Raw genomic sequence first — 71,733 nt, forward strand, 5'->3', positions numbered from 1 at the left:
TGTGCCTCAGTGAGATACAATCTTAAAATTAGGTTAACAGAGTTTCTAAAGTCGGTTATGGTCATGAAACCTCATTTTAAATCCATCTTCTCTGTTTGGACATGTTGTGTTACCTCATATCTTGCAGCCACATGCTATTTAAATTTGAATTATACTCATATATATACCTTAACAGCCGTATATCATAAATTTCCATGTCTCTTTTACTACCTTAGTCTAAGAAACTTTATAATGTCTATTTGGCAGATGATATCAGCTTTAACATTGATAACTCACATGCTGCAACTGCACAAGCTACTGCTCATCTCAGAAAATCTTCTAAAACTCAAAGCAAATTCATCCTTGGTACTAGAAGAGACTCTCTTCTCAATTTTTTTTTTAATTCTCTGATCCCATTTTTTAGCAGTTAAAGCTAAGTTTCATATATATGTTTTACTTTTGTTGCAGACATGCCTTCCTATTCACATATTTGGGACTGTCATCATCTTTATCCTAGTCTGAGCAGCATCAACCGAAGTAGAGTCGAGGAAACTATACAAGTTACCACATTAAAGATATATATATATATATATATATATATATAAAATCATTGTACATATTCTTTGTACTGTATCTTCCTTCATCCCTTGCAATCCAATTGAATCTTAGCATTTATGTATTAGACCATGTTAATGAATATTTATAGCAAAAGGTACGAACATGTTATGGTTAATGTCATATTAGTTCTTTTGCTCGAGACGGTCAAGAACCAAAGATTATCATAGTTAGTGGCGGAGCCAGAAATATTTTTGTCTGGAGTCATAATATATAAATTTAATATGTATATATTATTATTACAGAAATATATATTTTCTTTTACAAAATTAAATGGACATATAAAAATTTGGGGTTTTTGCCAAAACTAACCCACAACTTGATTTTAACCCCAAACCTATACCCAAACTTGAATCAAATGCAAAACTAACTTAAAAGCCTAGTGAAATTACAGCTCAGCCCCTTGTGACCAAACAAAAAAACAGAAGCCATTTTTACGAATATAGCCCTAGTAAATCGTCTGAGTCGTCTGAGATGTTGGAAGTCGTCTGGACGACTGAAGTGTAAGTCGTCTGGTACCGGTTTATTTTAAAAATAATTTATAAATCTTGTAAAAAAATATTTTGATGCGTGAAAAATAAAAATCAAGTAATTATAAACAGTTTTAAGTGATATAAATTAAGATATGATAAAATTGATTTGTTTTGAAGATAGATGAGTGGAAGTAGTGAATCATGAAATACTTTGGTTTAGGAGTTTGGCAAACATATGTTGTAGTATTGTATGTATTGTTAGGGTTAGATTTTGGAAAACTAAAATGTTTTTTTCAAAAATTAGTTTTCACCTATATGTGTATAGTAAACACTTTTCAAGTTTGATTTGATTTTATGAAGTCTTTAATTAGATAATTAAGTTTAGGGGTTATGTTTAGGGTGTGGACGACTTATATTTCAGTCGTATGTTGACTAATTTACTCGGACGACGTATATTTCAGTCGTCCACATCGTACCGAACCTTTAATTTTACCAATGTACGTTTTAACTTAACCGGATCATTTTACTCGGACGACTTACATTTCAGTCGTCTGGTGAAGAAATTAAAACAGACGACTTACATGTAAGTCGTCCAAATATTTCCGCCTAAAATTTTTTAAAAAAATTATTTTCCCGCTTAATAATTTAAATCAGACGACTTACTTGTAAGTCATCTGGAAAGTCTTCTATTTTAGTTTCCCGCTAAAAATATTTAATTTCCCGCTAAAAATATTAAACTCTTCTGGATGACTTACATGTAAGTCGTCTGTTTTAATTTCTTCACCAGACGACTGAAATATAAGTCGTCGAGGAAGTCGTCTGAGTCAAAAATATTTAACTTAATTGGATTTTTTGTCTCCCTATATAAAGAAAAATTTACACATTCTCTCTCCTCCTCTCAAATGGCTGCAACAAAAATGTAATGTTCATCATTCTAAAACTCTCCAACCTCTCTCTAATCTCTTTGACTTGAAAACACCAAACTTTATATGAATTTTTCAGTTTTGTCTCATGTATTTCTTACTAATCTATCTCTTTTGCAGGTTTTTAATCAAATGGTACTCATCTTCCACTAATTTAAAGGTAAATCTATTAATTTTAGATATGTATTTTTGTGTGTTCTATAAATGTAGATTTATCTAATCTTCCACTCATTTTCTCTATTTTTAAGTCATTTGAACGTTTTTAGATATGCAGGTTTTTCAGATCTGGATTTGATATGCAGGTTTTTCAGATCTGGAAGACTTCTTGGACGACTTACCTGTTAGTCGTCTGGAAGTCGTCTGGAAGTCGTCTGGACTTCTTGGAAGTCTTCTGACAAAGTCGTCTGGACTTCCAGGAAGTCGTCTGGACTTCCAGGAAGTCGTCTGGAGTTCATGGAAGTCTTCTGACGAAGTCTCCCTTTCATAATAGATCTGAGCGTTTTGGTAAGTTCTTATGTCTGATTTTTCTTCATTTGGTAACTTCTTGTTGTGTAAAGTTCTTACTTTTTTCCCAAACTAAAACTCTCCAAACCCACTCTAATCTCTTTGACTTGAAAACACCAAACTTTATATGAATTTTCCAGTTTTGTCTCATGTCTTTCTTACTTTGCAGGTTTTTAATTAGATGGTACTCATCTTCCACTAATTTAAAGGTAGATATATTATTTTTAGATATGTATTTTTGTGTGTTCTATAAAGGTAGATTTATCTAATCTTTCACTCATTTTTTCTGTTTTTAAGCCATTTGAACGTTTTTGGATATGCAGGTTTTTCAGATCTGGATTTAATATGCAGGTTTTTCAGATCTGGAAGACTTCTGGGACGACTTACCTGTTAGTCGTCTGGAAGTCGTCTGGACTTCTTGGAAGTCGTCTGACAAAGTCGTCTGGACTTCCTGTAAAGTCGTCTGGACTTCCTGTTAAGTCGTATGGAAGTCGTCTGAACTTCCTAAAAGTCTTCTGACAAAGTCGTCTGAACTTCCTGGAAGTCGTCTGGACTTCTTAGAAGTCGTCTGGACTTCTTAAAAGTCGTGTGGTCTTGTCTACTCAAGTGGAATCCAAGTTTTTCTTTGTAGAGGAATGATCTATAATAGTTTTGTTTGTGGTCTGTTTTGTGAATTGCATGTCTACTCTTTTAGTTGTGAATTTTTTGTAAAATCAGTAATAATGTTTTCCAAGATGTATTAAATGTGCTAACAATGTGTTTACACATTTACAAATCAATGAAATAATAGACTTTAGTAGCCTTTTTCTTATCTTTGGATCTCTCATATGCAATAATAAACTCCAATGGCCTTTTTCTCATCTTAATAAACAAGAATGTTGGTATCTTTATATTGATACAACATTTTAAGAAGCATTTTAACCCTTCTTCCAACTCATAACAATAGTCATCATTATTGTCTATAACAATAATACTTAAGAGATGAAAACAAACAATAGTAACTAGTCAAAGCATATCATATTTTATTATAAGTTTGCGTTGAAAAACTTAGTCAAATTTAGTAAAACTAAGGGAGAGAACATATTTTGTAAATATGAGTTTTACATATCTTGAAGTTACTTATCACTCTTAAAAATACAAGTTATTCAAAAACTAACGTAGAAGACTTAAAAACTAGCGGAGAAGACGCGGACGACTTCAATCTAAGTTGTCCAGACGTCATAGGTTAGTTTTGCATTTGACTGGATTATTTTAGAAGTTTGACTTTTCTGGACGACTTACATTTCAGTCGTCTAGTGAAAATTAAAATAATAATATTTTTTTTAAAGTAGACGACTTACAGTTAAGTCGTCATAGGTTAGTTTTGCAATTGAAAAAAAAAACTTCAAGATTTAATTATATACAGACGACTTATAATTCAGTCGTCCACGAGACGACTGAAATGTAAGTTGTCCAGGATTTACATAAATTAGTGGAGTCAAATACTATATTTTAATTAAATATTACAATAAATTTTAAGAAAATACACCAAAATTTTTTTTCTCCAATTTTAGTGGGGTCACCTGACCCCACACTCCCCTCTCTACCTCCGCCCATGGTGGTTGATAATTGAACATGAAGAAGGCCGTTTTAACACAAGCGAAATGTAAGAAATAACAACACGAAGAAAGTAATCTCTAAAAAGATTATTCACAAGTATATTTGTAGATGCATGCTGAAGGAAAAAGTATATCATCAAAAACTCTATAAAATAATAATGTTGGAAATATAATATTTTATTAATTTATAGAATTATTAGTTTATAATTTGTTTAAAAAAATATACTGTATAGTATATACTAATTAAATTAGAAAACTAATTTTACCGTATATATACTAATTAAATTATAAATTAATATTTATTATATTATATGGTGTATTTTTTTGGTTAGCTGTTCATTTAATAGCTCAAGTGGTGTGCAGGCGAGTCGATTCTCCGAAGAGTACTTCCATCTGTCCGGATCTGATCTATATTGAAAAAAATATAACCCCTGGTTCTTGCTTCTCTCGCTAGCGATTCCGTATTCCGACTCTGAGGAATGTGAATCATATTCACATCCTCAAAATTTTTCTGATACAAACAAATATTTTGTATCATTTATTAATAAGTGTTTCAAATTGATATTATTTGTTTTTCTAATACTATTTATGTGATATAATATGATTTTTTTTTGAAGTGTATCTTACATATTTTTTGAAAATGCAAACCTAAAACACACACCACAAAATCATACAAAAAATAATATCCTAGACCACAAGTAAATTATATCCCGCCCATAGGGCGGGCCGATCCTAGTATATTAATAGAGAAACATTTTAAAAGTTATAACCTGTAATTTGTACTAATAAAAAAATGTTCTGCTGAGGTGTCACATAATCTCAAAAGTGTTTCTATATCAAGATACAATAATTATAAAATCATAGGAATAAATAATTTTATTCTAATAGGTGTTTATGTTAATAAATAAATAAATAATATATATATCTCTTGAAATTCTCTCAAATAGCTATTTTTAAGTTTTTGTCACAAAAATAGTCTCCAAGAAAAAATGACCAAAATAGCCCCTTTTTATTTTGAAAATTTTAATGTTTATTTTTTATTTTTTAAAATTTGAAACCATATCCCCAAAACCTCACCCCTTTACTCTAAACCCTAATTCTAGATTATTTAACCCAGGGATAAAATTACATTTTTCTCCTTTAATAAAACTTATTTTGGTCATTTTCTTTTTTGGGATCTATTTTTGTCACAAAAATAAACTCCAAAAAAGAAAATGACCAAAATAGCCCCTTTTTATTTTGAAAATTTTAATGTTTAATTTTTTAAAATTTGAAACCATGTCCCAAAAATCTCACCAATTAACTGTAAACCCTAAGTCTAGATTAGTTAACGCCCTAGGGTAAAATTATGTTTTTACCTTTTAATAAAACTTATATGTTTTTACCTTTTAATAAAACTTATTTTGGTCATTTTTTTCATTGAGTGCTATTTTTATGACAAAAACTTAAAAAGGGTTATCCTAGGAAATTTCTCTCTCTCTCTCTCTCTCTATATATATATATATATATATATATATATATATATATATATATATATATATATATATATCGTTTAAATTAAACTATACAGAAAAAAGAGGCTAAGGCTTCCGAAAGGCGATAACAATGGCGATCTCTTGATCGATATTTTCCCTTGAAAATTTGATCATCTCCTAGGCTAGACGTTCATTGACGTTTAGTTTAGCCAGTACTATCTCTTTCTTAAAGGATCCCCGAGGGTTTTCACGCTTTCTTCACCAGTACGCAACGCCTCTCCGATCAATTGGTTTGGTGATCACGGCCAGATCTCGTTTGCGCACTCGCTCCAGGACACTATATCGTTCAGATCTCAGACTGTCTCATAGGTTTGAGAGATTGGTAGGGTGGAGACGTATTCTCAGCTGGCTCATATCAGAATCTGTGTTCTGCATATAAGACAGAGAAACGGAGCCTATGTTTTGGGTGTAACTCTGTTTTGCCCGAATATCTTTGTATGGGGTCCATGTTTCGAGACAAATCTGCTCATGTGGCAAATCTAAAAGGTAAAGGAATTATTTACGAGGATGATGATGAACCTATTAGGCTCACTGATCAGGATGGCTCGCAAGTTATAAAGGAGTTCTGGATGTCTATGATTGGTAAGGTTCTTAATGCCAAGAAGCAAAATGTTGAGAAACTTTTGCAGACAATGCCAACTCAGTGGAGAATGGTTGATCTTATCACATCGAATGATCTGGGAAATGGAAATTTTTTATTCAATTTTTCATGTGAAGAGGATCTTAAGTCCGTTCTTCGCGAAGGGCCATTTCACTACAATTACTGTATGCTTGTATTGGTGAGGTGGGAACCAATTGTGCACGATGACTACCCATGGATCATTTCATTTTGGGTACGGGTAATTGGAATTCCGCTTCACTTATGGAATGTCAACAACTTGAGGAGTATTGGAGGCATACTTGGCCACGTTGATACTTTGGAACTCGAGGAGGGCCGCATGCTTATAGACATTGATTCTCGGCGTCCTTTAAAGTTCAAAAGGAAGGGTGAGTATGAAGGAGAGGAGGTGACCATTGAATTCAAGTATTATATGCTCTTCAAGCATTGTACTACATGCGGCCTGATGTCTCATGAAAGAGGGTATTGTCCTACCATCAACACTAACCGTCCTCAGTCTCTTATGGACCGGGGTGGGGGTCTTTGCGCGAGTGCAGCTACCTAATGAGCAGTATGGTCGTCAGCCTTTTCTGAGTGATCAACACAAACGTGAAGTGGAGTCTTTCCGTCAACCAAGGCTAAAGGATGATCGAAACAGAGAGGTAACATCTCGCAGGTCTGAAGCAAGGCGTAAACATGACTACAGAGGAAGGCATCATGATGAGAATACATACCAGAGCGGTCAGTGGAACCACTGATCATTATATGTCACATTCTAATAGAATCATTCGACGACGTGATGAGGTCCCTAAAGGGTCTCGGTATGGAGGTTCTCGCTATGGTGGAAGACCATATGATCGTCGTGCTGACAAACCTGGAGTGAAAAGAAAATGGTAAAGGATAGCGTGATTGAGAAGAGGGTAGCTGATCCTCTAGGTGGTAGCTCACAATCTCATGATGTTGTTCCTTATGAACATATATCCGATAAGAACTTGACACCATCTCGGGAAGAGCTTACACAACGGTCTGTGGAGCAAGCGAGTGGAGGAAACCAGGGTTTTATAAGATTGGCCAGTGCTATTGTGACTCCATCACATGATCCACCTCGCATGGTTGATAACGTTACGGTTCGAGACATAAGCGTAGCTCTTTCTCTGACGTTTTCTCCAAATGTTCCAGCAGTTGAGGCTGAGAATGATCAAATGATTGGAGGTCTAAACAACATGGAACTATTGGACACAGGTAATGGAGGGATGATGGATTGTGATGCCCAAGACGATGTCTTTTGACTGATGATCTCATGGATATGGAGGAACAGGTGCAATCTTCTTCATTGGCTGATGTATCAACGGCACACAAGGCTCGCAAAGGTATAAAAGGAGCCAAAAGTGGTGCCGAATTGATTGCTCCTTCGGGAATTCAAAGTAAAAAGAATGAGTTCCTTCGTCGGGGATCTCCACGAATGCGATCAATCAAGCACTCCGGACGCACAAGATCGAGTGAAACTGGAAAGTCAGGACGTCATGCCTCTAAGACATCTAGAGGAAGTTCGTCCACTAGTGATGGTTTGATGGGTTCCAATCAGTTGGAACTGTCGAGGGATTGGGAACGTCTTACGCGTGTCTTAACAACAAGAAATGGACTGTGGTTCATGATAGGGGACTTTAATGAAATTACGGTCATAATGAGAAAGTAGGTGGGAAACAACGCCCTGATAGCTCATTCCTCCCTTTTAAGCAAATGCTTAATGATTGTAGGATGTTAGAGTTTCCTTTCACGGAGGACATGCTCTCATGGGTAGGGAAGAGAGCAGGAGGAACATTGTTCGATGTCGCTTAGACAGAGCTGTAGGAAATGCGGATTGGCATGAGAAGTTTCCCCATTCGAATGTCAAGTATATGTGGTTATGCGGATCGGACCTTCGTCTGATTCTTGCAAACATACTCATAAACCAATAAGGAGATAAAAAAAATTCAAGTTTGATAAAATATCGCTGGATAATGAGGAGCTGAGGCAAGTCATTCTCGAGGGATGGAAATCTCCTGATCTCCCCCCCCCCCCCCCCCCCCGATGCGAATATTATGGAACATATTTATAGCTGCTGAAAGGCTTTGAGCGAATGGAGGAAACAACACAATGTTAACTCGGCGAAACTAGTTGAGGAGCTGAAAGAAAAAGTACAGGGATTGTATGCAAATGATAATGCTACAACTGAGGAAATTGCAGCAGCATTGAAGGAACTCTCTGATGCTCTTAAAGCGGAATAAATGTTTTGGAAGCAGAAGAGTCGCGTGTTTTGGCTAAGAGAAGGGGACATGAATACAAAATTCTTTCATGCCTTAACAAAGCAAATAAGAGCAAGGAATAAAATCACACAGCTTCTAGATGCTAATGGAAATACAGTTGAGGATGAAGAAGGGTTAGTGGCCATTGCTACTAGCTATTTTAGGCAGATTTTTGAATCATCTAACCCGGAGAACATTGAAGAGGCACTAGCTCAAGTTCCTACGGCAATGAATGACAACCTTACTGCTCCAGTCTCTGAATGGGAGGTCAAATTAGCACTGTTTGCTATGCATCCAGAAAAGGCCCCAAGACCAGATGGGATGACTGCGCTCTTTTATCGGAAATTATGGGATATTGTAAAGGAGGATTTAACTCTTATGGTTAATAAATTCCTTTTTGAGGGGACGGTGGCGAACAGGCTGAATGATACAAATATATGTCTCATCCCGAAGATAACAGAGCCTACTGAAATGGCTCAATTTAGGCCCTTTAGCTTGTGAAACGTCAGCTACAAGATAATCTATGAGGTCTTATGCCAGAGATTGAAGAAAGTTTACCAGGCTTGATATCGGAAACCCAGTCAACTTTTGTTGCTGGAAGATAAATTTCAGACAACATTATGATTGCTCAAGAGATGTTCCATGGTCTCAGAACAAAACCAAGTAGACGCAGTAAAAGGATGGTTATTAAGACGGACATGAGCAAAGCATATGACATGATGGAATGGTCGTTTATTGAAGCTGTCATGCGGAAGATGGGTTTTTCAGAAACATGGATCATCTGGATAATGCGGTGCATTACGTCGGTGAAATAAAAGGTGCTCATGAATGGACAGCCAAGAGGAAATATTGTTCCCGGTAGATGTCTACGCCAAGGAGATCCTTTGTCTCCTTTCATTTTTATTCTATGCACAGAAGCGCTCGCTAGCCTTCTTAATCATGCAGAGAACCAAGGAAAGATAACGGGATTGCGCGTCACACGCGCGTGTCCGTCAGTATCCCACCTTCTCTTTGCTGATGATAGCCTTTTGTTCTATAAGGCGGAGCCCCGTGAATGTGAAGAAGTAATGAAAGTTGTCAGGAAATATGGTAAAGCATCAGGTCAATGTATCAACTTTGATAAATCGTCCTTACTCTTTGGTAAGCGGATTAGTGCAAATACTAGACAAGATATTAAAGATGCACTTGGAATACAAAACGAAGGAGGAATGGGAAGTTACTTAGGCATACCGGAAGACATAAGTGGTTCCAAGTGCAAACTGTTTGCTATTCTCAGGGATAAGTTGATGCACCGAGTAAATGGATGGACAGGTAGATGGCTCTCAAAAGGAGGGAAGGAAGTGTTGATCAAATCTATTATGCTAGCTTTTCCGACCTACGTTATGTTTACTTTCTTGCTACCCTTGGAGATATGTGAAAACCTAGCAAGTGCAATTGCTCAATTCTGGTGGAGTTCGAATCCCCCCAAAAGAGGAATACACTGGGCGAAATGGGAAAAGGTCTGTTTACCAAGAGAAGAGGGTGGAATTGGTTTCCGTATGATCCATGAGTTCAATCTGGCATTATTGGCAAAACAACTATGGAGGCTTGTTCAATTCCCTGACTCCCTGGTTGCCCGGGTATTGAGGGGAAGATACAATAGATTGAGTTCACCTCTAAGAGTAAACTCTGCTAGTAGCCCATCCTATGTGTGGTCTAGCATTTCTGCTGCGAGGAAGTTATTATTACTGGGAATTAGACAGAAGATACATTCTGGCTATGAAGTCAAAGTTTGGGAGGACCCATGGATTCCAACGACCCCGGCGAGACCAGCTATTCCTCTAGTGCCGGTTATGCACCTTAACATGAGATTCAGTGATCTCATTAACCATGAGTCAAAGGATTATGATGTTAGTCTTTTGGAGAACTATGTCAATCATGATGACATACCACTCATAAAGAGTTTGGCCATAAGCTCGACTCACCGTTGTGATACATTCTGCTGGAACTACACAAGGAATGGCCAATATACGGTTAAGTCTGGATATTGGGTGACTCAGAACTTATTACAGACACATGAGGAGAAGGAAGTATTGGAGCCTAGTATCACGAAGCTTCAAGCCTTTGCTTGGAAGATAAAGGTGCCTAAAAAGATATGTCATCTTATATGGCAATTGTTAACTGGTCATGTAGCAGTAACGAGGAACTTAGCAATAAGAAATATGAGGTGTGACAATTACTGCCCAAGATGTGGAGACCCAGAAGAATCTGTAATCAATGCCATATTCGAATGCCCTCCAGCTCTACAAGTTTGATCTTTATCATCAACTCCAACAAGTCCAGCTATATTTACAGTATCAAGCGTCTACACAAATATGGATTACCTATTCTGGAGGAAAAACAGCATCATCGAGCCACAACAAGATAGAGATCCTTATCCCTGAATAATCTGGTATATTTGGAATGCTAGGGATGAAAATCTCTTCAGGGGGATAGACAAAGATCCTTTGGACTTAGTTCGACATGCATAAAGTTAATGCAATGCATGGTTTGATGTCAACGAAGTGGTGCAACCAGCGGTACAAGATAACAATACTGAAGAACCCCAAGTCACAAGTTTGGGGAATATCTGTTTGCTAGATGGATCTTGGACAGCATCTGCCCCCTTTAGTGGATATGGATGGGTCTGGATGGATAGTATGGGGACAAGAAATTTCACTCTTCGCGAATCAGCCTTGCATTCGGAAGTAGAAGCACTGCAGTGGGCAATGGAGAACATGTTTCAACATTCACCATGCCAAACATTTGCGACAAATTGTAAGGAGTTGATTGCAATGATAAAGTAACCTCAAGCTTGGCCAAGTTTTGCGACATAATTGGAGAGAATAGAGACGCTACAAATATGCTTCTCGTACTTCAAAATCATTCACGTTCTACGAGCGCGCAATCAGTTTTCTGATTTTTTAGCTAAGACTGCTAGATCCTTCCATAGGGAGTTACTTTTTATTGGTTGTTCTATTCCGGCTTGGTTACCCAGACCACCTCAAGCTTGAGTAATAGAATGGCCTTTTGACGTCAAAAAAAAATTTAAACTATACATCATATGAAAATACATAATTATATTTTGATATCTGAGTTGAACATATATTGAAAAGTTAATATTTTAATTTTTAAATCTTAATTATTTAAAAAAAAAGATTATTTATTATTGAAACCACTAAACATTCCACATTAAAAAAAGTCGTTGGTGTAAAATATTTTTACACAATATGCAAATAATCATAAAATCATACGAGTAGAAACCTTATTAAATAAATATCCATATTAAAATTATACTATATATCTATATTAATATCATTTAAATTTAATTAGATATCATATATGATAGAGAAGATTGATTGTTTTGATTTACTTACCCTAAAATGATTGAGAATAAAAAAGAGCGGTCGTTTGATTTATATGCGCATGCCAATTTATTACATAATATTAACTGATTTCTTAGTTATTTAATATATAATTATTATTTTATTATTTCATAATATGCAAAAAAAAATATAAGAAATAATAAATATAAAGTATTTATTCTGCACAAGGCGCAGATCTTAACCTAAGTATGTATCTCTTTAGTAATTTTAAATCTTAAATATTTTCTAAATCTCTTTTTTTTTTTGTCAGCAAATATTTTCTAAATCTAAGAAAATGAGAAAATGAAAATACACTCAAAAATCAATATTTATATCGAGCAATAACTAAAATGAAAAAAACGACACAAAATGAGAAAAATATTGAAGATAGGTATGATTGGCATATGAACGTAAACTTCTCATAACCATAATTAAATTTTAAATTGCTAAATCATGATATAAAACTGAGCTGACATAGTTTCATTGTAACCAAATAGTAGGTCTAAGATTCTTCGGCGTAAATGTTAGGTTCTTATGCGATAAATGAGTTTTTGACCTAAAATATTTATAAAAATGGGATCAATTCATTAGTAAGCATATTATGTATATAACAAAAAAAGATTTAAAAAAATTGTTTAAGGGCCAAAAATATTAATTCGATCAAGAATATAAATTTTATTTTCCATATGATAGTTCTGAAATAATTTTCATATAAATTCACCATGCGCAAAGCGCAGGTCTTATCCTAGTTTTTTTAAAAAGCAACACGATAAAAAGAAGAAATAAATAATAAACCATATATTAAAGAAAATACTTACTTAATGAAACCAAAAGCAACACTTTTTAAATACCAAAAGTTTAAATTAAATATCAAAAAACAATTCCAACAAATAGAATCAAATGAAATAAGGTAAGAGAAAAAGAAAAGATAAATTGATATAAATCCATAATCCAATAAGATCAAGATCGAAGGCTCTGATACCATGATAAGTTTGGATGAAACATAAAAGTAGAATAGTTTCTCTCATTTTATTAACTTAGCCCATAAGCTTATTTACACAATGTACATAAATTTGTCTAGCAAGTTTTTTACTTAATAAAATAGGAAATCTAACTTATATATTATAATTCGATCAAAAAAACTTATATATTATTTTGAATTTCTTAATATTTACATGGAAATATATTCTAGGTAATCTCGTAATCCATGAAATCTCCCAATATAATATAACAACTATTTATTTTTGAAACAAGGGTTTGTTAATCCTTAGTTTCAGTTTTGCTAGAGACAGTTATGTTTTTGTTGAACCAGTTGGTTATGAACTCCAGTCCAAAAGATTAACATAATATGTTGGTATTCAACGAGTTAATTTACCGTGACCATAACATACAGTCTTCATGAATCATCATTAGAAATCAGTCCTAAGATCCCTCCACTAAAGTTATTTCTTAGCATAAATATAAAAGTGCATGCTTTACTTTGGGAGTATCGATCACATGATGCAAGGATTTCAGACAAGTATCTGGAACTGCAGGTAAAAGTTAGTTCGTAATTTCTCTCTCTCTAATTTCTCTTTTGAGTCAAAATCTGCTTCCATTGCAGGATAAGTGACCAAGATTGGACATACTTCCATGAATCAAGTCTTAATGGTGGTTGCCACCAAACCCTGTTCACTTCTTTTTGACCTATATCCAAGAATTTTTTGTGAATCGAGCCTTGAAGATTGCCACCTCCAAATCCCGTTCGAATTCATTATTTGGAATCTTTATGAAGCAAGCCTTAATGGTTTTAGCTACCAAGTCATGTTCAGATTCCTCCTAACTAAATCCTAAGTCCTATTTAAATAATAAATTTCAGATTTTTTTTTAAATAAAAACCAATACTAATACTAACTATTCTAGGGTCGACATAGAGAGAGAAAATTGTGATAAATAAATCTCTATAAGGCTTTACCTTCCAGACTTGTCTGAAGAATCCGATCCCAAATATACCAAGCCCCAAGATAAGCGGTTATGTTAGGTTTAGTATTGGAGGTCATCTTTGGTTCCTTCAAACAATCAAGGCAAGTGTGTATAGTTGACAAGTTGATCCACTTTAGCATCTTAGTACTATCTGCAATCAGTAAATCTAGAATGATGCTAAAGAGTAGTTAGACATTCAAGTAATAAAATCATAGTCCTTTTCACATAGCTAAGCATAATTTATAAAAATCTTTTTATAAGAATCAGAATAAATCATATCGGTAAACCTCCCCCAGACTTAAATTACACTGTCCCAGTGTAACACAGTCGGAGTTATGGTGGAAATAAATCATAAGTACAAATGTAACAAGTTAGGAAGATAAACCTGACCGGTGTGGGAATCGATCGATGTGCATATGTATGCATTGATCGTCGTGTGTGTGTATGTCGATCGATGTCGACGTCTCGTCCACGGTCGATATGTTGGTAATCATCCTACTTGGGTCTTGCAATAAATCTGAAAGAATAAAAACGAAAATAAATACCAGCAACTAAGAAAACTGATTAAAATTACCTAATAGTGGGTTGCCTCCCACTCAGCGCTTTGTTATAGTCATTTAGCTTGACTTTGGAGGTATGTGGCTAGTTGGTGAAAAAATAGCAGCTTGTTGGGAAATAAGCATCCACCTCATCTCTGCACATTCTGGACCAAGCTGCAATGAAACTTCTTGTGACCTCATCATTTCTGGTCCATCTCTCATCCATCTTTTGTACTGCATTTGAGATTTTTTTCTAGGATGTCTTCAATGTTTAACTGATAATAGCTTATCTTGCTGTAGGCGTATTCTGATAGCTCGTTCAGTTGCTCCTGCACTGACTCCATGTGGTTTGGTATCAGCTGTGCGTCGTCTGGTATGGACGTGGTATCGATCGATGCGACCAGGTGTCTATCGATCGTTGCTGGTGTAGCGCTGTCGATCGATTTGGAGTGTGCTCCGTCAATCGATGCTGATATCTTGTGTTGAGATGCGAGTTGCCTTTGAATGGCTTTGACTTCTTTCTGTAGCCATTCTGCTTGGCTATCTAGTCCACTGATTTTGACGTCGAATGGAAAGTAGATGTCATCACACCGCTTCTCAAGTCGGTCCTCCAAGGGGTCTATAGCTTTGTAAAGCTTTGATGTAATCTGATCAACTGTGTCTGCTGTGTAGGGAAGATGTTCTGTAGGTTTCTTGCCATCGAGCGATGTCCTACGGAACCTATTGATCGATGTTGAATCTTCTTCCTGAAAATCGTGTTGATCATTAAGCTTACCAATGTCCTTCTGGACATTCATCATCTGTGTAGACAAGGTGTCCAAGTATCGCATGATAGGTGAGGTGAAACGGTCGTGCATATCCTCATACAATTTCAACCTATCCTCCATTGCTGTGAACCTTGTGTCGATCGATGTGATGTTGGAGATATCGATCGATATGGCTGGTTGTGGATCATTCATGCGAATGGTGTCCAGTTCTTTCTGTAGCAGATCAATTCTCGCGCTCAACCAGTCCACGTTGTTGTTGAGAGGGTTGTAAACGTCGTTAATCCCCTTGTTGATGTATGCGATCTCCCATTCATCCTTCTTCTCTACCAAACTTTTCGGTTCTGCAGGAATCTGGGATGTATGTGGCTTGACGTCGATCGATGTTGCTTTGTTGGCGTCGATCGATGTTGATGTCGTATCTTCCTTCTCAAAGTTGTGTTGCATACTCTCAATCTCTGTCCTCAGCTCTGCCATACATTTGAAAAGCTCATTGTAACCTCGGTCCAAAGGCTGATAAGTGTCATCTACCAGTGTCTTGAGTTCATCTCCAAGCTTTTCCTGAGTTCCACAAATACTAGTCACCATCTTGTTGATTTCATCCTTGGGGTAGATCTCTGGTGCCAGTGTTATAGGTGTTAAGGAAGTGGCATGTTCTGGAAGACATATGTGACCCTCTCCAAATAGGGGTGCTCTCTCCAGAATTCTTCTGATGTCATCCTTGGTAACAGGAATCATATCACCAGCTGTGCTCCTTACATGTCCAGGCTCGTCTCTGTAGACTCCATATTCGTCCTTTTGTTCCCATCTGAACTTTCTGGCTCCATAGCTGTCATACGCGCGACGTCCACATTCATAACGTCTATCGATCGATGGTGAAGGTGCTTTATCGAGCGACATTGGTGTTACCCTGTCGAGCGATGTAGTAGCAACCTCGTCGATCGATGCATGGCTAACAGGTTTGCACATTTGGTGTGAACCAATTCCTATTATTGTAGCCTCTGGATATACGTCTAGAACAGTTGGTTTGTTGTCTGGGATGCTGCGTTGCTGCGTAAACAAGTTGTCTACTCCATTGGCCAACTGAACAATATCTGCTATGTCTTCTCTGGATACTTGTAGAATCCTTCCATCCATAGCTCTTGCATGGCCATCTTGGTCCCTGAAAATATCAAATTCATCAGGTAATAGAAAGTCGTAATCAATACTCATATTCTTAGTAGATAAAGAAAGTTTAGGCTTAGAATGAGAATCGATCGATGTTGATACTGAGGTATCGATCGATGGTAGACGTTTATCTGCTGAATTAGGGTTTTTGGATCGAATGCTTCTCCTGGATGTTCCTTCCGATTGGTGTGTGTGAGCATTCATCTTTTCTGCTTCTGTTTCGTGAGAAGTACTCCTGGGTGCAAAACTCCTTATATAGGTGTTGGTAAAACGTATTTGGAATAGGAATATTCCCTTTTTCCTCTTCTGAGGCAGCGGCTTTAATATCGATCGATGTACCAGGTGTTGTATCGATCAATGCAGATGATCGTTTTGCCGGATAAATGTGGGAATCAACCGATGCTGAGTAGATGCTGTCGATCGAAGGTGTAGGCGTGTTGTTGAAGGAATGGGTTGAATATCTTTCATCCTGCATAGCAATCTCTATAGCTCTTTCCTTCCAGTAATCCTCATCATACTCCTCAGTAGGATCCTCATTGGATGAAAGAATCACAGTCTCCACTGCAAAACTTTCATGGAATCCACTATATGCTCAACTGCCTATGTAATAGTCATCTCGTCCGTTTTTGTTGGGTTGTTGAAAGGCAAAGTCTGGATAGTACTGATCTGGTAATGTGGAGTGGTATACCGGTTGCATCCCGTAGAGCGACGTGGGATAGCGTTCATCGGTCGTCGGTGACTCATTGGAATCGATTGATGTGACAGTGTAAGTGTCGATTGATTCCGAGTACTCGGTTTCGTACTCTACTCCACAATGGCATGCTGCAATGTAGCCAACATCATTTCCAAGCTCCACGAGGTTGACCTGTTGTCTCACAACTCGAACTAGGTCATAATGGACGTCTGGATCTATCTGTGTCAGACATAATCTGTTGGTGTTCATGTAACATACAACTCCTACTGTAGTTAGGAAAGCTCTTCCAAGCAGAAGTGAAGAGTTCCAGTTAAGCTTGATGTCCAGGGCATGAAAATCTACTGGGACAAGGGCATTACCAATCTGTACCTCAAGGTCTCTTATGATGCCTCCTGAGCTCCTTTCTGAAAGATCCACGAAGGTGAAAGATTCTGATGAGGGCTCTATTTTCAGACCTAACTGGTCTGCCATAACCTTAGGTAGGATACTGACTGATGCTCATGTGTAACAAAGTGCATGGGGACATTCAATACCTTTTACCAGACATGGTATTGCAAACTTCACAGGATCACTCTTCTTCTTCAATGTGATCCTTAGTTTCATCCTTTCCCTGACATGATGAAACATTCTCCTAATGTTCTTCTCAGTTTCCTTAGTCTCTCTGAAGAACATCCACAACCGGTGTGTGAAATAAACTTCATCAAATTGTTTCTCCACTGGGATTCTGAGGACTCTCTTAGTGAAACTATCCATCTCCTTCTCATTAGCTTCCCTCTTAAGGTTCTTAGGAATCTTCTCCTTCCTTTTCCTTAACACTTTTCCCTCAGTTGCCTCAACAACTTGCATAGGCTATGGTGTAGTGTTTGAAGGGTTGGTTGTAGGTTCTGGTGGGTTTCCTAAAGGTTTAGGTGGTGGTCTGAGTGCGTTGATTCGGTTACTATCAATTGATGGTAATCGCACTCGGTGGGTGAGAGGTGTCAGTCGATCGATGGAAGGTGAGGGGGGTCGATCGATGTCGGTCTCTCTCTGTCGATCGATGGCTGGCTCATGCGGTCGATCGATTTTGACGTAGAAAGGGGAGGGTGGGTGAGGGTGTTTTTCTGCGAATTCCTCATGAGTCATGATTCGAACTGCACTACACTCCGCAGTCGATTCAGCAGATGATGTCGATCGATGTCTAGAGTAATCCGTCGATCGATCTTCGTCCTGGTCTGTCGAGTGATGTGCATCCACTGACATCGGTCGACATCAGTGTGATCCGCCGAAGCTCATGGAGATTTCAACTTCGAAGTCTCCTTCTCCAAGCTTCTCACGCTTCACTTCTTGCCAGAAATCATCATCTAGAATGGCATTCCCGTGGTGTTTTGCTTTCTCAACTCCTACCTTTCTAGCCAAGGCTTCTTGCCTCTTTACAGTGTCTCCAGTCTGAGCTACTTTCATATCAAGCTTCCTCACTTGAGTCCCTAAGGTCTCAATTCTTGTGTTCAGACTGTTGTAGGCAGAATCTATCTTCCCATTGAAGTCCACAGTGAGTTGTTGTTGTCCTTCCAGAACTCTGTCAAGCAGTGCTTCAATCTTGCTTTCGTGAGTCTGTGGTGGTGGATTCTGGTAGTATGAGTTTCCATAGCCTCTGCTGTTGTTGCTGAAAGGTTTCTGGTTACTCCTCTGACCATTGCCATAGAAGTTTATGTTTCCACCCTGGTTTCTAGATCTCTAAAATCCAGTACCTCCAATGTAGTTCACATCCTCTTCTCCTTCCATGTCTACAGCTACTTCTCCTTCAGCTGAGCAGACATGCTTCCTAAGAAGCTCATGAACCACATCTAACTTTGCTCTAACTTCGCCCATCTGCTCCTTTCCTAGGGATGCAACAGACTTCTTCCTCTCAAAGTCAGTGTTCTTGGTGCTGCTGCTGTTTGCTAAATTTTCTATCAGTCTCATAGCCTCCACCGGATTCCTGGTGTTGAAGTTTCTCTCGCTAGCTGTATCAAGAGCCATCTGATACCTCTAGGCGATACCTCTGAAGAAAGTGCTCAACATTTGCACTTCATTGAATCCTTGGTGTGGACAGTCTCGCTGGAAGAAATTGAATCTGATCCACGCATCTTTAAAAGACTCTCCAGTCTCTTGCGTGAACGTAGCAATTTTGCTCCTCAAGTCTTCAGCGCGTGCCTCATCAAAGAAGTTTCGCAAGAAAGCATTCTTGATGTCGGCCCAGGATTTTAGAGATCCTGTGGGTAGCTGCTTAAGCCAGTGCATCGCTTCTCCAGTCAGAGTATACTTGAAGAGCTTGCACAATAGGTAGTCCTCAGGGACTCCATCCATACAAATAGCAGCGATAAGATCCTCGAACCTCTCCAGATGGTCCATAGGATGCTCGTGCGGTAACCCATAGTAGGGTAGCTGCGACACGAGTGTGTAGTACTGAGGCTTCAGCTCGAAATTCTCCTTCTGAATCTCTGGAAGGCGAATAGCCGATCTGTTGGTGTAGTAATCGTCTGGATAATTGTAGTCGGCCAGTGCCTTTGGTGGAGCAGCCTCTTCTACAGGTTGAGTAGCTCCTGTAGCATCAACATTAGGGATTACATTCCCCTGAGCGTCTAATTTCTGACCTGTTGCATTACGCAGATGTCTATCCTGGTCATAAAGGTCTCAATTCTCATCCTATCTGAGAATAACAGTCGCAATCCTGTTTCGCGACTGAAGATCGATCGACGTACGCAGTGTAGGATCGATCAATGTCCAACTAGGTACATCGGTCGACGATGAAGGTCGGGTGTCGGTCGATGGTTGGGTGTGAGAATTGGTCGATGTGAAAGCTGCTGCGTCGAGCGATGTGGAACGTTGACCATTGCGGATCGTGCGTTCCAGGTGAGCAGGATCTTCTGAGAATAGCAGGTTTTTTTCCTTGTTGCTTCTGGTACTACTGGGCATGCACCTGAAAAGACAAGAAAAAAATTTGTGTCAGAATGGGGGTAAAGAAAACGAAAAGAATTAATAACACTAAATCTAATGGCGATCAAAGCTCCCCGGCAACAGCGCCAAATTTGATACCACTCAAATTACCCTAATAAGTGAATTACTCTCTCAAATAAGAGGTTCAATTGTAGTACTTAGGGATCGAATCCACAAGGAGCTAGGGAACCTATTAAATCTAGTAATTTATAAATTCTAAGTGTTTGTTGTTTTATGGTTTTAACGTAAATAGCAATCCTAATTGAGCAAGTCTATTGCTCGACTAACAAGATGATTTGGGGGTGTAACTTATTGGAAAGGTATTAGATGCATGGTTTCTATAGATGTTGGGGATTATAATCCTATAGATGCCTATCAGTTGCATGCATGGTATATTAGAGCTCAACCCCTTAGACACAGTGATCAGCGATGGCAATGTTTCACTGGTTAACTAACTAGATCTTGGATCTCAACTGTCGTATATTGATCACAAGAAAGTGTTGATCGATGGTCCTATAGGGATATCGATCGATACACCTTTCACAAATATCGATCGATTGTCAGAAGACAGTATCGATCGATGCTTCTAGTTAAGCCTTAGGCGTAAGTTGATAATGCTCGCTAGCTTTCTAGTTCAGCGGTAGCCTTTTTCCAGTTGTCTAGTATGATAGATTTGGTTCAGGACTGGATGGTCAAGGATGCTTGACTCATGCAGATTCCTAGATTCAATATGCTAGGCAGCTAATCTAGAACAAGCATTAAGAACAATCAATCAATGAATACCACAACTTAGCAATCTATAGTTGGGGCTAATCCCTCTAACCTATTTGAACCCTGAATCTAACAAGTAAACTACTCAGACATAGCTAAGCAATTCATGACACAAAATGTAGATAAAAACTGCATAGAATAGAATAGATGAATCAATGGAGTTCCAAACACAAATCTCTCTATGATCTTCTCTCCTAAAACTCTCTGCTGAAAATAAGAATACAAAGGTGGCTAAAAGCTCTCTTGCCTCCTAACACTTAGGCAAGTATATATCTATTAGGTTAAAAACTCGTCAGGGGTAAACTCGTGCTTCCGCGTCTCGACATCGAGCGATGGTACAGGATGTACATCGATCGATCTTAATCTTCAATCGTCGAGGCTTCACTTCTGTATCGATCGATGACACAGGATGTGCATTGATCGATTGTGTCTTCTTCGTATCGACCTCTAATGGTCAGTTCGGATGAATACTCATTTAAGCTCCTAAATGCTCCATAATCATCACTTTACTCCAAGATACTTCTGAACCTGAAAACATACCTAATAGAATAGAATATATAGTATATAGATAGTAAAATACTTATATACCATGGGTGAAAATAGGTCAAATCCATGGTATATCAGTGAAGAAAGTTGAAACCTATTTTATCCGGTAACAAGGCAAAGGTTCCTCTGGTGAATTGAGATTGGGGTCGAAGTTGAGGGATTGGTGTACTGGGAGATAGACATTCCAACAGTAGACTTTGTTAACATTGCCGTTAAGTTTCAAATACTTATATAAACTGTAGATCCACAGAGTCTTACAATTTTGGATTGTAATTGGACTAATTTCGAAACTATACATTGATAAACAAAATTATCATTTGTTAAACATAATGAAATAAGTATACTATATAATACCGTAATTTGATCAAGCCAAGAAAAAAAGAAAATTAAAAGGTACAAGAACTTGGATGTAAATAATAGTTCTACCTTACCCTATGAACTATGATATAAATCATCTTACATATGGATCTTCTTAAAATCATACAAACTAGGTGGTGATCCGCGCCTTACCCAAGGTGAATGGACTAAAAAAAGTTTAATTTTTAGTTAGTAAATATTAAAAAGGTAATAAGTCATAGTAACAAATAATACATGTTACACAATGCTATAACGTTTGATATACACATCAATGAAAACCAATTAGCACGTGCTTTCAGATGAACTGTACTATCCAGGTTAACGAAAATAATTACACTAACAGTAATAGATCGAGCTCTTTTAAATAAGCGGTTTAACACACATTGTTCATTGTGATGCTTAAGCCTTAGCTTAGTATGATATGTATAGTCACAAGATATGAAGTTTGGCGCATTTTATTTAAGTGAAATGAATATATTTTCACCATAATTCAATCATAAAAATCCCTGATTGCTCCTTTCTAAATTTTAATTTTTAACATTGCCGTACTGAGATAGGCATTCAAATACTTATATAAACTGTTGATCCACAGAGTTTTACAATTTTGGATTGTAATTGGACTAATTTCGAAACTATACATTGATAAACAAAATTATCGTTTCTTAAACCTAATGAAATAAATATAATATATAATATCGTACTTAATTTGATCCGCCAAGAAAAAAGAAAACTAAAAGGTACAACAACTTGGATGAAAATAATAGTTCTACCCTATGAACTATGATATAAATCATCTTACACATTGATCGTTTTCGAATCATACATATTGATATCAAGTGATGGTTGGCTTTAATTAACAATGTTTTTTTTTTTGCCATCTAGTTTTATTAAAAACCAAAGCCTACAAACCATACAAAATAACAAAGCCCGAAGGCCCAACCGAAAGAGACCCATACAATACATACAAACAACTGGGCCTAAAGCCTACTAAACTTAAACCCATCCGAAAAGAAATCGACAAAACACGAGTCGAATTTTGTAAAGTTGTTTAGGACATGTGTTAATCCCTCAACAACGAAGGATAACACGCGTCACCGATCTCTTTCAACTTCACCGTCCCGAGATTATGCCGGAAACTGATCGGCGCCACACAAGAGACAAGCACTGCTTCACATACCTCCAACGCCGGATTTTCTTCCCACAGAGAGCATCCCTCAACCAAATTAAGATCTCGTCCGGATCACCAAACTATCCATACAGAAATGGATCCCCAAAACACAACCTCCGCCTTCATCACCATAGCATAGCCATCGGAGAGCTTCATCGACTGCCGAGATCTCATCCAATCGGACCGAACTGTCAAACTGAAGACAAGAGAAACACCCCATCACACCCCACGAGCCAAAATCGGAACCAAAACCCAATATTCAACAAAGGTTTCGGTTTAATCTACCTCAAGAAGGTTATTTCTTTATACACAAACAAAATGTAATGGATGATGACCGGTTATTCCGGTGGCACCGTGTTGATCATGGCGATACCATTGATATTTTCAATGGAAGTGTATCCGGTGGCTCTTTGTAGCGACAATGTTGGATTCAGAAAAGCTATGTCGCTAAGTTTGTATTCCCCTCACGTAGAACACAAGCTATGCATACATTGTTCAAACCATTATAAACAAGCTTGTTAAAAACCAATATCCATGTAGCTAAATCATTTACTTTCAGAGCCTACAAGACAACTTGACTAGAGATTTTCAGAGACTGAACTGTAATTTTGACATGAGGTACATTGATGCAGCCTGAATGAGAGAAGGAATATGATTCCGAGTACAAGGAAAAAGATGATGATGATGATGAGGCCCGAAAATTCAGTCAATTGGAAGTAAAACGTTTGTGTCTTGATAGATGGTCAGTGAAGAATGATTTGCTTTTGAAATCGGACGGAACAGAGAGGCTTACAATTCTCCATTGAAGTGGGTTACTTCGATACAGTTTTAGAGATCAAAGAGAAGGTTGAGAAGTTTCAACGTATCCCTGTTTCCAAACAAACTCTTTTCTTCCAAGGAAATGTTCTACAAGAAAATCTTGACATCGAACAATGTCAGATCCTCCACAACTCACGTCTACAGCTCCTCATCTGTACTCCCAGTACCGACCAAAGCGCGAGCACTCTGGTGTTCAAAACCGACCAATCTCCACCGTCAAACTCAACTGAACAGATCATTACTGTTCATCAAGATCCGAGTGTGATGATGTCTGGGAGCAATCACAACAACAATAACAACAACAACAACAACAACAGCACGAAGAAGCTAAGAGTAATGGTGTCGCTGAAATGCGGGACCAGGAAGTTTCCGGTGGAAGTGAATGCATGTGATAAAGTTGGAGAGCTGAGGAAGGAGCTTGCTAATATTCAACAAAGGTTTCGGTTTAATCTACCTCAAGAAGGTTATTTCTTTATACACAAACAAAATGTAATGGGTGATGACCGGTCATTCCGGTGGCACCGTGTTGATCACGGTGATAACATTGATATTTTCAATGGAAGTGTATCCGGTGGCTCTTCGTAGCCACAGTGTTGGATTCAGAAAAGCTATGCCGATAAGTTTGTATTCCCCTCACGTAGAACACAAGCTATGCATACATTGTTCAAACCCTTATAAACAAGCATGTTAAAGACCAATATTCATGTAGCTAAATCATTTACTTTCAGAACCTACAAGACAACTTGACTAGAGAGTTTCAAAGACTGAACTGTAATTTTGACATGAGGTACATTGATGCAGCCTGAACGAGAGAAGGAATATGATTCCGAGTACAAGGAAGAAGATGATGTGACGATGAGGCCCAAAAATTCAGATAATTGTAAGTAAAAAGTTTGTGTCTTGATAGATGGTCAGTGGAGAATGATTTGCTTTTAAAATCGGACGGAACAGATTCTTTGTTGATCAGAATATATCTTATCGTTGTATCGATTCCTTTTGTTCATGTTGATAACAGAACAATACCAAAAGTAGGCCGCACCATATAAACCAAGTACAGCAAACCGAACCAGAACTTGAAAAACGAATCCGAAAAACAATCGATGTACATAAATATCCATGCAGTTCATATATTTCTAAAACCAAAAAAAAAAATCAAAATCAAACCAGAACCAAATAGAGAACCGAATAGGTACATAAAATCTATAATATAATTTATATACCTAAGAATATTATCTATATTTAGTTGTAAAACTACATAATATTCTAAAATGCTATGTATAAATCAGAATACTCAAAAAAAAGATTGCCTGAATAATTTATATCCAAACTAGTTAAAATAAATATGAACTATCCAAAAGAATATACTTATCCGAATAATTTCAATCTGAAATATTTATATTTATCTGAATTATCTAATATTTGATCTAAAAATTTGATTTTATTCGAATTATTCAAAATTATCCGAAAACCATAATCAAATCGAATTGGACAAAAATTTTATCGGATATTAGCCGATTTCTAACGTAGTTACTCAAATAGAACCGAAAACCAAAATAACCAAACTGAATTTCATAAATAAATTATCGGTTACTATATATTTAAAACCAAAAAAAAATCAAGAAAAATGAATCAAAACCAAACCGAAAACTGAGTATGTCTAACCCGAAAAATGTGTTTTTATTACTCATAATGACTAAAATATCCTCAGGGGAAAATCAGTAATTAAATTGCCAGAACCCCTGTTGGGAACTACGCTAGGCGTGAGTCGGGCGCTCGGTCCGGGCCTAGCGAGTTGCAAGAAAATCGGGGAGTACGCGGAGTGTACGCGGGACCTAGTTTTTAACATAATTTAATATATTTTTAATATGTTTAGATAACAAAAATTATAATAAAAGTTTTAATACATGCTTTTATAAATATTACAAAAGAACATACGTTTTTCCTCTCGTACACATCTGATTCAAGCACCACAAAAAAGAATTTCAATTCATGGGATAAACAAAAAAAAAAAAATCCCCAAATGTATATGAACGTGAGTTAGTTTTGGGACAAACAAATATTAAACTAAGTTTTTTTATGGGCTCAGCATCCACTTTTGGATTTAGTGGGCAATTGTCAATTGTTAATAATCAAAATTTTTAATGTCGAGTTCATGACCGAGTTAAACTACGCGGCCGCGTTTCCCATTTTACGCGGACAACGCGGACTTCTACGGCCAACCGATTTTAGTCACCGATTTGCACCTCCTCCCCGCGGCCAAGCTCCTAGTCGCGTTTTCGAACAGGGGCCAGAACCAACCCTCCTCTTGTCCCAAAAAAAAAAAAAAACTCAAGAACAAACTTTGTTCGAATCCTCCTTGTTCTTTCTACCCAGACACTTTCTGTCTTCTTCTTACAGTATCTCCCTGTCTGTCTGCAACACTCTTATATATAAAATCTTCATCTGATTCCGGTTAGTTTTCGTTTATTGGTTAAGCAATCAGGAGATTGATTCAATCCCGATTCGATGTAGCTGCTGAATTGTATTCCCAATTGAGTTTTGAGCAATCTTTATGTGTTGGCGTTTGATATTTAGATTAAATTTTGAGAATTTATGCTGATTTTGTCTACTTGGAATCGTTGCACTTATCTCTTTTGTTGTGTATTGAATATGTAAACGGAATCTTGTTTGTATTTTTGGTCAGGAAATTGTCAGTTTAAATGGTTAAGAAGCAAGGAGAAATGAGTGAGTGTGGTGTTGCTTCTGCTCTCAATGGTGCTCAAGAGAAAGGAAGGAAGAAGAAGAGAAAGTTAGCTGACCCTCATGCTGATTCCTTGACTGAGTTCCCTAGATATGAGTTAGATCCATTGAACTTTCAAAACCCTCTGTCTGAAAATGAAGAGTCTGAATCCTTAGGATGAAAGGATGATCCGTTTGCCTGTTATCTCGAACAACTGTTATCATCGAGTCTGCTCACGCTCTTCCGCAGCGCAATGAATCAGATTGTGGAATGTGGGTACAGTGACGATGCTGTTCTCAAAGCCATTTCAGGAAGTAGGCTCTACTGCGGAGGAAATGATCTTGTCTCCAACATTTTCAATGATACATTGAGTTTTTTAAAGAGTGGTAAAAAGGTATCTGGTTTGAGAGACTATTTGTTTGAGGATCTGCAACAGCTTGTTGCGTATACGTTGGTAGAGAAGATAAGCCTCATTATGGAAGTTAGGCGGTCGCTTTCGACGGTCGAAGCAATGTGGAGGCTTTTGATGTGTGACTAGAATGTTGTGCAAGCGTTTGAAGTGGAAGGGGAAGAGTGAAATCCTCCAAAGTCCAGTGACTCAGATAACCCCAAGCCGGTAATGTCCAATGGTCAATGCAATCAGAGTGAAGTTCCCGAATCTAATTAAAGAGAAAGAAGAGGCAGAGGAGTTGAGAAAATAGAAGCAGTTACTGGAAGAAAACAATATGAAAAAGCGGTCCCAAATGGAGTTTGCCTTGAATAACATGACTAGGCAAGTTGAAAAAGCGAACAATGCAGTTCGCAGGCTGGAACTGGAACATTCTCTGTTAAAGAAAGAGAGGGAAGCTGCTAGTATAAGAGCTGCCGAGTCTGCTGAGAGCTGTATAAAAGCCAAGGAGAGAGTGAAAAGAGCGTTGAAGAGTACTCAGTCGTGGGATTGGCAAAAGGTTTTGTTGCAGGAAGAGCTCAAGAGTCAAAGGGACAAAGTGGCAGAGCTGCAGCAAGAAGTTGTCAAGGCCAAGAATCGCCATAACCAAATTGAGGTTAGCTCCTTTTGTAGAGAAAAAAAGTCTTCGGAGCTGTATTTTATTGTATGATTACTGATCATGTCCTTTCCTCTACAATTCTTTTTTACAGGTAACCATTTCATTCTTTTGCCCAATACATACATATTCATTGTTTTATCTAGGCATGGGAATTTCAGGTATTTTAGGTTTCGGGTAGGGGCTAGAGCCTAGATGATCCATTTACTACCTGACCTATTTTCAGTTCGGGTTTGGTTCGGATAGTAAAACTAAAAACCGGAAAATACCCTAAAAATTTGGTTTTGATTTGGTTCGAGTTCCGGTTGGTTATTTCAGGTAACTCAAGTAAAATATTGGGTATTTTGGGTAAAATATCGAATAATAAGAGGATGATTCGGATAAAAACCTCGGATATCTCGGATTACTTTGGATAAAATTATCCAAAAGATACTTTATAATAATTTAGTTTCTTTTTGATACTTTTAATAGATTTTTAAATTATAAATATATATTTAGTTATGTTATATATATAACTAATATTTTTATTTATTTGGGTCGTTTGGTTTCGGTTTGATTTGATTATTTCGGATATAGAAATATAGGAACAATTTGAGTCTTTGGTTCGGTTTTTTTTTTTTGCCAAAGGCCTAGTTTTATCAGTGGAAGTAGGAGGAAAAAATATGTTTACAGGGAGAGTCTATTCTATGCCGTTATTGTCCATAGTCGTAGATCAAGATATAACTAATGAAACTGAGTTGCAGGCTACTTGGAAACAAGAGAAGGCAGCAAAAGAGAAACTTGTTGCTCAAGCTGCATTACAGGAAGAGAGATAGAAGCAGGAAGAACTTGGAAAAGCAGAGGAAGAGCGAATCAAAACAAAAGCAGAGAACGATGTGAAGTACTACACTGAGAACATCAAAAGACTCGAGAGCGAAATCTCAAAGCTGAAACTCAAGTCAAACGGTTTGAAGATAGCTGCATTGAAGAAAGGCATGGATGGAAGCAATGACGGTAACAAGAGTGGAATGACTCATGCCACAACTACATTCACAAAAACAAACCAGATGGCAGCAGCAGCAAATGCGTGGGCGAATAGTGCGAAGATCAAACGGGAGAGGGAATGTGTGATGTGTTTGTCTGAAGAGATGAGTGTGATTTTCTTGCCATGTGCACATCAGGTTCTTTGCTCTAAATGCAATCAGCTTCATGAGAAGGAAGCCATGGATGATTGTCCATCTTGTCGGGCCAAAATACAAAGGAGGATCCAGGCTCGTTTTGCTCGTGGGTAAAAGTTTTTTCTAAGCTCAGGTTTCAAATCAATATGGCAATGAATGTTTTGCTTTTGTTGTTTTGTTTCTTTGGACTGCTCTGATTACATCAATGGCATCTACAATACACATCATGTAAAGAATGATTTCACATTTACTCATTTTTATATGTCCCTCAATAATAAATGGAAGAAGCTCTTCCGACTTTCTCTATCTCCATTTCCATCAACAATGTTGATACACTAGCCATGTTGTTTGCATGTCAGAAGCGACCTGCAACCAAAAAATGTTATTCGTGTCAACTAGTTAGACCTTCAGTTGTGCGACAACAAAATGAACAATGATCTAAAACCAAAGGAGAATATCCTTAAACAAGTGAATTTGCTTGAGTTTAGGTTGAATTCTCGGACACTTTCAACTTTTTTTTTTTCACTCTTTAAAAGTAATATCTGAAACCAAACCATTACAACCATACACATACATCAGTACTACATAGCATATCATTAGAACATACATACCCTTTTAAAAATAGTTGGAGAAGAATATATTTGTTGTGAGAGATAATAATTTATTGTATATGTATGTTAGAAAGTGATAAGGAGACAGAGAGGAAGAGTTTGGTCGTAAGAGGAGAAGAAGAGTTGATCTTATTCAGATTATTCAAATAACCAATTACAGCCTCTCTATTTATAGATGTCTATGTCGGTAACATTTAAAGATAAAGACAAGGACAAAGTGACATATGTACTGATGATAAAGCAGAAACAATGAGAGGATGCTTAGTGTCATCATAGGTGGATGATCACATTTGTAACACTCCCCCTTGATCATCCATCTTGTATTACGTAGTGCCTCGTTAAAAACCTAGTCATGGAAAAACCCGTTGGGACAAAAACCATGACAAGGGAAAAAGAGTACACTGCCGTAATCTCCCCCTGAAAATAATGGACATAGCTTTTTCTTCACAGGTCACGCAAATGACGCATTCCGATACAGTAGGCGTGTTTTCGGAATGTTGTAGTCGAAAGAGCTTTGGTGAACAAGTCAGCTGGATTGTTGCATGATCGTACATATTCGATGTCCACTTCTTTATTTTTCTTGAGCTCTCTTATGTACGAGAAAAATCTTGGGGAGATGTGCTTTGTTCTATCACTCTTAATGTAGCCTTCCTTGAGTTGAGCAACACAAGCTGAATTATCTTCAAATATTTTCGTCGTCTCTTTCTCGTTGACCGGTCCGCTTGATTCTTGTATGTGGTGACTCATTGACCGAAGCCACACACATTCTCGACAAGCTTCGTGAAGCGCAATAGTTTCTGCATAATTTGAAGATGTCGCAACCAGAGTTTGTTTCTGGGACCGCCAAGAAATCGCGGTTCCACCAATTGTAAAAACATAACCGGTTTGCGATCGAGCCTTATGAGGATCTGATAGGTATCCTGCATCTGCAAAACCAACCATACCAAACTCGGGTTTTCTAAAATACATTAACCCTAAATCAATTGTACCTTGGAGGTAACGGAATACATGCTTTATTCCGTCCCAGTGCCTGCGAGTAGGAGCAGAACTATATCTTGCCAAGAGGCTAGTAGCAAAGGCAATATCGGGTCTGGTACAGTTTGCAAGATACAAAAGCCCACCGATAGCACTCATATAAGGTACTTCAGGACCTAATATCTTCTCGCTATCTTCGCAGGGCCTAAAAGGATCACTCTCAACATTGAGAGATCTACCAATCATTGGAGTTCTCAAAGGAGTCGCTTTGTCCTTACGAAAGCGTTTTAATATCCTTTTCGTATAGTTTGATTGATGCACAAATATTCCTTCTCGGAGATGCTCTATCTGGAGCCCAAGACAAAACTTTGTCTTGCCAAGATCTTTCATTTCGAACTCCTCTTTCATATGAGTTCGAGCATCATCAACCTCCTTTTGAGTTCCAATTATGTTCAGGTCATCTACATATACAACAATGATCACAAAGCCAGATGACGATTTCTTTATAAAAACGCATGGACATATCGCATTATTCACATATCCTTTACTCAAAAGATATTCACTTAAGCGATTGTACCACATGCGTCCGGATTGCTTTAATCCGTAAAGTGATCGCTGTAACTTGACTGAACAAATCTCCCTGGATTTTTCTTTCAATGCTTCAGGCATTTTCAATCCCTCAGGGAGTCTCATATATATATCGTTATCCAACGATTCATATAAATATGCAGTCACAACGTCCATGGGATGCATCTCAAGATTTTTAGACGCCGTTAGGCTCATCAAAAATCTAAACGTAATTGCATCCATTACCGGGGAATACGTTTCCTCAAAATCAATTCCCGGTCTCTGAGAAAAACCTTGGGCAACTAATCGGGCTTTATATCATGTTACTTCATTTTTCTCATTTACTTTTCTCACGAATACCCACTTATACCCAACAAGATTTACGTTCTCAGGCGTTATGACTATAGGTCCAAAGACATTTCTTTTATTTAGGGAGAGTAATTCAATTTGAATGGCCTTCTTCCACTCCTCCCAATCATGTCTTTTCTGACATTCCAAAATGGACTTTGGATCGGGATCATCATTTTCATGATCGATTTCTTTGGACACAGAAAAGGAGAATATTCCACCAACATCTTTTATCTTATTTCTGATCCATAACTTTTCATCTCGGGCGTAGTTGATGGAAATCTCATACTTTCCTGTTCCCTTCTCGTCATCTGGATCATCTTTATCTATGTCTTCTTTCAGACATTTTTCAGTATCAGGTTCTTCTGGAACTTTTCTATTTATGTCTTCTTTCAGACATCTTTCAATATCAAGTTCTTCTAGAACCTTACTTTGTTCATCCAATTTCTTTTTCTTTCGGGGATTATTATCTTTAGAACCCGCTGGCCTTCCCCTCTTTAACTGAACCCTAGGTTCATTCATTTTATTTCCATCAGTTTGTTCTTTAGGAACATCAACTTTTGATGGAACATTTTCAGCGGGTATACATGACTTCGTCACCCTTCTTGTATCTGTGAACGCATCTGGTAACTGGTTTGCCAAATTATGCAAATGCACAATTTTCTGAACTTCCAGTTCTCTTTGATTCGTAGGGGGATCAAGGTGTAACAACGACGGTGTACACCATGTAATCTCTTGAGGAATTTTACCAATTCCTCCCCCTAACGCCGGAAATTCATCCTCATTAAAATGGCAATCGGCAAACCTTGCCGTAAACATATCACCAGTTACTGGTTCCAGATATTTTTATTATACTTGGTGACGTATAACCCACATATATTCTCAATCTCCTTTGTGGACCCATTTTTGTTCTTTGTGGCCCGAGCTATCGGAACATAGACCGCACACCCAAAGACACGGAGATGGGATACATCTGGCTCTTGCCCAGATGCCAATTGTAATGGGGAGTACCTATGATATGCACTCGGTCTTAACCGAACCAGTGCAGCCGCATGCAATATAGCATGTCCCCATACAGAAATTGGGAGCTTCGTTCTCAAGACTAACGGTCTTGCAATCAACTGCAACCGTTTTATCAATGACTCGGCCATGCCATTTTGTGTATGCACATGGGGAACTGGATGCTCCACATCAATCCCCATTGACATACAATAATCATCAAAGGCTTGTGATGTAAATTCACCAGCATTATCAAGCCTTACTTTCTTAATGGCATACTCTGAGAACTGCGTTCTCAGCTTTATTATCTGGGCAATGAATTTTGCGAAAGCCGTATTTCGTGTCGTCAAAAGAGACACACTTGACCATCTACTAGATGCGTCAATCAATACCATGAAATACTTAAATGGCCCGCACGGTGGGTGGATCGGCCCACATTTACACCATGTATCCTTTCTAAAAACATTGGTGATTCATTGCCTACTTTTGCTGGTGATGGCCGAGTTATAAGTTTCCCTTGAGAACATGCATTGCATGTAAATTCGCCCGTTTGCAAAATTTTTCCGTTTTTCAACGGATGGCCATTCGAATTTTGCACTATCTTTCTCATCATGACTGAACCAGGATGTCCTAGCCTCTCATGCCAAATCTTAAATGTATCAGTAAACTTCATGTTTACCACGGCATAGGATTCAGTCATGGTTGTTTTCGTACAATATAGTCCAGAGGATAACATTCTTAACTCTTCCAATATATGTTTCCTCTCGGACTTAATGCAAAGAAATTCAATGCCATCTTTACTCATAGTCTCAATATGATATCCATTTCTTCGGATATCCTTAAAACTTAACAAGTTTCTATGAGACTCGGAGGAATACAATGCATCACTTATTTCAAATATTGTTCCCCCTGGCATTGAAAATTTCGCTCTTCCAGAGCCCATAATAATCTTTGCATTACCAGATATTGTACTTACGCTTCCAGCGTAATCTTTTATTTTGAGACTGGAGAAATATTTCTTATCTTTAATTATCGTGTGCGTTGACGCACTATCTGCCAAACACATATCTCCATCCATAGTCTCAAAGTTTGGCATTTTCTGAATATAAAATATTCATAAAACATATTATTAAACATCAAACATGACAAACATAACATATATCTTACAACAAAAGATATAGATACTATAATACAGTCTATTTATATCACATCGATCTACATTACTCATCGATACTCTCTGGCTCAACCAGAAAGTCTGATACGTCGAGATGAGTATCATCGTTCAAACCATAAAAGGATGGCTCAGGTTCATCAGAGATGAAGTTTGTTTCACCTCTTCCTTTCTCTTTTCCCTTTTGGGATTCTCTATACAGATCGGCTAAATGTTTTGGCGTACGACAGTTTCGTACCCAATGACCTTTCATGCCGCATCTGTAGCAAACCTTTCTTGTTTGCCTTTTATCATCCTGGCCCTTTTCATTCCTTTCATTTTCGTGGAAGTCTTTATTATTTCTTTCATCATAGGGATGAAATCTTCTTCCTCGTCCTCTTCCACGACCATGATAACGGTTTCCACCACGTCCACGACCTCGTCCTCTTCTATTATCATAACTGGATGATGCAACATTCGCTTCAGGGAATGGAGCAGATCCAGTGGGACGAGCTTGATGGTTTAAAGTCACGAGTTGATTATTCTGCTCCGCTACAAGGAGGACTTGCATCAACTCCGAGTAACGGGTATATCCATTCACCCGGTACTGCTGCTGCAGGATTACATTTTCAGGATGGAACGTGGAGAGAGTTTTCTCGATCATATCATAATCACTTATTTTCTCTCCGCATAACATCATCCTCGAAGTAATTCCGAACATCGCGGAATTAAACTCACTAACACTTTTGTAATCCTGGAAACGGAGATGGATCCACTCGTGTTTAGCTTTCGGTAAGATCACATATTTATGGTGATCGAACCTCTCTTTTAAAGATTTCCAGAGGTCACAAGGATCCTCTTTCGTAATATATTCATCCTTTAAACCATCATGGATGTGGTGTCGTAAAAATATCATGGCTTTAGCCTTTTTCTCATCCGACACCGTTTTCGAACTATCAATGGTTTCCAAAAGCCCGTTTCCTCTCAGGTGCATCTTTGCACCCACTGCCCAGGTCATATAATTATTTCCCGTAATATCCAGGGCATTAATTTCGAGCTTTGTCAAATTCGACATGATAACTGTATTCATAGAATAATATTATAAATATAGTAAATACGGGAATCTAAATGCATAATTTAAATGCAAAAATTAAAAGCATAAATTTAAATTGCATAAATTTAAATTGCAGGAATTTAAATAGCATAAATAAAATCGGGAGGCTCAGCCTACCACATGGTCCGAGGAGTCATAGACTACCATATGGATTATTTTTCAAAGTCCGAGGAGACATGGTCTACCATTTTGACTTTTACTTATTTCAAGGTCCGAGGAGACTTAGTCTACCATTTTTGACCTTTTATTTTTATTCACGGAGGCAAAGCCTACCACGTGTTTCTCTGATCGTGAAGGCATAGCCTACCATAACGATCAGTCGGGGAAGACAGCGCCTATCATCCCGAAAAATAAACGGAGAAGGTCCAGCCTTTCACTCCGAAATAATAATAAAATTTAAATAAATTAAGTATATTGAAATACATAAATTTAAACATTACCTCGGCTGGTTTAAGAACTTTCGGATTGATAAGCTTCAGTTGGTCAGGGCCTCGTGCTGATAACGTGTTGTGAGAGATAATAATTTATTGTATATGTATGTTAGAAAGTGATAAAGAGACAGAGAGGAAGAGTTTGGTCGTAAGAGGAGAAGAAGAGTTGATCTTATTCAGATTATTCAAATAACCAAGTACAGCCTCTCTATTTATAGATGTCTATGTCGGTAACATTTAAAGATAAAGGCAAAGACAAAGTGACATATGTACTGATGATAAAGCAGAAACAATGAGAAGATGCTTAGTGTCCTCATACGTGATCACATTTGTAACAATATTTTTATTCTTGGTCACAACAATATACTTCTTTTTTTTAAAATGTTAAATTAATTCAAAACCAAAATACTTCTTTTTACAACATGATATTCTCTATCAAACTATCAAATCAAATCTAAAAAAAATTGTCACCGAAATTGTTAAACTTGACGAGTTGCAAACCACAACCTGAGGCCGCCTTAATACTTCACCTGCCCTTGCTCACACAGAGTAGTTAGCCTGTTCCGAATTGTCTTGTCAACAAAAAGAGCTAATCGTGCCCACGGCATTGCTTTCTCCCCATGCCTCTTGTTATTTCGTTCCCGCCAAAGATGATATATAGTCGCTTGGATGCTATAGCCAAGCAAGAAAGGTTGCAGACTATTATACTCCCTGAGATGCAGATGCAGGAACACATACATTAGTGAATGCCATAAACTTGAAGAGTATCCACATTCAAAAAACAAGTGATTGCGTGTTTCCTGAGGATTACCATGAGGATGACCACACAGAACACAATCCACTCTCTGTCATGTTTGCCAACTTTCAATGCGATCACCGGTAGAAAGCCTATTCTTCATTGATAGCCAAGTGAGAAAAGTATATTTAGGTGGTCTATGTGAAAATCATATGTCCTTCGCCCACTCTAGCTGCTCATTCTCTTGCCTCAGTAATATCCAACAGACAGCCAAGAGGTGACCATGAATCATACCAGAATGACGTCAGTAACCCATTACTGACATCCATCTTATGATGAAGCTTTGCAAGTGCTCGATATTTAAGGATTTTCTTCCAATCCAGGATCCCTTACTTGAATTTTCATTCACTGACCAGAAGGAATTATTATCCATTACCATTCTCTTCATCCATCTCGTCCATAGTGATTCCTTCCCCGAAATTAATTGCCAAATAAGCTTGAGACAGCTAACCTTGTTAGCTTCTGAATAAGCTTGGTCACAACAATATACACAAAAGCATTTTCTACCTTCAAAGCCTTATTTGATGTCTCACTTGTGTTTACATCATTTATCATCTTCTTCTTTTACATATTAACTTACAGAGACCATATATGTGTACGTGTAGATTGCTCAGTAGTAGAAATGTCTCCTTCGAACCCTCTTGTTGCTCATGATAGGCGCCTCACCGCTCCCCGGAAATTCCCATTTCACAAGATCTCCGTCCCACGACGAACTTTTAATAGTGGGGTAATGTGGATGCCAAGTACAGTCTCTTATAGGTGAGCTATGGTGCTTTAGCACTACCACTTTATCTCCACTTACCTAAGATCAGATTAATAGATTCCAAGATTGGTCAAAAAGAAGAAAAAAATAAATAAACCATGAAGTGTTGCATCTTTTCATGTGATTGTGTCTCTTAAATGTGTGTTATGAGGATGATAAAGCCATTACCAAGTCATATATGTAGACAGAACTGTCGTTGGATCCAGTACTGTAAAAAGAAATAACAAAAGAATTTGAGAAGTGTGTAAAGAAGGTTCTTCTATGTCAAGCTTGGAACGTTATGGAGCTTGAGAAGACTGACCTATGCAACGGAGAGAAGTAGCAACGGATTAGAGTACGCAAGACTGATTGACCTTTATAAGTGGACACTGACTGATCAAAAGGGTGCTTTAGATTTATGGACTCAGGAGGGTATTCCATGCATCTGTAATCCCATTCATAGTTTCTCTGCACCTAATGCCTTGTATAAAGAAAAACAGAACATTTCAAACTCTTCATTCATATGATAAACAAGATGCAGCCAATAATGTGTTGTTACTTTGCATGGGGTGGGGTTGCGGACATTTTTCTGATATCCCATAACTTGATGGTTTGGTCTTTGCCATTTGATATGAAATAGCGTCCATCTCCACGGGTATCAATAAAGGTTACACCTTCGAGGTGTCCCACCAGAACACCAGCTGCCTTATCTCTCCCAATGAAACAACGCCTATCCCACACCTATTCGATGTAATGAATTTTTGAACAAGATCATGTTACAACTTTGTTTATAAAAAGGCTACATAAGTATTCCTACTTTTTCAGAAAAAAAAAAATTACCTTGCAGAGATTATCATCACCTCCTGATAAAATCAGGTTTCAACTTTCATCCGCAAAACACACAGTGTTTACATCAGACTGCATCAATAGATGTGACTTATTAACTAACTTGGTCTGTGTATAAAAGAATGGATGAAGAGTGTTACAGAACAAAACAAGAAATGGTTTTTACAGTGTGTGCAACAGTCAGGAGTGAACCTCGATTTGCTTCAAGATCATAAACATAAATGGAATCATCACTGCTCCCAGCAACAAGCTCTCGTCCATCGGTTGAAAATTTAACAGAGAACATTCCAAAAGAGTAGCCTCCATCTTCAGCAGTAGAGAAGTCTAATCCATCATGGATCCCGTGCAAAAAGACAAGCATCTCAAACTAATTAAGAAACGGCTGAAAAGGAGAATAAAAAAAAAAAAAAAAACACATCTTATTCTAATATTCTCAGTTCATACCGTGACATTTGCATGAGACTCGGTTGCACCAGAGCCAACATCGACGATGTGAACAATAGGGGACATGTTTGCAAAAACCTGCAAAAAGGGAGTCATTATACCTTTCCAAATTGGAATATAAACAAAACTGCTTTCCCTACTTACAGGGGAGAGAGAAGTATCAGTAACAGTCCAACGCAAACTTTTTGTAAGAATATCTTTATGAACTTTCCAACCTTTCTCTACATTATAAATCCGAATATGGCTTCCCTGAAAGTAAAGAATGAAACATGAACATTTGTAGAAATGAGAGTGGGTTACTAACTACCGGAATGAAGAATTCACCTGAAAGGCAGCAATAAAGAGAGAACCATCAGTTGAAAACTGAGAGACATAAGCTCGGCTGTCCATTTGATCAATAAGCCAAGGAAGGACCTTTTACAGGAAAATATATCTGCTAAGCATATGGCAACAATCAGCAGCGGAGAACCTTCCACCTCTTCCAGAGAAATTACTTTCTCGACCAGCCAACATCCTCACGGTGGTAACTCATGTCTCCCAGGGACTTGACCCTTGATGAGGACTAGACTTCAATTTAGTGACCTGGCTGATCTCATTATCCACTGCCACTACCAACTCCACCAAAGTCCTTTCACGCATCACATAGATCGGACTCAATCTCAAGCCTACTCACTGCGTACCCATTTCATCCGCAGCAGGTAAACCACCATTGACATTCGCGAAAGCAAGTAAATGATCAAGTTTCATCAGTTACACTAAAACTTGATCATCTTTTAACCCAAATCAAATCATGATTACCATACTAACCCTTGATCAATTTATAGGGTGAAACTTTAAATTTATTAAAAAATAATTAAATTTATTTAAAAATAACTAAAAAAAAAGAATAATGCCAATTTCAATGACGATGACGCCGCTAGATAAACACTAAACCCTAAATCTTAAATTCTAGACCTAAAAATTTAATCCTAAACCCTAAACCCCAAACCCAAATTCTAGACCCTAAATCCAAACTGTATACCATAAACCTAAACCATATACTCTAAACCTATATCGAAAAATCAAATCCGGTGGGTTTTTATCGTGAGTTCCTTTAATAGATCCTAAACCCAAATTTTATAGCGTCTAGGTTTAGGGTTTACGGTTTGGGTTTTAAGTCTAAGATTTGGGTTTAGAATAAACGATATTGGTTTAGGGTCTAGGATTTCGTTTAGGGTATATGGTTTGGGTTTAAGGTTTACGGTTTGGATTTAAGGTTTACGGTTTGGGTTTAGGGTCTATGATTTGGGTTTAGAGTATACGGTTTGGGTTTAGGGTCTAGGATTTGGGTTTAGAGTATACGGTTTGGGTTTAAGATTTACGGTTTAAGGTTGAGAATTTAATATTTCGGGTTTACAGTTTAGCTTGCGGCATCAACGTTGTTAAAATTAGCATTATTGTTTTTTTTGGTTATTTTTAAATAAATTTAATTTTTTTAATTAATTATCTATGTGGCATTTTGATTGGTCCTAAAAATAGAGGTGAATTTAAAGATTTACCCTAAGGGGTGAACCTAAATTTTGTTCATTGTACTAGTCTGCTTCAAAAGAAGGTTAGGGGAACGATGGAGTTGGGCATGGGGAGATCCATCCAGAACGGTGTACCTCGGGGTGTGGGTCTGAGAGATATTTTTAGTGTGATTTTTTTTTTTTAAAAGTGAAGGTCTCTCGCTCCACCGGAACCTCCAGACAATGTCAATATCCTTTCTCCTCTTCGAATCCTCAACAACTCTGCCAAGCCCTCTCCTCGTGATTTTATCCAAACCCTTGTTCTGATGCTTGCTTGTCCAATGATGGAGACAAAGCTCAGAGGTGGTGGTGATCCTCTTGTCCTCTGGTGACTTCGCTTGTGGACGTTTATTTCCTGTTGTGTGCAGGTCTTACTGTCGAGGCGCAAACTGGGCTTCTCTCAAATCTTATCTCAACCTTCCTCTTCGGCCTCCTCGTACGGTCCTCCAGGTTCATCTTTGCGTCTCACTCTCAGCTCACCTTTATCTGTTGAATGGGTTGAAATACAAATTGTGTGGATGCCAGTGGATATATAGTCTCTGGTTTTAGTTGATGATGTACTGATGGATAGAGTTTCCTTCAGTTCTACCCTTGTGCCTCTTAGTGGCATCTATGTCGTCCCGGTGCGATCTCTTATGCAGTATGCGGTTTTTTTGTTGTATCTATCTAGATTTTGTTTCTCTTCTTGGTGGCAGTTGGAAGAAAAACTCGCTCGCATATTTCACTTGGTGAATATGGTGATTACGGATATTGATTTCCCGGTTTGTCTCTTGTTTGGAGCAGTTTGTTTTCTCAATATTTCCCAGAGTGAATTGGAAGCTCAAACATTGTTGGTAAGAATCTCCCTCCCAACTAATGCCCTTCTCTGCTTTTGGTGCAGTGATTGAGATCCTTTGGATTACATTAGATGTAAGTATTCAAGAAGTTTATAAAATTGTTATCCAAGAATCTTTATTTAAAGCATCATCAGCAACGCTTTAAAACTCTTTTTTTTTTTTGCTTTAAGCAACGCTTTAAAACTTGGTAATATATAATATATATATATATATATATATATATATATATATAAGTTCATATCTAAGCTATAGCTAGAAACTAGTGGCACCGTTCGAACAAACCGAACCAGATCCCTTTTACACTATCCCTCTCTGAAAGCCAAAAAGTGTGCGTTTTTTAATACATCTATATTGATATTTTGGTGGATTTTGTTCATTGGATTATTGGTCGAGAAGACAAATCGCAAGAACTAGTCCTTTACTTTCTATCTTATTACTTAAGCCTAAACTTATTAAAAGCTGGGCTAGACATGAGGCAAAGAAGATATATTAGAATAGACTAATCCAGCCAGACAATCGGGGAAATAATACGGCTAGTGGAAGGATAGTAGTTACTGGTTATACATTTCCTCGGGGGTGGTCAAATCAAAAAAAAAAAAAAATACTGGAAGAGCTTGCTAGGATGACTTGGTAAGCAAACATCTATTCGAAATTTTACAATTTTAAGTTTAAAAATAGAGAAAATTACAAGAATGTATAAGAAAAGTTGGTTTACTAAAATGTTAAACATCTTTTAAAAATTACTAGAATGTTTTCATACCCATAGTAAATAACTGTAAGGATCTTTGGTTAGTTTTTTTTAATTGAAATTATTTTTAAAAATTAAATTCACATCACAAATTAAATATACACATCATCAGAATAGAAACCAAACCGTCTCTTCTCCAACATAACTACATAGAAGTAAAAAAAAACTAACTAAAAACATTGTCTTTGTCTTCTCGAAGAAAGAACCGTCGAAGAAGGAACCGCGAGGATACTCTCACTCTCCGTCATCAACATTGTCTGTGTTTACTTCCTCTTCTTCGAACTACCTCTCTGTCGTAATACTCTGTTTTCTCTGGAATCATCGTCTTCAATCGTTTGTACGAAATCGTCTTCGCCGCCGTCTTCGCCGCATTCTTATCTACAAGTTCGTCTTTTCCGGTAGGATATCGCGACATTATATATTATATTTTGTTGCGACTGAGATAGGATTATGTTGCGGCTGTGATATGGTTTTGTTGAGGGTTATGTTGCGTCTGAGTTATAGTTTTGTTGCGACTGAGTTAGGGTTATGTTATGACTGAGTTATCGCTGTATCGTGACTAAGTTAATGTTATGTTGTGGCTGAGTTACTTTTATGTTGTGGCTGAGTTACAGTTATGTTGTAACTGAGTTATTCAAACATTTTGTGGCTGAGTAATTGTTATAGTACGGATATGTTATTGTTATCTTGTGGCTGATTTATTATTGGGTAATATGATCAGATGGATGTTGCTGAAGTTAAATCACGGGATTACCCTCCAAGACTTTACCCTGAAGGGTGTTCTAACCTGGAAAAAAAGAAATTAATCACAATTTCCGTCTAGGAAATTTCTCCCACATTAGAGAAACAATTGGACTTGATGTGTGGGAAAAACTGATGAACTCTCCCATTGGAGTAGTTGCTAGGCTAGCTGGACGCGAAAGCATATGGTCTGGTAGGACCGTACACTATCTACTATGTAGACAGCTGCGAGTACACAAGAAGGAGATATGGTGTCTCGTGGTTGAAGAGGTTATCAGTTTTAGCTTGCTCGAGTTTGGTGAGATCATTGGGTTAAACACATGTCCATTGCCAATAGAAAGGTTTGAAGCTGATCAATACAAAGAGTTTTGGGAGAAGTTGAAGGTGCCGCTTGGGATTGGACCAGAATTAGATGAACTGAAGGAAGCATTAGCGTTCTGTCCGCTTTGGAGTTTTGAAAAGCGTAAGTGGTTGGGGCTGCTACTTCTTCAAGCCATGGGAGTCTGTTGTTTGCATTACAATTCAAGGATACCTTTTGAAAGCGAAATAAGGGTATTCGACGATGAAGCCATGGGGTCGGACTGCATACGAAGTTCTCATTGACTCTATTAAAACATTGGCTCCAGAAGGAGGGTCATACACAATAAGCGGCATGACCGTCGCGTTATTGATTTGGGTGTGTGAATCCATCGTCTGCTTCGGGGAGAATTTTGGGAGGGTGGTGAATAATGAAGACGTTCCGCTTTTGCGCTGTGGTGGAAAGTGTACACGTGCAAGTTTTGATAACTTGTTAGCTGTCGAAATCAATGAGCATGGCGAGATAAGGTTTAACGCTGAGTTTTTAGTTTTTTTATGGCTGATTTATTATATTTGATGGCTGAGTTATGTGTTATTTTGGTGGCTGAGTTTAATTATAACCTGGTGTTGCAGGTGCGTGTGAGGAGAATGGTTTTGAAGGACTCAACTGAAAAGATGTTTCCTAAATGGCCGGGTGAACCTGACGACCAACAACTCGTTAGCTTGATAACAGACATACATGATGGTAGATTTGTGAAAGGTTTTTGGGAAGTGCAGGAGAATACGCAGGGTAATGCGCATGGGAAGGAGAATGAGAAGAAGAAGAAAATGAAGGGTGGAGTTTCGTCAGAAGCTGATAATTCAGCCATAATAAACATAGCCAAAACTCAGCTGTGAATGTTAATATAACTCAGTCTCAATGTAGATTATCACTCACCCACTTTCATTAATAATGAGACGTTTCCACTTGCTTGATTGGACTAAGTTGTCAATTAATGGTGGCGCGTGTGGAAAATATCGAGGTCTTCATAATACCAAGACGATTTATACTTTAACTCCGCCAACGATATGAGAATATCGAGGCTAATTATTACTCTCTCAATTCGTTTTTAATTGACGTTTTACATGTCTGCACGTAAATTAAGAAATCTGATGCAATACCGATTTTAATTAGTGTTTAATGCTAATATGAGTTCATATTATGTGACCAAAACTCAGCCTAATTAAACTAATGATAATTCAGCCATAATTAAACATAAACCGAGTCATAATTCAACTCTAAATCATCCAAAAGAAACAATAAATCAGCCGTCATCTATCTATAATAATAAAGAGGATTTTTCTCCCTTCTCCTGCAGCCACGTCACCATGGAAGATGGGGCTTTTCATGACACGTGTCACCACACTAGAGCTTTCGCGTTTTTCTATTCTCAAACGATTCCGAGTACTCTTATTTAAACTGGGCTTTCTTACATTATGATATTAGATCCATACCTAAAGCCCATAAAGGAGACCCATTTTGAATTAGGTTTCGTCGTCGTCTTCCTCTTGCACCTGCGATTTGGACTGATGAGATTCAACATACTCCAAGCGTTGTTCCGATCCCCGTAACGTCTCAACCTGCCATTAATCTGTTCTTTACTCCGAGTTTTCGTGATTACTCCACTCCGCCCACTTGTAGCATTCAATCTACCTCTTCATTTCGCATTGTAATCGGGTGAAGCTTCAGCTATAAATATCGGTCCTTTTCAGTGATGAGCAGTACAAATCAAACTAGATCCAGAAGCATTCTTTTTCCTTGCAACCAATTTCGATGGCATCTATGTACACTCTCCTTGCCAATCTGAGAGGCGGACGATGCTCTAACGTTATGAAAACATCTTCAACTATCTTACTGAAATTGTCCATCTCGGTCACATGTAAGTAACTTCTTAAAATATTATACAAAATCTATTGTTGTGTTCATTGTTATATTTGATTGATGATTAATGTTTTTGATATGATTTTGTAGCTATGGAGCAAAGACAGCGGAGGTGAAAAACGCAGGGCTTGGAGTAGCAGAGCATGCCCTTGGAACGGCATGAACAGTTATCAAGATCATACAAGCTCTTAACCCAAAGAGTGCACTAAAGCCATCATCGCTGGCTAAAACCGCAATAAAACGACTTCTAAAGAAAAGAAGAAGGCGAAAGAAACAAAACATAAAACCATATTAAGCATGTAAAGGAATCTCTGTCTCTATTACAAAAACTCACACAAATGGATAAAACGTCTCTTATGTGTTTTTTTTTTGTTTGATCGCATAATTTGTCAGGGAAGTAATGGTTGAATACTCAAAGGAAGTGATGAAAGTAGGTAAAATGCTCTTTCAACTTCTCTCATAAGCTCTAGGATACACACTAATCACCTCAAGGACATGGAATGCACCAATTCATTGCTCCCGCTCGGCCATTACTACCAGCCGTGTCTTCAACCCGACCTAACTCTAGGCTTAACCAAACTCTCAGACAAATCTCTTCTCACGGTTCTTCTACAAGACCATGTCGGAGAGCTTCAAGTTCTCCATGACCAATACTGGGTAGATGTTCCTCCTGTCCTTGGAGCTCTTGTCGTCAACGTTGGAGACTTTCTCTAGGTTAACTAACTAACTAACCTACCTACCATCTTGTAGGTTGATCAATATTTTTAATCTTTTTGAGCATTTGTGCAGCTTATTACAAACGGCAAGTTCATAAGCGTGTTTTAGCGAATGCAGCTTGAGCATGTATCTCAGTGGTGTGCTTCTTTAGTTTGTATTTGATGGTGAATCCTATAGTTTATGTACCTAGCAAAGAGCTGTCTCAACAAAACCCTCCTACTTATAGAGACAGACACCACCATTACAGAGTAGTCAAAGTTCTACAGATCCAAAGGATTCGATGGTACCTCTGGACTATATTTCAAGATCTAAGAATGCACGTTTAATTTATGTTGTAATAAGGATACGTGGAGGCGCATGCACATTTATTTTAACTAGGATGTGTACCTGTAACAACTTCTTGTCTAATAAATAACTTCTTGTCTAATATGGTCAGTGATTTGTCTGTAGCAATTTGTCCCATATCGATACAGTGTTTCTGTTTTTGTAGAAACAAATAACACGTTGGAAACAACGGAAGTTGCTTCCATGCACCTTTTTGAGGCCTTACTGGTCGCTATGTAGCGGGTGGAGAGTTGGCTTGAGCTCGGTCGCTACGTAGCGACCGAGCCGTGTGCGTGCTTGGTCGCTACGTAGCGACCGAGCTGTGTGCGTGCTCGGTCGCTACGTAGCGACCGAGCTGTGTGCGTGCTCGGTCGCTACGTAGCGACCGAGCTGTGTGCGTGCTCGGCCGCTACGTAGCGACAGAGCTGTGTGCGTGCTCGGCCGCTACGTAGCGACAGAGCTGTGTGCGTTCTCGGTCGCTACGTAGCGACCGAGCCTTATGCGTGCTCGGTCGCTACATAGCGACCGAGCTTGGCTAGAGCTCGATCGCTACGTAGCGATCGAGCTGTGTAATCGATTTGCTGGGCTTCCTTTTTCCGCGATTTACCTAGGGGTTTTCTGCGGTTTTTGGAAGAACAAGTTTTACCCTTCTGAAAAGTTTTCGGAAAACGTGTTTTGGTAAAACCCTTACGCATTGAAACTTCTTTTGCTCGGAAATGAGCCAGACTTACGGGATTTGATAAAATTTATCATTTTCCTTTATGTTTAGACAGAGAAATCGCAAGCTCGTTTCGTAGCACTTCCTGTTGGCGAAAAGTCGCGGCTACGTTTTTTCGATTTTTTTAGGAACTATGGCGTTTGCTTAAGCGTTGGCCATAGGTGCAGTGGCGGCTGGCGTTGTCTTACCAGCGTTGTTGCGAACTGCAATTTTGTCTTTCGTATTTTCAGACATTGTTTTGATCATGCGTTTTGTGGCTGAGAGTTAGATTGATCCGTACCTCCCCTCCTTCTAGCGCCAATTTATGGGAGCCGAAATTCGCACTGTCGATTTCCATTTAAATAAAAAAGTAGGAGAACCCTAATTTCCAGAGGTCCCGAATATCTGCTAATACCACACCCTAAGCAATCAGAACACGAGGTAACAATGATAAAGTATATGAAATCGTAAAAAGAGAGCAAAGGAGTTTTATTCCGAATTCGCGTATGAGCATTATAACAAGGTAGAAGCCTCGGCTATGAGAGCTGTCGGCGAGATTCCTAATTCTAACAACCTAAGACTGCAAAACCTAGTTGAGTCGCAGCTCGAAATAACAAAAACGGAAAGTTGCCTAATTGCTCTAAATAATAAGTTTGCTCTGAAAAAGTCCTTATCCATGCCTCTCGCCTAGGACTCCTTATATACGGGCTCCTAGGTCAGTTTACGCTTTTCCTCTTCTGCCCTTAAGCCGTCATAGAATAAAAATGGAGATATTCCATTTTTTCCGATCTTCGTAATTATCTTCAAAATTTCGTATTTATCCGCGGAAACTTGACATTTATCTTTCCTTGCGAACAAGGCGTAAGCCGTCATGCGGCTTACGGGCTGTTGGTTAAGAAATCATAAGTTGGGCCTCGAGTCATGTCTTAGGTCCCTTTGGGCCGTTTTCTGACTCGAAGCGTTTATTACGGCTTCTTTCGATAAAGAATGAATATCCACGGTTTTTACCGTAAAGTTTGATCGATGACTTAGAATGGCGGGAAACATGAAATGGGTTTGCTACGGTCTTCGGGAGATAGCATCGAAGGGTAGACGAGAATGCATGGACTAGTGTCGTATCGACGTTTCGGAAGAGCTCGGTCGCCACGTAGCGACCGATCAGAACGCACGCTCGGTCGCTACGTAGCGACCGAGCGGAACGGATGCTCGGTCGCTACGTAGCGACCAGACAGCGTGCATGTGCAGTAGTTGCGTAATGACCGAGCTTGGTTCGTCCGTGTTCCGATCGTCATACTCGAACCTATCCGTAGCTGGTCTGGGTATGTTTCTGATGGCTTATTTTTGATCTAAATAGAATTCGAACGAAGCTTTATCTCGGGAACATACGTTGTGACGTTTTCTTGACCGAGCATGATTTGCTGCGGAAAGACATACTTGTATTTTACGGACTTTGAGACATTGATTCCGTCGTGACCGATTTTGTCCCCAACAAAAAACCGTACACCCTTCATATAAAGTGTGCTTGGATTTCTCTCCACGTATCAAGTTTTCAACAACTCAGCAGGCATATTGAGTCCACAGGGAACATATAATACATCGTAAAAATGGCATACACTACGCCTATCTGCTAACGCCTTCATCAAATTGCACGATGCTCTGATGCCATAGAGATCTTGGAAGGAGTTACCGGCCACACGTTCAACCACTAACGTCTGAATCCTGCATGCAATTCAAGAATCGAGAAATAATCCATTAATGTAACGTTAATATAACTAAGAGATGATGGTTGATATAACTAAGCCATGTTGGTTAATATAACATCGAGGCCTTCATAGAGATCGAGACGGTAATACTTTTTTATTTACTCAGAATATAACTCATCCGTTAATATCAATGGGACTGCTGAGTGTGGAAATTACGGCTCATAACTAATATCGAGGCCTTGATAAAGATCGAGACGGTAATGCTTTATTATTATAATAATGGGACGTTTCGTCTTTCTCGATTTGACCGTGTTGATAATTAATTATGGCGCTTCAGAAGTGTAGAAAATACGGCTCAGAACTAATATTGAGGCCTTTATAACATCGAGACGATAATATCTCAGACTTAATTAAACGATAACTCAGCAATATAAACTAACGATAACTCAGACAAAATTAAATGATGACTCAGCCATAATTAAACGAAAACTCAGCCGTAACCATTAACATAAACCCATACATAAATATGTTGTTCTACACACATAATGGCATAGCAAAGAACAAAAAAAAAAAGGCTTCTGAGCTAAAACTAAAAAACGTTTAACTCGTCTCCCTCTTGCTTTGTCATTCCGATTCATTCAATCCGTAATCATCGAGTACAGACTTTGCGAATTCTTCATGTTTTTTTTTCTCATCTAAATGAAGAACTCTACACCGTCTACTGTTGGCATTGAATACATATCTGTTTTTCTTAATCCAGTTACCAGAAAACAATAATTACCGGATCCATTAGATCTCTGAGAAAGATGAAGAATAAGATGAAGAAGATAGATAGATAGATAAAGAAGATAAAGAAAAAGATGAACACACACAAACCTAGTTGTAAAGTAGTTCATTAGCAGTGACATGGCAAATCCGAGTTGGTGATATGGCATATGACATGGAAAATTTGTTAACCAGCCGACAAACGAATATATAACTCAGCCTACGTAAATCAGCCCTCATGTACAATGTAAGTCAGCTGAACCGTGGATACTATTTTAGTAATTAATTTCTTGATCCAAAATCAGCCGTAATTAGGATGAAAAACCATAAATCAGTCGTATCGTCACATAAATCAGTCGTCAAACGAATGCTATTCTAGTAATTAATCTTTCGCTAATAAGTAAGCCGTAAAGAAGCTGATTTTAATGTTAATTCATCCTATTATGGCTGATTAAATATAAACTCAGCCGTAACAACATCCCATTAGTCAGCCGTAAACAAAATAACTAAGCCAGTCGATATTCATTAACTCAGCCGTAGAAACATAACTCAGCCGTGTCGTAACTACAACTCAGCCAAATATTCAAGCAATCAAACCGCCGATGTATAAGTCAGCCATAACTTATGTCTGTAAGTCAGCCGTTATCCCATAAATCAGCCAAATTTCTGTAAATCAGCCGTACCGAGCGGCTGACCTATGTTCTTAAATCAGTCTTTTCTTCTTAAGTCAGTCGTGTTTATTAATTCAGCTGACACGTAGCAATAAATCAGCCGTAACGACGTATGTAGTGATTTACGGCTGACTTAATGAAAACACGAAACCCCTCTCCTACGTGTCGCCGGGCTTTTGCTTACATGGCAGTGAAAAGTAATGGCATTCTTGTAAATACGTTTTTTTTATAACGGAAAAAGGGCACGCTTGGTATTTAAAAAATGCCAGTAATAAAAAAAAGATCTGTATAGTTCTAGTCAATTGTCCTAAAATATTGTATATTTGAGTAAACTTCCCTTAAAAATATAACTAATAATTTCTTGTGTTCTAAAATAATTAGTTATTTGTTACAAATCATTATTGTGGATGTCCATAACCGGCCCGGTCTATAACCGGCCCAATGCTAGAGATAGAGAGAGACTCGGCCGCGCCTCGAGGAGAGAGAGCCGGCGGCTAGGAAACCCTATGTTTCCCTTTTCCTTTATGGTTTATGATTTGTACTCTTTCCATGTTTGTATCTCCTTTCTTTAGTCTTTCCATTATTCTTTGACGGTGTAATTCCCTATATATAAAGGGCTCCTTGTGTTTATGAATAATAAAAGAAACATACATATTCTTTTCTCTTGTTTCACAACACGTTATCAGCACGATTACTCTAAGAACCCTAAGCTAAAATCCTAAACCTAAACCCTAATTACCCGGCGATAAACCCTAATCCGATCGAGAACCTAAAACCCCATATCTAAGGCGTTCCCGATCCTAGCTCGAGTCCTCAGTCCATCCCAGCTCTCGACAGAGACCGTCTCAGCTCGATTCCGATAGACGATCTCAGCACACAGCCTGTTCGCGACCCGATAACGTTCGCAGCTCGATAGCCAGCACGTTCGCGACCCGATAGCAGCTTGCTCCTGTTTGCGACTCGTCTCAGCTTCAATCCGTTCGCGACAGACAGCATCCCGTACGCGACTCGACAATGATCAGTTCGCGGCTCTTCTCTATTTGGAGGTCCATTCAACCCGACTTGAGGTTAAGGTAAAACTAAAACTAATAACCAACCCCTAAGGCAAATAGATCCAATCCCTAATAACCAAAATCGAATCTCATTGATTGATCTAAATTGAAACACTAATGCCTTAAAGCCTAGCCGCATGCATGACATGCAAACCCTAAATCAAATTTGTGTAATTGAATGTTTTGAATCTAAATTTGATCACCTAGAACCGTATGCTAGGACTGTTAAACTCATACCTGAATTTGGTTGATTGAATTGGAATTGAAATTATCTGGATTAAATGTTCTCACTCTGTTTAAGACTTAACTTGACTGGCTTGTTCATATTGAAACCCTAATTGCATTGATTGATTAAATCTTGAAGATGATCTGTTAGGTTGATAAATTAACTTCTTGATGCATTGCTTGATTGCTTTATTAAGGTTTCATGTTTCCATGATCACTTAGAAACTGTTTTGCTAGGATATATAAACGATTTCATTATGAACATATAGAAACCGTTTGATGAGATTGTTCATATCCTGTCTTGGCCGTGCGGCTTGCCTTGCATCATGCATGTTCGGATGGTTTAGCCGTTTGGCTTGTTAGCATATCATGCATGCATAATCATATGAACTGAATGCATCATATCCGTTTGGTCGTGTGACCAATTTGCATTATATATCTGATTGTCTTATATGCATCATAAGAACATTATAAATCTTAAGAATAAAATATATGATTTCAGATGTCGAAAATCAACAACTTGGATTTTGCTGCCCTAAATCTCTCTGGAGATAATTACTTGCAATGGACACTTGATGCTAAGATCATCCTGAAATCCAAGGGACTCGGTGAATGTATCACCGAGTGCAATAATGCAAGTGAGAAAGATAGATACAATGCGATATTGATTATACGCCATCATCTTATTGAGAGTCTCAAAGATCAGTGTTTGACTATTGACAATCCTCTAGACCTTTGGACAGAGTTGAAAACGAGATATGATCACCAGAGTACGGTGTTATTACCAAAGGCTATGTATGATTGGAGGAATCTCAGAATCCAAGACTTTATGTCTGTGGACGAGTATAACTCGGCCATGTTTAAGATAGTTTCAAAATTGAAAATGTGTGGTGATGATATAACAGATAAGAATATGCTTGAGAAAACATTTTCCACCTTCCACACAAGCAATGTGTTGTTACAACAGTACCGTGAGAAGGGCTTCTCGACTTATGCTAATCTAATCTCTTATCTCTTGCGCGCTGAGCAGAACAATGAACTGTTGAAATGAGACCTCCTGGAACAAACCCATTACTTGAGGCACATGCGGCCGTAGAGGATAAGAAAGAATCAAACCATGTTCAGAATGATAGCCAACACGGCCGTGGCCGTGGGAAGTGGCATGGACGTGGTCGAGGCCGGAATTCGTTTGGTCGAGGCCGAGGCAACTCATATGGCCGTGGCTCCTATGGAGGCCGTGGTACATCATTCAAGCCACAAAACTTGACCAAATCCGTGTGTCATAGATGTGGTATGGGTAATCATTGGGCTAAGACATGTAGGACTCCCAAACATCTCGTTGACCTCTACCAAGAGAGTTTGAAAGGGAAGAATCCTGAAGCACATATGACTTATGAAGATGGTGAAGATGATTTCAATCATGAATGAGATGATTTTATGGATTATGAAACTTCAGATTGTTTAAAAGAATGAAGTTGAATTCGACATCTATGTTTTTGTGTTCTTTGCTTCGTGGTTTCCATGTTTTGATTGCTTTGAACTTATTTTATTAATGAACGAAAGTTTTTATATGAAGTCTCTAAAGTATCATTCCGGGTTTAGCCAGTCTCATAGAGGGCTACGACCAGGCTAACATCCTGTTGCCTAAGGGTACGCATCTAGAGATATCTGATGCATTGTATTCACCCAGCTCTAAGAGAAGCCTATTGAGCTTTAAAGATATTCGAATGAATGGTTTTCATATTGAGACTAAGGGTGAAGGAAACAAAGAGTTCCTTCAGATCATTGAGATCGGCTAAGGCCATAAAAAAGTCTTAGAGACTATACATGCGCTCTCTATTGGCCTGTACTATGCTAAGGTCGGTATGATAGAGGCCAATGCCATATTAAACCGTGTGGCCACCGAGAATTTTACTCTCTGGCACGACCGGCTTGGTCATCCTGGTTCGACCATGATGCGAAAGTTGATTTTGAATACGAACGGCCATACGTTGAAAGAGAAAGTGTTAGGCTGGTGAGTTCACGTCCCAAGCGTTTAATGATTATTGTATGTCCATGGGGGTAAGTGTGGAACACTCCATTGCACATGTACATACACAGAATGGCTTGGCTGAATCATTCATAAAACGAATTCAGCTAAAAGCTAGACCATTGCTTATGAGGTCTAAGCTTCCGGCCACAGCTTGGGGACACGCGGTCTTGCACGCGGCCGAACTGATTCGTGTAAGACCGTCTAGTGAACATAGATATTCCCCATTACAATTGCTTACGGGTCATGAGCCAGACATATCCCATCTTAAGACATTTGGTTGTGCCGTCTATGTGCCAATTGCACCACCAAAGAGAACAAAGATGGGACCGCAAAGGAGGATGGAGATATATGTTGGATATGATTCTCCCACGATTATTAAGTACCTTGAGCCAACTATGGGTTATTTATTTAAAGCCAGGTATGCGGATTGTCATTTCGATGGATCCGAACATCCAACATTAGGGGGAGATAATAATAAGCTGGTAAAAGAAATTACATGGAATCAAACATCCTTATCTTGGCAAGATCCTCAAACTCAGGAATGTAATTTAGAAGTCCAAAAGATAATACATTTACAAAAGCTAGCTAATCAATTGCCAGATTCCTTTGCTGACCCGAAAAGAGTGACTAAGTCATATATACCAGCTACTAATGCACCAATTCGAATTTATGTTCAAGAGGGATACAATCAAGTTGCTACAGAGTCTAGATAACGTTTAAAACATGGTAGACCAATAGGTTCCAAAGATAAGAACCCTTGGAAAACTAAGAAAAGTGGAGAGAATGAAACCAAGGTTGTTGAAACCCTAGACACGACCGCGGCCGTTCCTAAATCCCGGGACTTAGCCGCGGCCGATCCTAAAATCCTAATTGCGATCACGGCCGATCATAAACTCTTAGATGCGGCCGGCTCTGATGTATCTTATCCTGATTCTTGGGTTGCCAAGATTCAAGGTACTGAAGGTCCTGATAATAATGAGATCTCAATAAATTATGTCTTGTCTGGGATATAATGGAATAGAAAGAATGTCGACACTGGTGATATATTTGCATGCATTATAGCACTTGAAATCATGGATGATAATGAGGATCATGAACCCACGTCTATCTTAGAGTGCACTCAACGATCAGATTAGATCAAATGGAAAGAAGCTATAAACGTGGAGTTAAACTCTTAAAAGAAGAGAGGTGTTTTTCGGTCCTATAATCCGAACACCATATGATGTAAAACCAGTGGGATACAAATGGGTCTTTGTGTGAAAAAGAAATGAACACGGCGAGGTCGTGAGATATAAAGCACGGCTTGTTGCACAAGGATTCTCACAGAGACCAGGAATATATTATGAGGAGATATACTCCCCTGTGGTGGATGCTACTACTTTTAGATTCCTGATAAGTCTGGCTATAAGAGAGAAATTAGACTTGCGGTTAATTATGTTGTAACTGCATACTTATATGGGCCATTGGATAATGGGATTTATATGAAAGTACCAGAGGGTATAGAGTTGAAAAACAAATCGAGTACTCGAGAACAACACTGTATAAAGTTGAATAAGTCACTTTATGGATTGAAACAACCAGACCGAATGTGGTACAATAGGTTAAGTGAGTACCTAGAGAGAGAAGGATACAAGAATGATCCGATCAGCCCTTGTATTTTTATAAAGAAATTCGGCCAGGGCTTTGTGATTATAGCAGTGTATGTTGATGATTTAAATATCTTAGTAACTTCTGGAGAGATCTCCCAAATAGTTGAATATCTTAAGAAAGAATTCGAAATGAAAGATCTTGGAAAAACCAAGTTCTGTTTGAGATTACAACTTGAGTACATTAATGATGGAATCCTTGTGCATCAAATGGCATATACAGAAAAAGTACTCAAGAGATTTAATATGGCCGAGTCTCACCCATTGTCGAGCCCCATGGTCGTGAGGTCCCTCGGCCTGGACACTGATCCGTTCCGTCCCAAGATGGACGATGAAGATGTCCTTGGTCCCGAAGTGCCATATCTCAGTGCCATAGGAGCTTTGATGTATCTGGCTAGTCATACACGACCATATATATGTTTTGCCGTGAATCTATTATCAAGTTTTAGCTCATGTCCGACCCAAAGGCACTGGAACGGGATTAAACATGTTCTTCGTTACCTGCAAGGAACGAAAGACTTGGGTCTATTTTACACTAACCATAACAAAGATGGTTTAGTTGGCTTTGCTAATGCAGGTTATCTTTCGGATCCACACAATGCTCGATCACAGACAGGCTATGTGTTTACACATGGTGAAACAACCATATCATGGCGTTCCATGAAGCAGACGATCGCGGCTACATCATCTAACCACTCGGAGATATTGGCAATACACGAGGCTAGCCGGGATTGTGTGTGGTTACGGTCCATGACCAACCATATACGAGTTGATTGTGGGATGACCGAGAGGAAGTACGCACCAACCGTGGTGTATGAGGACAATGCAGCTTGCATTGCTCAGCTCAAAGATGGCTACATAAAAGGGGACCGGACGAAGCACATATTGCCTAAGTTCTTCTTCACGCACGAACTACAGAACGCCGGCGAGGTCCAAGTAGTCCAAGTGCATTCCAGCGACAACTCAGCCGACCTGTTCACCAAATCACTTCTGACCTACACGTTCAAGAAGCTCACGTATCAGATTGGGATAAGTAGACTGAAAGATCTTCAATGATCTTCAGAACAGGGGGAGTAATACATGTTCTACTCTTTTTCCTTCACCATGGTTTTGTCCCTCTGGGTTTTCCTGGTAAGGTTTTAATGAGGCAACATCTAAAGCGTATTACAATCCATGTATGGTTATGGCATCCAAGGGAGAATGTTATAAATCATTATTGTGGATGTCCATAACCGGCCCGGTTTATAACCGGCCCAATGCTAGAGATAGAGAGAGAGTCGGCAGCGCCTAGAGGAGAGAGAGAGTCGGCAGCGCCTAGAGGAGAGAGAGAGTCGGCGGCTAGAAAACCCTATGTTTCCATTTTCCTTTATGGTTTATGATTTGTACTCTTTCCATATTTGTATTTCCTTTCTTTAGTCTTTCCATTATTTTATGACGGTGTAATTCCCTACATATAAATGGCTCCTTATGTTTATGAATAATAACAGAAACATACAGATTATATTCTCTTGTTTCACAACATTATTTTTAATTAATGTATATGAACATAAGTAATATCCTTCAGCTTCTTTTTTTTTCTTGAAAAAAACATCCTTCGGTTTTTAGATCTTATAAGCTATGATCAGATAAATTGACCCACTTATAATCTAGCCAATTCAGTTATGGCATTTTGGTACACAGCAAATCCAAAGGAAAGCGGGGCCACCCTCGATTAAATTCCATGACGCTATCAATTTTTATAAAATGAGCATAGTAAATCTTCATGAAAGCAACATTTCATAGTTTTTGTTTTATTATTACTCAAACTTGAGGTGATCAAGGTAACCAGATCGGAATAAAACAACTAATAAAACAAAGAGATCTATGAAATGAACGAGCATTCTTAACTAGTGAATCAGCAATTTCAGTTGTGCCCTTGGGATATAGATGATCCTAAATTCCGGAAAACACATCTGTAGAATTTGGATGACTTCCAGCTCAGTTGAAAAGTCTGGCCAAGCTTGTGGATTCGCGACCAATGCAATCAGGTCCTTGAAATCTGTCTCAAATCTCTGGCAGGTCGAATGTTGTAGCATGCTCTCCATTGCCTATTTCAGCGCTTTCAGTTCCGGATGTACTGATGTCTCCCGCCTCTGTAAGTTCTGTGTCTCTAAAAGTTGGATCTTCCCCATGCTATCCTTATAGACCCATCCAATTCCACTGAATTGATTAGTGGCGGTCCAAGAGCCATCCACCATACAAATATTTTCCAAGTATAAGGCTTGTGTTTATTCAACAGTTTGCGTTTGTGGAGGAGCAGGTATAATATCCTTTGCATTGTACCAAGCTTGACACTCACTCTCTGCATACCTGACAAACTCCAATGGATCCTTATCTATACCTCTGAATAGCTTATCATTCATATCCTTCCAAATGTACCAGATTATCCAAGGATAAGGATCCCTATCCTCTTCCGGTTCCATAATGCTATTCTTCCTCCAAAAAAGGTAATCCATATTAGCGTAGATACTTGAGAATGGAAAAGTTTGAGAGCTTGACGGTGTTGATGATAATGCCCATACTTGTAAGGCCGGTGGACATTCGAAAATCGCATGAGTAACAGTTTCTTCTGGCTCTCCACATCTTGGGCAGTAGTTATCGCACCGCATATTCCGACGTACCAAATTCTTTGTGACCGCTACCTGTCCTGGTATCAATTGCCATATAAGATGGCAAATCTCTTGTGGCTCCTTCACTTTCCAAGAAAAGGTTTGAAGCTTGGTTATACTGGACTCTTGAATTTTTTTTTTCCTCATCATCTTTCATAATATTTGTAGCTGTCCAATATCCAGATTTGACAGTATATTGATCATTTTTGGTGTAGCTCCAGCAAAAAGTATCCAGTCGATGATTATGGCTGATGGCCAAACTCTGAATCAGCGGTATATCCTCTTGATCAACATACTGTTCCAGTAATTTAATATCCTACTCCTTTAACTCAAGATTAATAAGACAACTTACGGTCATATTTGGATTAACTACTGGGGCTCTGGACCTAGCCGGCCTTGTTGGGGTCGATGGAATCAATGGATTCTGCCAAACATTAATTTCATATTCAGAATGCATTTTATTTCTGATTCCCAATAGTAGTAGCTTTCTCGCCGCTATAATACTTGTCCACACATAAGATGGGCTATCCACTGCTCCAATTCGTAAAGGCGAACTCAGGCGGTAATATCTTCCTCAAAATACTCTCGCTACTAATGAATCTGAGAATTGTAGAAGGCCCCAAAGCTATTAAGTCGTGCCACGACAATAAACAATAATTTTATTACATTATTGACATGTGCATGTGGCACATGTACTTTATTGATTTCATATAATAGAAAGACGCACATCATTGCTTATCACACAAACATAACTCAACTAATCAAAACCCCTTATTTAGTAGTACAACATAGTTCTTGATATTAGTTGAATCTTAAAACTATCAAAACATTCTTGAAACTCCCGTAACCAAGCTCATGCTTCAGAGACGGCACAATAAGCATGAAGAGTAGAACGAGCTCTACGACCAGCCTCAGTGTGATAGAAACTCATCAAGTCAACATAAGTGAATGGCTTGAAGACTCGTGGATGCTTCTCGTCCACAAGTTCTTTTGGTGGTTCTATGATGTAGCCTGCGATTGGAGTCGAGAACAATGCTATTGAATATCTTGTCTTCTTTTTCTCTGTTACTCTCACTCGATGAAACGGACGAAATAGTCTACCATTCATAAGTGCCTGCAAACAAAAAGACAAAAACATCACCAAGTAAATCACTGTTACTTTTTTTTTTGTTAAGAGCAAGGTCATGATCAGAGGAAAACAAAAACATGATGTAAGCCAAGACATGCGCTTGTAGTGAAAGTGATAAGAGCAAATAAAACATCAGTTGCTATAAGATTTGGTTGGTCCCCTAACACTCGTGACTAGTGAGAGTGAACAAGAGCAAATAGAATCATAAGACATTAGTTTGTAGAGAGAGGAATTGGTTGGTCACCTTAGTGGAAAGTGAATTGAAATCATCTTTTTCTTTTTCTCCGCTAGTTTTTTTTTTTCTTTTAGTTTTTTCTTCCTCGACTTGGTAATTTTAAAAGATGGGTTACTTTCTATTATTCCAACACGTTTTCTGTCTCAATTTAGTTCTGGTAGATAGCCTATGTAATCATGCACAACCATGTCAAAAACCTTATAACTTTTGAAGAGATCACAAATCATACTTACCAAAAAAAAGAAGAGATCACAGATCATCAACGTTTACGCAGCAAATTAAAAAAACGTCAAAAGTTATATGGTGGATTTACTTTTGTAACTATCACATATCAGTATATATATAGTCTCTGAATTTTCATAGTTTGAAATAATACTATGAAACAGTAAAAACAATTTCGTTTGGGTTTAGGTTTTAGAATATAAAAGTAAAAATTCTTAGTTTTCATTCAAAGGAAAAGAATATAAAGTAAATTATGAAATATTTATGTTATAAAATCAGGAATATAATGAGGAGCGGTTAATATTTTACGTGTGCATGTCATCTCATAAAAATAAAGAAGAAGTTAACTTACATATACAGAATCTCCAGCCATAACAACGAAAGAGTTACGAGATGGTTTCAGTCTGATCCACTTTTCATCTTTGTTTAACACCTCCAAACCTTCAATCTCATATTGATAAAGCACAGTGAAAAGATTTTTATCAGTATGAGAAGGTAAACCCAATTTCTTCTCCTCATCATCAGCACCACCATTAGCTGTAACACTATCACCAACACCAGCACTACTGAGAGTACCAGTATTAGCATTGGCATCAGATCAGCATTAGCATTAACATTGGTACTAACGTCGGCTTTAGACTCAACACTAGCAAAATCACTAGTTTTAGCATCAACATCAGCACCAATGTCGCCATTAGCCTTAGCACCAATATTGGCGTCATCATTAATATGAACATTAGCAATACCACTAGCAATATCACTAGTATCAGCAACAACATTGGCATTATCACTACCACCAGCACCATTAGCACCATCACCAGCATCATTAGCACCCGCTGCAACATTAGTATCAACATCAGGAGGTGCTATATACTTCATCAGTCGCAGACGGTAATTCGTTGACTTGAGGTGTTCATCAAAGTACTTCTCTATCCCAAAGCTCTCCATAACCATTCTTCTCACCATTACATCCAATTCTGCTAGCTTCTCTGAAAACTTCTGGATTGTTTCGCTGTTTTCAACAAAAAGAAATTTCTTTAAACATTTTAATAAAAAAGAGAAGAACAAAACAAAACCAAAACGGGTGAACGTATTAGTAAGAAACAAATATTCTTGTTTTAAATAGAAGCAATTAACAAAAACTTACGAACAATATATTTGATAAAGAAATCAACAGGGGTTTACGAACAAGTTACTTTGTGAAGCAATAATTGTGTTTTAAAATTGGCCTACGGAGTTTATGCACAAATCAGACATACACTATGAAACGATTTTCTCTGTTGATTGTTAAAAATATCGGTCTAGATGGTATGGTGCCTATGCACTAATCTCATTTAAATCACATAATTACCGCTTAGCGATTTCTTGCACATTAAGCTATATCGTGCTGTTCACATAACATAACCTTACCTGATACTCTTGTTACCCTCACAATCAGGGCGTAGCAGTTGAGTAAATTCGTTAACTTTCTCCAAAACCTCGGGATCCTGGATCCCCAAACTCTCGGAGAGACCATTATGAGTCGAGTATCCAGTGTAGGGTTTTGGAGACACGTTCCTCCGTTTAGCCTCAACTGGTAACTCGAAAAGCTCTTTCATGGCTTCCAAAACCGATTGCTTTAGCTCCTCTGACACTCTATCATATGGCACCTCGAAAGCTCCGTAGTCTTCAAGAGCTTTACGGACATCACTCCTCACTTCAACCCACTTCTCACTTCCTGGTTTTAGGGTTTGGTCCGAGAGATAGATCACTGGAAGTTGGGGAGTACTGTCTGAACCCATTCTTCTTTCCTTTGGTGCAAATCCAAAAATACATTTACAAATGTTAACCAAACTTTTTTAGTTAGATTTTTAATTATAAAAAAAGAAAACATTCAAAACTCATAAGAAAATTACCGTTGAGTTTTCTTGATTCTAAGAGACAAAGTTGGTTTTTCTTTGCTTAAGGGAACTTCGCTTCCGTGCTGAAAAAGTAAGTCGTGGAATGCCCTATTTATACAGAACTTTTATACACAATTAACCACATGATGCTTTTCAGTCTATTTTGGCGCTGTCTGTAGATAAACACGTGGGTTTAATATGTACTATATTCAAAGGGAGGAAAGTTGGTGAATTTATCACAAAACATACATCTTTTCTATAAGTTGGTGAAACGTTTTCATCTCCTTTATTCTCAATATATACATTGCGTTATTCTTATAGTATTGAACAACAACTCAGTGACTAACCTTACCTATCTGTTTCAGGTTTTGAATTTCAATAGTTTTCAACATGGCCTTTTAGTTTTGAACTTTTTAATATGAGAAAAAAAAAGAAAGGAAAATAGTCTCGGTGAAAAGAGGTTTTGAGGAAGAGACCCATGCAACATAAGTTTTTTTGTTGTTTTCATTTGAATATTGGTTTCAAAACTATCTTTAGGGAACTAAATTTCTGATAAAATGGAGCAAGAACTTACATTCTAAACTCTAAACATTCAAAGCCTTATACCTTAGTTAGCTAACTATTCATGTAACCCTAGTTACATAATAACCAGTGTAAAGATTTGACGTGATTTCGTGCTATTATTACCATTTGAATTATGTGGCCAAAGATTGGTTTGTGTAAAGCAAAACAATAATTTTGAGAAAAAAGGAAATTTTTTTTTTTTTTTGCCAAAATGTGAATTTCATATAAATACGAGAAGGGTTTGTACATTTACAAAAGGAAAAAAGACTATGCTAAGTTAACCTTTGCAAAAAATAAACAAGGCTAAGCTAGCAACAAAACTTTTAAGAATCTAGAAAGCTACTCATATCTGAGCCATTCCTGCATCAAAGGCTGGAATAGATTTGTGTTCAGATCGCGTCTCTGATGATACGATCAATTCTCTTGAAGATTATCGCTGGCGTTTGTGAGACTCCATCATGCAATCTCTTGTTTCTCTCTGTCCATAAGCTTGATATGGTGGCCTGAGCAACAGCACGCTTGAGCGTTAAACTCACTACCCAATCTCTTATTCCCATCCATTCAGAGAAAGCAGTCCAGGTGTGGAATCCTCTGAAGGAGTATCCAAGTCAGAATAACACATATCCCCAAACCTCTTCGTAATCTCACACTGAAGGAAAAGGTGGTCTGTGCTTCCGATTTCAATGCTACAGAGACAGCAACAAGGGGAGGGGATATTCATACCCCAATCTACTAGTCGTGATCTTGTAGGTAATCGATTCTGGTGAGCCACCCAGGCAGTGAAAGCATGCGTAGGAATGTGGCCTTTGAACCAAATGTTTTGAGTCCATCTCTGTTCCAAAGATCTGTTTCTCACCATACTCCAAGTCTTACTCGTGGAAAATTGTTGCGATTCATTGCCATCTATCTTCCACACAAAGGTGTTATCTATAGTACTCAGCGAAGGGAGAGGAATTGTGGTAAGGTACGTATAGAGTTCTTCTGCAGCCGGAGACCGGGCTCCTCTGAGAAGCCAACCATCATTATTGCAGGCCTGCGCAACAGAAGCTAGCACGAAAATCTGCAATTCTCTTGGGCCTACCGTACCAAATCGATTGATAAGGGGTCCAAGAGGCGTCCACTGATCATACCAGAAGCTTAACTGCTGACCATTACCCATTTTTGCCTTCAGGAAACGAGCAGCAAGCCCTTGCAGGGAGAGGAGAGAGTGCCATGAAGAAGATATGCATTTGGTGACATCCATAGCCCATAAGTTTTCACCTTTGATTCTGTACTCCTTCACCTTAGTTGTGAATAGCCTCCAAATCAGCTTGAGGTAGAGAGTTTTATTCCAACGACAAATATCACGGAGTCCAAGACCTCCTTCACTCTTGGGGAGAGTTACAGTCTTCCAGGCCACTTTAGCAATGCTTTTCTTCGTTTCAGTGCCACCCCAAAGAAACTGAGAGCACATAGATTCCACCTTTTTAATACAGTTTTTAGGGAGGATAAAAGCTGTAGTCCAGAAGTTGATGGAGCCATAGATCACAGAGGACAGGAGCTGTCTTCTCCCTGCAAACGACAGGGCTTTAGCCGACCAGGTGTTGAAGTTTGATGATATCCTATCGATTAGCGGCCTGTAATCAGTGAGCCTTAGCTTTCTGTACATCAGCGGGAGACCCAGGTATCAGATAGGCATTGATCCCATAGTAAACCCAAGCCGGGAGATCTCCAAGGTTTCAGCGTTGTTCAGACCAGCAGTGTACAGCTCTGTCTTTGACTTGTTCATCCTTAAACCCGACCAAAGATCAAACTCCTCCATTGTATCAGCAATGCATCTTACAGAATCAGCTTTTCCATCCGCAAATATCATCAAGTCATCAACAAAGGATAAGTGAGTAACCTTGAGAGAGGAAGTGTTGGGGGTGAAAGCCAATGGACCCGTCAATATATTTCCTCTTTAGCTGTTGAGTAAAGACTTCCAGAGCAAGGACAAAGAGATATGGCGAAAGAGGGTCGCTCTGTCTAAGCCCTATGGTGCCTTTGAAGTAGCCACAAGGTTCTCCATTTATGGCAACAGAGAAGCGCGTAGTAGTTAGGCATTTCTTGATCAGGTTCCGGAAGATTAAGGGGAACTCAAGCGCTTCCAGGGTATAGAGAACAAAATCCCAGTCCAAGGTATCAAAAGCCTTCTGGAAATCAACCTTGAGCATGCAACGCTTGGTGATTTTTTTCCAGTTGTACCCTGAGACAAGTTCCGTAGCCAAGAGCACATTTTCCACCAGCAAGCGACCGGGGACAAAGGCTGACTGAGAAGTGGAAATTAGCGTCGAGAGATGATCTTTCAGCCTGTTGGCTAGCAACTTCGAAGCCACTTTGTACACCGTATTGCAGCAGGCGATGGGTCTGAACTCAGTGATCTTGTTTGCATTGACTTTTTTAGGAACCAGAATAAGGAGGATTGCATTCCATTGCTGTAACAACTCACCTGTGCTCAAGAATTCCTTCACAGCAGCTATCATATCACGCCCAACCACCCTCCAATTTCCAGTGAAGAATTCGGCTGGGTAATCGTCAGGACCAGGGGACTTGTTCATAGGGAGGGATAAGAAAGCCTTCTCAATGTCAAGGTCAGAGAACAGAGCTGCAAGAGAGGTGACCGCTTCAGCAGAGCATTTAACTTGCATAATTGACGCAATGTCAGGAGGAGACGAAGTTGTTGGCGTGTTGACACCTCCCAACGGGTTCTGGAAGTAATTACCTGCATGGTATTTTATCCCCTCCAAAGTGTCAATTACACAACCGTCATCCCCAATCAGGAAGTGGATATGGTTTTGGGCCTGCCTTGCTCTGATAGATCAATGAAAGAAGGCAGTACCAGCGTCTCCATCAACTGACAATTGAACTCTTGTTCTTTGCCTGAGGAATTTATCCTCAGCCTTGGCTAAGGTGTACCATTTGTCGTGGGCTGATTTCTCGGCAGCAGCAGTAAGGGAGGTTGGAGCAGAGAGGGAGGCATGCTGGCAGTCTGTTAAATGGTCAAAGGCTTCTTGAACGCGCTTCTCTATCTCTGAAAAATTTTCCTTGTTAAAGGTTCGAATGAAAGCCTTCATTTCTTTCAGTTTTTTCGACACACATAATTGCTTAGAGCCAAGGATGGGCAGGGAGTTCCAGACTGCTCCGACGAGATTGTGGAAATCCGGATGATGGTTTAAGTGAGAAAAGAACCTGAAAGGCCGTTTCTGAGGAGGCTTGAGCTGGTCGAGGAAAGTGCAGCAAGGGCTGTGGTCTGAGATTCCAGGTTTTCCAAAGACAGCTATAGACTCAGGGAAGCATTCCAACCATTCTTCATTGCAGAGAACACGATCCAGCTTCTTAGATAGATGAGTTCGACCACGTGAGGGTATTTCCACTATAGTGAAGGTCAGCAACGGAACATTGTTGTAGACTGATGCAGGACTTTTCAAGGGTCCAAGTTCAAATCAATGTAGTATAAAAGATTGTCGAACCAATCCTAGGTGATTCTAAAGCAAAGGGAATACAAGTTCATGCTTAAGCTAAGTGCGATCCGGTTTTAAAGATGGTATGAATTAAGAACAAATAAGCTAATGCAATAAAGTAATGATCTTTCTTTCTCAATTTGAAGCAAGAGGACTCATGGTGCTAGGCATTTGATCTCGGGTGATGTAGATCCAATCTAAGGGTGGCAAGGTATCAATCAAACACTTTCCTTATGCCTAGACACTAAGCTAAACAAGCTCTATCTCTAGATGAATGTTCTTTTGCTAAAGCAACTCAAGCATCTAATCTCTTAGGTTGAATGTTACTAAAGCAAACATAGAGAACAAGTCCAATAGCAATCTTAACTCCTTTAGCAACTAATCTCTTAGGTAAAGCAAGCTAAAAGCATTGAAGAGTTGGTTCAGGCATTTCATCATACACCTTGTGGGCAGAAAATGCCTAGAGATCTATTTTAGTATGATCAATACTAAAATAGCATTGAGAACCCTCAACAAGCAAGGAAACAAGTAAATCTAACACTAAACACCATAGATCTTCTCTAATCACCCTTAATCACCCTAGCCCATGAATCCAAGATTAGTCTACTCACTAATAGACATGAATAACCTCAAAACCATGGATGATTCAAGGTTAAACATGATTAGAGAGCAAGACAATCAAGCAAAGATAAGAAATTATGATCAAGATTAGATCTTTTTTCCAAAATGGTCTTTGATTTGATAGATAATAAGTTAAGATCTCAACTTTGGGATTATAAGAGTATTTATATGTCCTTGGAAAACCTAATGGTTTCCTTTAGAAAGTCTAAAATACCCTAAAAAGATGTTTAAAATCGCCAAAGTAAAACCCGCGACTCGGATAGAAGTCATCAGTCGCAACCCGCGTCGTCCAACCCGCGTCAGCTCCTCGTCCAGCTTCTGGTGAGGCCGCCCAGGTAAGCTAACCCGAGTTGGTCCAACCCGCGTCAGGGTTGATATGCCTCTAGTAAATCGATCATAACTCCTCCAATACAGATCCAAATGACTTGAAACCACTTCCATTGGAAAGCTAACTCAATTTACTATGTCTTCCCAAAATATTAGTAACAGAAGAGATTTTAAGACCTCCATCCATGATCATCTTTCACCCTTTTTCACCACAAATGTCTCTAAACACCTCCAAGAACTCCATAGCACACTCTAGCCTCTAATAAAGACTCATGTATGCAAAATGGACCCTAAAGATGCCTAATTCCTAATCTACATGATCATTATATACAATAAATGATGGTTAAAACCATGTAAATATGCAAGATATCAACTCCCCCACACTAGTCCTTTACTTGTCCTCAAGTAAACTTTTCAAAAACTCAAGAAGGAGAGATATAAAGATGGGAGCTTAGCCAAAAGAAACACTTTCTAGCCTTCAATATGACATCCCAAAGAAAACATAGCAAATAGCATGAGCAACTCCCTTATTATACTCTAGCTTCTCTAGGCCTATCCATACTCTTATGCCTCTACTCAAGTTGCAATACTTATCAACTAACAAGTTCCTTCAACCAGCTCTCACATTGATTCACACACACACACAAGGTGAATTCTCACAAATGGGCTCATGATCTCAATCATTTGGCTAGGTAAGTATGGTCTAGTATGAATAAAGAGAGAAGAGTTCAAATGTCATCTTTTCAAGGTGGTTATCACTCAAGAACAAGGAGCTTGATCATTATGCAAAATTTATCTAAGACTAGAAGCAACTCATGCATACATAGATTCATTCTCATCATACTACCCCCTTTTGTTATAAGTAATTTCAAGTTCTACCCCCTTTTTTATCATCATCTCAAAATCAAAGTAAACCCCTCACATCACTCACCCAATGAACAACTCTCTTTTTCTTTTGACTCAACTACTAGGGATTTTAGTTCACTCTTTACAAACTCTAACTCTTTTTCATTCCCTTCCCCAACTTCTCTTTGATATATATATTTTTTTTTTTTCTTTTTTTTATTAGGGGGAAGGTTCTTTGTTGCATAATCAAGAGCTTCATATTTTCTTTTTATCCCTAGAGTTTTCATTTCTATTTAATCTCTTTTGCTCATCTCTCTCATCTTTCTCACTCCCCAAAATCCAAGATATTAACATTTAGAACACACAAACCCCTCTCACCATCCCCAAATGCTAGCTCATTTTGCTAGCAAGAGATGAGAACAAATCTATGTCGCCTCCAATACTCTCAAGATTTTGCACATGACAAGCTATCAAAAGAGGCCTCACTCATGCGATTAAATGTTTGGTCTCAAAGAATGGCTAGGGTTGTAGGGTATGGAGTGTCATTTGGGTTAACAAAGATTGGTATATAAAGAAATAAGATAACCAAAATGTGTATGAGATCCATGATCAAGTATGCAAATGCCCATATGCAAGAGAGATTAAGTTCATTCAAGCCAAGTTCGGGTTGGAGCTGATCTCAAGAACAATGCCAACATCAAGCATGCAAACAAGTTTCAAGAAGAGTTTTCAAGGCTCGAAGCTTACAAGTTTTTTCAAAAGATGCTTAAGCTACTTGATATGTTTAGCTAGGATGTCAAATTGAGTTCTAGACATGTGTTCTTTACAAGGTTTCTCCCAATGCATGAATGCAATCTAAATGCTTCTAGACTCAATCATAAAGATGCAAATGATGCAACTAAATGCTTATTTTTGTGATTTTCGAAATTTTTCAATTTTTGTGGATTTTCTATGCAAATAATTATTCACAATGCAATGCATGAGACTTAATGACAAGTAAACAAAACAAAACACAATGTGAGATAGTAGACTCTCCCCCAAACTTACTTCACACAGTCTCTTGTGTGAGAATAAGCTCAAAGGAGAGATCTAAGGGAAATACATAAACATGATAACTAAGTATTTACAAAGGTAGAATGCACTTACTTGAAGTTGGCTGTCATAAGAGAATGGAAATGAGGAGGGAGGACTTGTTGTCACCTTGGAATTTTCGACATGACCTTTGGGAATTTTTTTGGAATTCCCCCAAACTTGTCCCTAAGCTTATTCAAACACACTAAAGCAAGAAAAAGATATATAAAGATATATACAAAGGATACCATGGGACTTCCTCCCAAGTGAGCTTGTTTTAAGTCTCTATCTTGACTTTCCTTCCAATTGGCTAATGAAGAGGAGGATCTTTCCCACCTTCAAGAGTGATGGTGAGGACTTGAGAGAGAAGCTCTTGAAGCTTGATTGGATCATCTTGGAGCTGTGAAGTGATGATGGCATTTGCACTTGAGAATGGTGTAGACTTTCCCTTGCATTTGATCTTGTACTCAATAGCTTCATCCTTAAACTTCATTGGGTGAAGAGTAAGAGTGTGTGGCATTATATCAAGAGGTGGAGGGTAATGTTCTTTCATCATCTTCTTTTTGCCATGAGCAGCCTTTGTGGCTCTACTCACCTCCTCCTTTGTAGCCCTTTCCAAGTGCTCATCACACAGCTCTTTAGAGGACTCTCCAGCAAGACCTTCTTTCTTAATACCAACCCCTTCAGCCTTGGTCTTCTCAAAGGAGGATGCTCCACAAGTGATTGTTCCACAATACTCAGCAATCTTCTTTGGTGATTGTAGTGGATAGGAGACATCTTTGTTCACATTTACGAGTATGACCTTCTTGTTGGTAAAGTCTATGCAAGCTCCTACTGTTGTAAGGAATGAAGTTCCAAGGATCAATGGGACTCTCTTCTTAGTTGCCATCTTCAGAACAGTGAAGTCTATTGGAATGGTGCATTCTCCAATCTTCAAAGGGAAGTCCTTGATGAGACCAATAGGAGTTGTAGAAGAGGAATCTCCAAACTGTAGGGAAGATGTGTTTGGCTCCATGCTCTCAATCCCTAGACTTTTCATCATCTCCATTGAGATCACATTCACACTTGCACCAGAATCAACAAGAGCATCATCAAAAGTGAGCTTACCAAGGTAGCAAGGCAAGGTGAACATCCCTTGAGACTCAAGCTTAGGGAGGGACTTTGGAGGGATTGGTGGATCAATATTTGTAATGGAGATGTCCAAAAGCTCGGCCACTTCAGCTTGGTGGTCTAGAATATCGTTGATGAGCATCATCTGGACATGAGCTTCACGCATACCCGAGATTTCTAGAAGCCTGACCCCAACATCATTAAGATCTTTCCTGAACTTGGAGAGCACCTTCTTCTGAGCTTTGGTGAGAACTCTTTGGGGGAAAGGGAGCTTATCATAGGGTGATAGCTCAACCTCAGTGGCTTCCTCTAGCTTAACCTTTTTCAGCTTGTTGTCAGCTCTCTTCTCAACTTGTTTCTCAGCCTTGTGCTCAGCTCTTTGCAGATTCGATTCTTCAACCTTCCTGGCAGCGTCCTTCACAATCTGTGCTTCAGCTGTGGCCACAACAAATCTCTCAACTTCCCCAAACTCAGTTCCAAATACCAGTCTTTCAATCTTATCCTTCTCTTTCTCATGATCACTCAGCTCAATCTCTGGAGAAGTAGTGGAGAAGACAACATTGCAAGACTCCTTGGGGTTCTTTTCTGGTTTCCCTGGTAGAGACCCCATTGGCTGCTTGGAGGATGAAGGCATAGAAGCAACTTGACTCTCCAAAGCCTTGAGATGAGAGGCAAGTTGCATGCACTTGTTGTTAAGGTCAGAATAGTTCCCATCAATCTTTGCATGGATGTTCTTGAACTCATAAATCATGGTCTTCTCATTTCTGGCCTGAAATTCCAAGAGTTGCTTGAACATAGAATCCACACTTGAATCTGGAGCTTGAGCTTGAGAAGAGCTTCCTTGAGCCTGAGGAGACTGGTTGGCTTGGTAACCTCCTTGCTGATTGTTGTAGAGTGGCCTTTGCTGGTAGTTGTTTTGGTACTGAAAGTTGGGCTCTTTCTTGTACCATGTGCCATTAGCATTGATGAAGCACAACTCCTCTTGGCCTTCTAAATCATCAACCTCATTGATCACTGGAGGTGCCTCTTGTTTCTGGTCACCAACAAATTTCATCTTCTTCTGCTTAGCCTTTTCTGCAAAGAAGTAGATCCAACTTGGCTTGGAGAGACTTCAGCTCTTTCTTTGTATGCTGATCATCACTTCTGTTGACCCTATCATGCTCCTCACTGTAGACTGAGTCACTCTTGGCCATGTTCTCTACCAGTTCCTCTGCCTCTTCCTCAGTTCTTCCCAAGAAGAAACCATTGCTGGCAGTATCAAGCCTGTTTCTGCACTGTGGTAGAGCTCCTCTATAGAAGGTGCTAAGCAAACTCTCCTTGCTGAAACCATGATGAGGGCATTGAGCCCAATAGCCCTTGAATCTCTCCCAAGCTTCACTAAAGCCCTCTAGGTTCTTCTGCTGAAAGCTAGAGATCTCATTCCTGATCTTGGCCGTCCTTGAGATAGAGAAGAACTTCTCTAGGAAAGCCTTCTTGCACTCATTCCAAGTTGTGATAAAGTTACTTGGAAGAGTCTTCTCCCATTGGTGTGCCTTGTCTCCCAAAGAGAAAGGGAATAGCTTCAACTTGAAAGCATCTTCAGAAACACCATTTGTCTTGGACAAGCCACAATACTTATCAAACTTGTATAAGTGATGAAAAGGGTCTTCAGCAGCAAGACCATGATACTTGTTGTTCTCTATGGTGTTGAGCAGCCCTGGCTTGATCTCAAAGTTGTTGTTCTCCACAGCTGGTGCTCTGATTCCCAACCTATGACCATGAATGTGAGGTTGATCATAGGCTCCAATGGCTCTAGCTTGGCGCTGTGGATGCTGTGGTCTAAGATGATCAACTCTTGGATCAATGCCCCCTAGGGCATCAACATCTTGAGGCGGATTCTCCATATCAAACCCCAACCTTTGCAAGCGAGCCTGTTGCTCTACTTCTCTTCTCTGTCTTGCAATCTCCCTCTCAAGTGCTCTAATGTCTTCAACTCTTGGAACTAGGTTTGTTGGACCTTTCCTCCTTGTGTTCATACACCTGAAATGCAAAAGGAGAAGAACAAAAAGAAGCAATAACACAATTAAATAAAAATTGACTTAGTCTCAAGCAAATGACTAAATCCTAATGTCACAATCAACTTAGAATTTGGCAACGACACCAATTTGATGCAGGACTTTTCAAGGGTCAAAGATCAAATCAATGTAGTATAAAAGATTGTCGAACAAGTTCATGCTTAAGCTAAGTGCGATCCGGTTTTAAAGATGGTATGAACTAAGAACTAATAAGCTAATGCAATAAAGTAATGATCTTTCTTTCTCAATTTGAAGCAAGAGGACTCATGGGGCTAGGCATTTGATCTCGGGTGATGTAGATCCAATCTAAGGGTGGCAAGGTATCAATCAAACACTTTCCTTATGCCTAGACACTAAGCTAAACAAGCTCTATCTCTAGATGAATGTTCTTTTGGTAAAGCAACTCAAACATCTAATCTCTTAGGTTGAATGTTACTAAAGCAAACATAGAGAACAAGTCCAATAGCAATCTTAACTCCTTTAGCAACTAATCTCTTAGGTAAAGCAAGCTAAAAGCATTGAAGAGTTGGTTCAGGCATTTCATCATACACCTTGTGGGCAGGAAATGCCTAGAGATCTATTTTAGTATGATCAAGACTAAAATAGCATTGAGAACCCTCAACAAGCAAGGAAACAAGTAAATCTAATACTAAACACCCTAGATCTTCTCTAATCACCCTTAATCACCCCAGCCCATGAATCCAAGATTAGTCTACTCACTAATAGACATGAATAACCCCAAAACCATGGATGATTCAAGGTTAAACATGATTAGAGAGCAAGATAATCAAGAAAAGATAAGAAATTATGATCAAGATTAGATCTTTTTTCCAAAATGGTCTTTGATTTGATAGATAATAAGATAAGATCTCAACTTTGGGATTACAAGAGTATTTATTTGTCCTTGGAAAACCTAATGGTTTCCTTTAAAAAGTCTAAAATACCATAAAAAGATGTCTAAAATCGCCAAAGTAAAACCCGCGACTCGGGTAGAAGTCATCAGTCGCAACCCGCATCGTCCAACCCGCGTCAGCTCCTCGTCCAGGTTCTGGTGAGGCCGCCCGGGTAAGCTAACCCGAGTTGGTCCAACCCGCGTCAGGGTTGATATGCCTCTAGTAAATCGATCATAACTCCTCCAATACAGATCCAAATGACTTGAAACCATTTCCATTGGAAAGCTAACTCAATTTACTATGTCTTCCCAAAATATTAGCAACAGAAGAGATTTTAAGACCTCCATCCATGATCATCTTTCACCCTTTTTCACCACAAATGTCTCTAAACACCTCCAAGAACTCCATAGCACACTCTAGCCTCTAATAAAGACTCATGTATGCAAAATGGACCCTAAAGATGCCTAATTCCTAATCTACATGATCATTATGTACAAGAAATGATGGTTAAAACCATGTAAATATGCAAGATATCATAGACAATCTTTAAAATCACGCATACCCTTGGTAGAGGTTGTGTGATCTGCACGAGAGTGTTCCGAGGGACTGATGATCTCATTAAAATCCCCCTTCACAATCCAAGGAAGACCGCAAAGCTGAGACAAGCAAGAGGTTGTTTCAAGCTTACTCCATAATAGTCTTCTCTCCCTCCGATAATTTGAGGCATAGATAAAAGAGACTACAAACTCACTTGGCTGAAACGGAAGTTTGACAGAGCAAGTGATCATCTGTAGGGACTTGGCGATAACTTGAACTTGCACAAAAGGCTTCCAGACGACCCAGATTTTTCCAAGATCGGAGAATTCATAGTTACCGTCGAAAGACCAATTGGGCAAGATGTTCTTTATTATAGAAATCGAGTTTGACTGCTGTACATGCGTCTCAACGAGACAACCAAAACTAGGATTGTATTTACGAATCCACTTCCAGAAACCATGACGTTTTACTGGATCATTTATTCCTCTTAAATTCCAGCAAAATATATCCATTGTGGAGGAGTGGGGGTTAGAGGATTAAAGGGCCTCTAGCCCTGGCTTTCGCACGCTTCTTGTACCGCTTAGAGAAGTATTCGATGAACTCATCACTTTCGTCGTC

General features: G+C 38.8%; 6 protein-coding genes, 1 long non-coding RNA gene, 1 other non-coding gene and 2 pseudogenes across 8 annotated transcripts in view; 5 read left to right on the forward strand and 5 right to left on the reverse strand.

The window, feature by feature from the left end:
- The window catches only part of LOC125582062, a 2,694-nt gene extending 1,859 nt beyond the window's left edge, over nt 1–835 (forward strand). Inside the window, exons 1-2 of the long non-coding RNA XR_007319911.1 lie at nt 1–345; nt 448–835. The exon at nt 1–345 is cut by the window's left edge and continues 1,859 nt beyond it. This is a non-coding gene — a long non-coding RNA (uncharacterized LOC125582062). The remainder of the gene's footprint in view (nt 346–447) is intronic.
- Nucleotides 836–6,073: 5,238 nt separating this feature from the next.
- LOC106398487 lies at nt 6,074–6,790 on the forward strand. The gene has a single exon (XM_013839033.1). The coding sequence runs from the start codon at nt 6,074–6,076 to the stop codon at nt 6,788–6,790; it is 717 nt and encodes a 238-aa protein (XP_013694487.1).
- A 16,356-nt stretch (nt 6,791–23,146) lies between these two features.
- Nucleotides 23,147–24,220, forward strand: LOC125582346 (ubiquitin domain-containing protein 7SL RNA1-like). Its single transcript, XM_048749002.1, has 2 exons — nt 23,147–23,267; nt 23,643–24,220. The coding sequence occupies exons 1-2, from the start codon at nt 23,147–23,149 to the stop codon at nt 24,218–24,220; spliced, it is 699 nt and encodes a 232-aa protein (XP_048604959.1).
- Nucleotides 24,221–24,322: 102 nt separating this feature from the next.
- Nucleotides 24,323–28,860, forward strand: LOC106398489 (annotated as a pseudogene).
- A 749-nt stretch (nt 28,861–29,609) lies between these two features.
- LOC125582347 (secreted RxLR effector protein 161-like) lies at nt 29,610–30,386 on the reverse strand. The gene has a single exon (XM_048749003.1). It carries the CDS (start codon nt 30,384–30,386, stop codon nt 29,610–29,612), a length of 777 nt encoding a protein of 258 aa, XP_048604960.1.
- A 1,624-nt stretch (nt 30,387–32,010) lies between these two features.
- Nucleotides 32,011–38,880, reverse strand: LOC106398490. The gene is made up of 2 exons (XM_048748622.1): nt 37,128–38,880; nt 32,011–37,028 (listed from the first exon to the last, which is right to left on the reverse strand). The coding sequence occupies exon 2, from the start codon at nt 34,292–34,294 to the stop codon at nt 33,275–33,277; it is 1,020 nt and encodes a 339-aa protein (XP_048604579.1). The 5' UTR covers nt 34,295–37,028; nt 37,128–38,880; the 3' UTR covers nt 32,011–33,274.
- On the reverse strand, nt 36,156–37,967 carry LOC125575475 (LEC14B protein-like). The gene is made up of 9 exons (XM_048749004.1): nt 37,902–37,967; nt 37,722–37,826; nt 37,578–37,655; nt 37,326–37,500; nt 37,128–37,150; nt 36,847–37,028; nt 36,610–36,732; nt 36,477–36,516; nt 36,156–36,347 (listed from the first exon to the last, which is right to left on the reverse strand). The coding sequence occupies exons 1-9, from the start codon at nt 37,965–37,967 to the stop codon at nt 36,156–36,158; spliced, it is 984 nt and encodes a 327-aa protein (XP_048604961.1).
- Nucleotides 38,881–56,754: 17,874 nt separating the features above from the next.
- On the reverse strand, nt 56,755–59,698 carry LOC111212971 (annotated as a pseudogene).
- An 868-nt stretch (nt 59,699–60,566) lies between these two features.
- Nucleotides 60,567–63,706, reverse strand: LOC106398491. The gene is made up of 6 exons (XM_048749005.1): nt 63,699–63,706; nt 63,035–63,615; nt 62,060–62,917; nt 61,872–62,007; nt 60,810–61,817; nt 60,567–60,768 (listed from the first exon to the last, which is right to left on the reverse strand). Exons 1-6 carry the CDS (start codon nt 63,704–63,706, stop codon nt 60,567–60,569), a joined length of 2,793 nt encoding a protein of 930 aa, XP_048604962.1.
- A 5,248-nt stretch (nt 63,707–68,954) lies between these two features.
- LOC125582566 lies at nt 68,955–69,061 on the forward strand. The gene has a single exon (XR_007320023.1). It is a non-coding gene; the product is annotated as a small nucleolar RNA R71 (small nucleolar RNA).
- The last annotated feature ends 2,672 nt before the right edge of the window (nt 69,062–71,733 follow it).

This window comes from Brassica napus, chromosome C2 (assembly GCF_020379485.1).
Source record: "Brassica napus cultivar Da-Ae chromosome C2, Da-Ae, whole genome shotgun sequence".
Lineage (NCBI taxonomy): Eukaryota > Viridiplantae > Streptophyta > Magnoliopsida > Brassicales > Brassicaceae > Brassica > Brassica napus.

Coding starts and splice junctions, on each gene's coding strand:
- LOC125575475 (XM_048749004.1), bottom strand. CDS start 37,967: ATGGACAGCCGAGCTTATGTCTCTCAGTTTTCAACTGATGGTTCTCTC. Junction 37,029..37,127: donor GTGATGATAATCTCTGCAAG/GTAATTTTTTTT, acceptor TACATCGAATAG/GTGTGGGATAGGCGTTGTTT. Junction 36,517..36,609: donor TACTTCTCTCCGTTGCATAG/GTCAGTCTTCTC, acceptor TTCTTTTTACAG/TACTGGATCCAACGACAGTT.
- LOC125582346 (XM_048749002.1), top strand. CDS start 23,147: ATGACCGGTTATTCCGGTGGCACCGTGTTGATCATGGCGATACCATTG. Junction 23,268..23,642: donor CAGAAAAGCTATGTCGCTAA/GTTTGTATTCCC, acceptor ACTTCGATACAG/TTTTAGAGATCAAAGAGAAG.
- LOC125582347 (XM_048749003.1), bottom strand. CDS start 30,386: ATGATTGGTAGATCTCTCAATGTTGAGAGTGATCCTTTTAGGCCCTGC.
- LOC106398487 (XM_013839033.1), top strand. CDS start 6,074: ATGTTTCGAGACAAATCTGCTCATGTGGCAAATCTAAAAGGTAAAGGA.
- LOC106398491 (XM_048749005.1), bottom strand. Junction 62,918..63,034: donor GTCAGTTGATGGAGACGCTG/GTACTGCCTTCT, acceptor AATACCATGCAG/GTAATTACTTCCAGAACCCG. Junction 62,008..62,059: donor CCAACACTTCCTCTCTCAAG/GTTACTCACTTA, acceptor CGGATGGAAAAG/CTGATTCTGTAAGATGCATT.
- LOC106398490 (XM_048748622.1), bottom strand. CDS start 34,294: ATGAATACAGTTATCATGTCGAATTTGACAAAGCTCGAAATTAATGCC.